Source organism: Cricetulus griseus, chromosome 2 (genome assembly GCF_003668045.3).
Source record: "Cricetulus griseus strain 17A/GY chromosome 2, alternate assembly CriGri-PICRH-1.0, whole genome shotgun sequence".
NCBI lineage: Eukaryota > Metazoa > Chordata > Mammalia > Rodentia > Cricetidae > Cricetulus > Cricetulus griseus.
In genome coordinates this window covers 418682776-418743723 of record NC_048595.1, presented here as the reverse complement: position 1 = coordinate 418743723, position 60948 = coordinate 418682776, and the positions used below count along the sequence as shown (strand labels likewise).

The following is a 60948-nucleotide window of genomic DNA, read 5'->3' as shown; positions in this document are numbered from 1 at the left end:
CTCACGGGAGAACCACGTGCCTCTGCTTCCTGAGTGGTGGATTAAAGGCATGCAGCACCACCCCTTGGCTTATGTGATTTGATAGGTTTTCCCTTCCTAGATTGTCAGTTCACTTATCCTATGTCAAGAAAAAAGGAATCCATCACTCTAAGATCTGACTTCAAATATTGAAAAAGTAAATAAATGTGCAGCATGAGCTTAGTCAGGACCCTCACTGAGGATCAGAATAGGCTGGGCCGTTCAATATTTCTAGACCTGCCAAGTATACATAGTTAACAGCCCCTGTCTCAAAACAAAAACAAAAACCTTAGGTTGGTTGGGTTTATTCCCACCTGAAATGCAAACCTGAAACATCAAGTTAAGTTTCATGCATCAGGTTTCAAGCAACCCCAATTCAAATTCCCATACTTCTGTTTTATTCCCTGTGGAACACATTCTAATTTGATACTATTCTAGCTACTCCTTTCTCTTTGGTGTATACCTATAATCTCTTCTACTGTGATCCTTCCTGATTCACCATCATGGCACTACTCAAATGTGCCATCTACTGCACAATGTCACTAAGTACTGTGGCTAGACACACTCCAGGTACAACACATTATCTTCAGGCAGAAAACAGTCTGAGCAAAGACAATCATGACTCCTGAACTCGACCATGAATCAAAACAGCTTTGTCAGTTGGAAACAAAAAGTTTTCAGGACCAAGGTAAACACAAGAAATATAATGCCCTGTGGACAGAGAAGTGGTACAAACACACGAGCCATGTTTTAATTAAAATAGAATTTATTAGCTTTTCTTTTAATATAAACATGAGAAAGAAAAACCATGTTTAGTTGTAGCATTCTTTTCAAAATAAAACTGCAATCAATACTTGAATCTCTAAGCTCTGAACTCCATAAACGATGTGTGTGTGTGTGTGTGTTTTTTTTTTTTTTTTTTTTGAGGTGGTAGATTGTAATATTTCATACATCCTTAACATTTATGTCTGTCCTTTAAAAATGATGAACCCAGCAGCACTTAAGAGCGTGTGAAGGAAGCATTGCAAGAGAAAGTATTCTTGGCCCACAATGGTCTTGTTTACAGGTAAGACTCCCAAGGCTACATGTGAGAAGAAATAGAATGCACATAGTTGAAAACACAAATCTTTAATTATTTCAAATTTAGGTGCTGCTGTCATCATTTTCCTAATCATTTCCTCCCTGCCTTTTAAGGCCTGTGCCTAGGGCGCTCCTGGGTGCAGTTTAGAAGGCAGCTGCACTCAAGCAATTGTGTGGGATAGATTTTTTTTTTAGGGTTCCTAGGTGCAGTTTAGAAGACTCGTGCACCCAGGCAAACTTGCAGGATAATTTTTAATTGCTCATTTCACCTGCTGTTTAAGGATCTGATTCCTTTTCATGTACTATATATAAGTTAACAGTGTTCTTCATAAACTCCCTTAACTGAATGTAAAGACACTTGGGTGATCAAAGCAGTTAGAGCCCAGCCTGGCAAAGAATGACTTGAGAAAAGGAGTACTTCCATGGAAATACACGGCAGCCCCCAGATCTCAGTGCAGGTTTAAACTCTGATACCTGTAGAGTTATAAACGCTACAAACTAATGAAACATTATTTAAAAGTTTTACTTTACCTTTTCAACTTAATCCCCCCAAATTTGGAATATCAAGCCTTTAGCTTTAATTTTTTGGTTCATAGTTTGCAATCTTCAAGAGAAAAAAAATTAGAAGCTTAATTATTTCAAATTAGTAAATTAAAACTTTCAAATGATGTTTTTTGTGAAAGTCTGTGGCTTTTATACTTCTGTCTCAGTGTCCCCAGAAAGCCCAGGCACAGAACATTAAGTGTAAAGCATCACTAATTTTGGGGACACCTTGTATTTTTGCTATTTGCTCATGATCACTGGACCACTATGTTGTTTGGCATTATGAAAATATCTTTTAATACACTTGTTTAACAATGAGAAAAATCATCTGAAAATGAGAAGCACCATTAATAGTTCACAGGAAATGCAGCGAGGACCCAACAGAAGTAGTCAACAACTGATACTTTCTCTTTATGGCTCCAAACATACCAAAATGCTAGCAAGCAGTGCTTGCAAAGAATACGAATGGTGAGTGTTACCCAGCAGCTTTTTGGTAATTTAAACTGATTGCCAATAATGACTAGCAGCTTTGATGACACAGTAGGAGAACTTTTAATACCTAATGATGCTACAATCTGCTCCTAGGTGGTTTCATGAGTGTTAAGTATCCCATGCTTGGGGCTGAGGAGTGTAGCTCAGTGGTCAAATGCTCACCAAGCACATGCTAAGTCCTCAGTTTGATTCCCAGCACCACAAAAATGGGAAGGAGTCTCATGTTTTAATGGTAATACTGAATCATCTCTAAAAGCATATGCAGCAGTTGGGGAAGGGGCAAGAAAAACAATAAAAACACAAGCTATATGGTTAGTGTCTTTAAACTCTAAAAGTCTGAGCCAAGCATGGTGATCCCAGCACTTGGGAGGTAGAGGCAGGAAGATTAGGAGTTCAAGGCTAGTCTGTCACATAATGAGTTTGAGGCCAGCCCAGGCTACATAAGACCCTGTCTCAAATGAAAGTCTAAAAATTGAAACAATTTAAAAACCTCACATATTTCACAGCCATTGGCCTACATGGTAAGCAATATCTGTGGTGGTCAGAGCTTTTGCTTTGGAGTGATTTTCGTAACTGTTTACATTACAAAGGACAGAGAGTGGTTGCTTTGACAAGGTCCCATTCTTTCCTATGGAGTCAGCAGTCACTGTCCAGAGTCTCTTGAATTTGAGGTCTTTCCATTCAGTGGAGTCCAACCTCTGCTGGTCTCTGACCAGGAGAGGTGCTATTTCTCCAGTCTGTCAATGAGGAGTCCTTGGTGTTCTCACTCCTCAATGTCTCTCTCTTAAGAGAGGATGGCATTAGAGCGCTGAATACCAATGAAATTATCAGCGCTTAAAGATCTTCTCATAGCAGCTCTACACAAGTCTTTGTATTTGTCTTCACACAACCTTGAAATGGCCTAGGGAAGGCAATCAAACAGAATATAGCAGTTTAAAAAAAGAATGCAATCTTAAGGAAAACAAAACAAAGCAACACAAACTACCTCTAAACAAATGCAGCCACCTGGGTTACCTGAGGATGAAGGCCTATAGAGCTATGCAATGGGGATACAACTTCCTGCTGGTTTTCCTAATCTTTTCAGGGTCATGACTTAATGCCTGGAAAGGGGGTAATTAAGTTACCTAAAAACTGGGTTCCTCAGACTGGAGAGATGGCTCTACAGGTAAAGTGCTGGCTGTCCACACATGCGAGCTTGAGTTTGGATTCCTTGACCTGTGCCAGGTGTGGTAGCACATCCCTGTAATCCCAGTGCTATCAAGTGAGGAAAGGAGGATCCCAGAGCCTCAATGAGCTACCTAGTAACCCGGTGAGCTAGGCACCCAATTTCACAATGTAAAAAGTGGAGAGTGACTGAGGAAGACATCTATGTCAGCCTCTGGCCACCCACACACGTAAAATTGAGTTCTCAAAGACGTAGATGCTGCGACAGTTTTTTTTATATCAATATGTGTAACTGTTCCCTAAGCATGAGCGTATACCTATGCTAAAACAATTAGTGTTTACTCAGTTGTTAAAATTACATTCAATTTCCAGTGGTCTAACAAGATTGGCAAGTGCTATACTTAATAGCAGCAGGAGTCTAATGACTATTTTACTAGCACATTAAGTGTAGAACAATATTCTAAGTTATCAAAGTACCTTAAGAAAGTTCCATCCTAAAGAATGTGAATCATTGTGACCAATTTCCTAAACATTTTAAGCCATAACTATAACTTTACCTATGTAACTTCCCACTTTCATCTTTAAAAAACATTTTTATTTATGTATTCGTGTGGGGGAAGGTTACTCATGGATGTCTGAAGGTGCCTGATGCCATGGAGCTCGAGTAGACAGTTGAGAGACACTGGGTATGACCACTGGTATTTGAACACAGATCCACTTTCAAGCCTCTGAGCCATCTTCACGGCCACCATCACCACTTTTATGAAAACACTATGTCATTCCTATATTCAGTATGAGGAACACATTTACATTTTGCATCCTAAACATAGGTCTCTCAGCTTAGCCACTAATGCTGTCTAGTAAACTCATGTCATGGTATCTGACAATTTGCCAACCCAGTGAAATGCAACAGAGTTGTGATATGTAGGTAGGAATAATTAATATAATTTCAGGAAGTTATCTATATATGATTATGTGGGAATGCTGAGCTTCAATAGGGAAACCATAACTATATTACATTTGGTTAAAAAGACTGAATTGTGAAGCCGGGCGTTGGTGGCACACGCCTTTAATCCCAGCATTCGGGAGGCAGAGGCAGGTGGATCTCTGTGAGTTCTCCAGAGCGAGTGCCAGGATAGGCTCCAAAGCTACACAGAGAAACCCTGTCTCAAAAAGCCAAACAACCAAACAACCAACCAAACAAACAAAAGACTGAATTGTGATCATAGGAGGCAATATCTACCTCTCTATATAATGTAGATACTTGTAGAAACCATAAAAGGCCCAGTAAATATGATGCCAGAGATAATAACCTCTTCAATGTGCTAATTTAAAAGCTTTCCATTGTCTTCACAGATGTTGGCCGGGTGGCTAGCAGCAAACCCCACTTAGTGAATGCAGCCTTACCTCTAGGTTCTGTGCTCTTTCTTTGCTGAGAGGAGCAAACAGAAAATTCAGGTTGTTGTCATCGGCTAAGGAGCGAAGGTCAAAGTAGTATTTGGCATAAACACTGGCAGGAACATTAATATTGAACTGGAGTAACTCCAAGAAATGCCTTTCCATCTCATTCCTGGGGAGGAGGAACACAGCAAAACCCACACAGGACAATTTTACTCAACTGGGCTATCTTCAAAATCATCATTCAGAGCTTCCAGAATAGCTGTAAATTCTGTTTTGGAACACATGAAGGCTACCCAGCTAGATTAATATACTAATTCTCAAACAAGGTACAGCTATTCGTGGTCCTTTCTGCATCCCAGCACTCTGAGTTTGGGGAGGGGAAAGGTTACAGCCCTCCCTCTCATGCACTCGTGCTGCTGACTTGCAGGCTCATTCTTCAGAGTTCCATTAGTGCAGCTGGACTATCCATACTCCACGCTCACTCACAAGGCCCGCTATAGTGAGCAGATGAAAGGAATGATGTATGCTGTTTATTAGCTCTGAAGAACTTGCAGACATTTTCCCTGGGCTGATAACAGGAAGGGGCTTATTGAAGTAGAGAAGCGCCAACAAAAGGAGTGGGCACGTCACCACGGCAACAAATGGATCCATCGAGAGCCACGCTATTATCTCTGGGGGGAAAAACTCTTGAGGCAACAAGGATTCATCTCAAATAAATAAATAAATAAATAAGCCACACTGGATGGGAAAGGAAATCCCATCCCCCTGCCCCAGCACATGAGGCTATGTCAAAGGGCACAATGCAAGTTTCTGCTCACCTTAATATTACACTAAGGTGACAAACTGTCACTATGACAGTCAAGATACTCATTTTAAACTTTGGAAAGCAGAGAGATCAAAGACATGCCTTGGCTACACTAAACCCACTTTAGTACACTATCTGGTAGAACACTGTACCACCAAACCTGGTTCCTGTGCTGGGAATAAAACCCCAAGACACTGAGCACTTGCTGCCCTAGCTAGGACAGAATCTGAAGAGAGGGGTGAGCTCTACACAGAGGGAAATGTGGACAGGGAGCAATTCTGTATTGTGTGACCATACTGACCTTACTGAAGGGTTAAAAAACATAAAATCAGAGTAAACCTGATCATAATACCTGCAGAAATTATAGAAAAATTATAAATAATTAAGCAAGCACAATTAAGGCTTGTCTTAGAACATACTTACTTGGTTTCTTGGTTCTAATTTTTTAGTATTTTCTTCACAGCCTCTAAAAGTGTCCTTCTATACAGAAAGTAGGTAAAATATGGTTTTCTCATTTGCTAAAATTAAAGCTAAACAGCCTACTTCCAAAATTAATTTCCTGCTCATATGGCAATAAGCCTATAGAAATGTAAATCAGATAATGTTTTGATAATCAGGTAATCAAGACTTAATTTGCTACAGGAACAAACGTACTTCACTATCCCTTTTATATTTTCTCCACTAATACATTTTAACTGTGTTGAAATACAGTCCTTCATGGGATTAACATGTCTATTAATAGAGGTTTAATCACTAAAGAAAAGCATTATGCCAACAGAATATGCAGCTTCTGGGTTTTTGTTTTTTGTTTTTTCACATGGCTGAATGCACACTATTTACCGGCACAGCACATTTTCTGAGAAGCAGCTGCCTAGTTTTAACGTATTCTTTTGAACAGAAATATATCCTAACAAGACCATATATGGTGGAAAGTTTTAAGGAAAATCTGATGAATACCAATTTTTGACTTTTAATTTAGACTAAAAAAAATAACTAAGGGCAATACAAATAGCCAACAGCAGGGGAAGGAGACAAATGCATATTAACCTCCTCATGCCCCTCAATTCTCGAAGATCATAAACAAAAGGTGACTGTTAGGAACATGGCTCCTGGTGTTTCTCTGCGCACAACAAAAGGTACCAGAGCCTCCACCACCACTGCCCTTGCAGTGGCTCCACATCCGGGAAACCCAGTGTTTTCAGAATCTTTTCTGATCTTACGACTGTAACTAGAGCACCTGGCAGCCGAGTTTAAATTTTAAATTTAAGGCTGACTACACATTTTGCTTTTTCCCAGGGGCCATTTGGAGATGATTGACAGTGATCAAAGTCACTCTCCCTTGGTAACTTCCAAAAGTATGTCCATCTGTTTCAGATTTTGTTGTCACATCCTTTGGTAAGATGGCTACCAGTGCCACAATGAAAGTGACCATTTTCACCAAACACTCCAGTTGCTACCAACAGTAGTCCCTTACTTCAGTTATAAACAGTTTGGTAATTCTGTGACAGTCCTAACTACAAGAATGGGTAATTTCTATTACCCTCATCATATCTTGATCTTCATATGATGTTCACCATAATCAAGGAGCTTTTTCATACTATGCTATTTCTTAAGTGCTCCCCCCAAAGACATTTTTACTGCCAAGTGGGCACTTTCAGAGTTTGCAGGAGACCTCTCTGGTGCTCATCTTGCTTGCAGACGTCACAGCCTTGCCTTCACAGCATGAGTACTGTATGCCCAAGCACCATGCTAGTGGCCATCACTAAGGCTATGTATGCTCTCAGAGATTTGGGCTGCTGTGGCTGGACAAGGGCTGGTGAAGCCCCTGAGCTGTTCCAGCACTGCCTGCCTGAGAGCAATCCCAGAGCTTCCTAGCCCACCAGAACCAATTTCTAAAATAAACACTCCACATGCAGAGGAGGCAGAAGCATCTCCTGAAACTTTGACTTTTGTACCTTATTTGTTATAGATGCTCAGATTTTAAAAAGGGGAAAAACAAACAAACAAAAAAACCGGTGTGAGTCTAGGACCAGCAGAAGTAAATACATAATGAAAGACTCAGGCTATAACCTTGCAAAAGTCCAGAGTCTCTAAAACATGAACACTGACAGACACATTTCAAAAGCCAGGCACGTACCCCTTAAAAGGGGAGTAGAACTAGTGGATTGTAAAAAGCAATAAAATATATACTGTGCTATGCTGTCCTTGTAAAAGTCAACAAAACCATAAGAAAAATACCTTTCAATTTATCAAACACATTATTATAAATACTTCATCAATACCTACCAATTAATGATAGAAGATATGAACTATTATACAGCTGTATAGAAAGAATGTAGTTTTATGCCTATTTCCATTAGCTGTTCAAAATAGCCTTTAAAACATTCTTTAAATTTTATGTAAGAATTTATGGGAGCAAATTAGAGAGTTGTCAGAGGAGGCATACTGTAAGGAATGTTGACCCGATGATTATGTGTAGTCCATGGAAGCCTGTGGCTATAAAGAATGTGGATCCGTAAATCCCATCTGAGATTGAAAATGAGGTTTCTAAGTATTCTGATGCTTGAAGGGCTGTGAAATAAACTTCTAGAATAATTGTGATTAACAGGGCTTCATTTATATTATTTCTATTACCTTCTATGAGGCTGTGGTGGGCTCAGGTAATTGAGACCCCAGATGCTGGCAGTACCGATGTATTTAATAGTGGGACTTCAAGGGGGTTTAGTGGGGTGATGCCTGTAGGTGGTCAGCAGCCCCCTAAATCGTGGGTAGGCACTAGACTAGAAATGGTTAGGAAGTTCACCAAAACTTTACAAACTCACATGTCCTCAACTGTGATGTCCTTGAGGATCTGGCAGTAGTCCACATTCCATACAGCCTGATCATCCCAAACCTTGGAGGCAAGAAGAATGGCTCCCAAAACAATTCTTTTCCAGTTAGTAGGACAAATGTCGATCTCAGCGTAAGTTAAAAGTCTCTCCAAGTAAACCTGCAAAAGGAGAGCACTGGTCTTTGATTCGGTTCACTGTGAGTGCTGAATTTATGACTGGCAGGCCTCCTCCGTGTTTGACTAGGCAGTGCTGCAGAGACTTCAGCAAGAGGTCAGACTTCTCTGCTGCTTACCTTGCCCAGGCATCAGAGCAATGACTGTCACTTAGTAACAGGCATCCTGAAGAATGGTACAACCTTCAAACTTGCAAAGCAGCAGACAGGCCCAGTGCAGACTCAGGCTGTTCAGTAAATCTCAAGTCTCTCCCGTGTAATTTTACAGGCACACCAGACTCAAGTGTCTAAAACCAAGTCACTCTGAGCACATTTAAGTCTCTTCCAGGTCACAGTGACTCTTGTGTGGAATGAGGACAAGAGAGCCTCCCAGTGGCTACTGGGCAGACAGCACCACAGGCACAGTGCCTTTATAAGGGACCACCTGCACCCAAGGGTAACCCATTACACCTCATTTCCCCCTCTCCACTGTCACTTCCAAGAAGCCATTTTTCTCTCTTATATAATCTGTCAGTTCTCTTGGCTTTAAGGTGGTAGCAGAGCTGCCAGTCTATCCCTGGGACTCTTACTGGGGCAGTTTGTGAGCCATTCTCTTAACACAGCAAATGCCTTTGCTATAAGCAACTGGGTGAGGTTGGTTGAGTGAAGATTATGGAGAAAGCTCTCACAAAGGTATCAGTTGTTCCTTGGTATCCAAGGGAGATTGGTTTTAGGACCAAAGATGCTTAAGACCCATACATATAAATATGTATATGTGGCAGTGTTTGTATGTATATAACCTCCCTTCCTTCCTTCCTTCCTTCCTTCCTTCCTTCCTTCCTTCCTTCCTTCCTTCCTTCCTTCCTTCCTTCCTTCCTTCCTTCCTTCGTGAGACAGGGTATCCCATGTAGCTGGGACTGGCCCTGAACTTGTCATCCTCCTGCTTCAGTCTCTCAAGTGCTACAATCACATCTGCGAGCCATCATGCTTTATCCCCCTATGCTTTAAATCACCTCTACATTAGTCACAATAGTAAAAACAATGTAAATGCAAATGCCAATAGTACTGTTGGGAGAATGACAAGACTAGCTCCCATCAACTATTTGTGATCTACAGTTGGTAAAGAGCAGGTGCTGAGCTCTGATGTGGAAGGTACCCACAAGTGGTATATAAATGCTTTATGTCAAGATGAAAAGGGAAACAAATTGACTTTTAAAGAGTCAGTCACTTTTGTTTTTGATTTTGGAGACAGGAATTCTCTGTAGCTTTAGAGACTGTCTTGGAACTTGCTCAGTAAACCAGGCTGGCCTCGAACTCACAGACACCCAGCCACCTCTGCCTGAGTGCTGTGATTAAAGGTGTACACCACCACTGTCTGACCAAGTCAGCCACTTTTTAAAGGTCATTAGACTAATGACTCAGGTTTGGGAATGTTGTCCACCAAATAGTACACGTTCTTGGTGAGATTACCCTCCCATCCCCACATTCGGCACTCTCAAGTATCCAAGGATCAAGGATCAGGTCTCTCAGAGTCATCCCTGCTCTTTTTCACAGATAGTCAGGGAGCAGTGGAGCACTGCTCACCTTGGCTGCCCTTCAACAGGGATGTTAGGTGCTGTCACTCCGGCTAACACTTGTCCTCCTGTGTCAGTGGGAGATAGGACATTCTTTTCCCCAAACTGAAGCCAACTCTTCTATTTGATGGCTCCACTCCATCCTACTGTGCACAACACTCTTCCCCAAATGGCTTTTTTTTTTTTAAAGACTCTTTCCCTCCATCAGAGATTTCATTTAATATAAATGTTTAGATTGCTCTGATGTCACTTCCCATAACCCCAAGTGCTGCTTCTCAAGACCATGTACAGATCATGTACATGCCAGCTCACCTCCAGCCCACTTCTTAGTGCACACACCTGTGTGTGCCTCTGGTTGCTATCACTATTCTGAAACAGCTCATGCCAAGCTTACAAGTGCCTTCACTTACAAACAAGTATGCTTTTATTGCAACTCTCCAATGCCTAGTTATAGAAGCCTAAACTCTACGTTATCCTGTTCCAAACCTGTTCTTGCTATCTTCATTGGTAATCTGACAACTTTCTATTCTGGGCCATTTTTCATTGCTTGCCTATATGGCATCCTAGCACTCTGCTGGCTTCTATTCTGACCTCCAATTACAATCTACCTCTCCAAAAACAGTTAGGAAACCCTCCTAAATTAAGATCATTTTCCCCCTTGTCAAGACTTACCAAAAGTTACTGTTAACCTGGAACCCATTTCTTCCCTATGAGACTGTGCCTGGCATCTCCCTTAATTCCCCTATTCCTCACTCCCTCCATATGGCCATCCTGCTTTCCTTGAGCTCATGGAATGTTCTAGCATCAAATAATCTTGGCACTGCTCCCACTGCCTATAATACATAAGCTCCTTGACTTTCTCTTTGCAGTTAGGCGATTGTTCAAATGCCACTTCTCTAAGGAGGTCTTCTGTTTGTCCTATCTAAAAGGAAAAGTCTCCAGTCACTTAGGAGCCCTTTATCATGCTCAAATTTGATGCCATATAACAACTATCTGAAATAAACACCTGCAAAAAAATACCTGTGAACTTCCTCATTAGAATATGCTTTCTTCTCTATCCCAGTGCTACAACAATGGTATAGAGCAGCTGTCCAGGGTGCATCTTGTAGCCTCTTATAGTATTTGCCATTGTGGGAACATTCATCTTGATTTCTATTACTCATTCCTGGATTTCCTCCTAGTGTGCTCAGCCTCTTCCTCTATACAATCATCTTCCAAATACTGATGACAGGTCTGTGAGGGCCGTCCATTTTTTATTGCAAATGCTCTCTGCATTTCAACAAATACTTTTAATTCTTTACCCCTGAATCAAATTCATTCTGAAGTCCTGTATATTCAAAGGACTAGACAATGCTATTTTGTTCTTCCAGGAATGGTAGTTCCCTTGTTTACAAGGACCCACCCACTCTTCCAACCCAGTCTCCATCCTGCATTCTTTACCTCCATGCACATAGCACATGTCTCCTCCTCAGAGTTTAACTGGATGCTAAAGGAGTCGGTACTAATCTAAGTGCTCTTTCCTCAGGGTCATACAGTTGACTTTTCACTATGCATCTGCTGCTGGGGTAGTAAAATCCCAACCACTTGAACAGCATCCATTACTCAAAATGATGATCTTACGACAAGCCTTCTGAATGGCTGACATAAATGGGAGGACACACCTATAGTTTGGCAAGTTCACAAAGCCTTTCTAAGATCTACTGCTACTACAATCCTGTGCAACTTCATAGACAGACACAAATGGATTAGCACCCTTTATCACCTAAGAACAGAGAACTGGTCAGTGATCAATCACAACACACACCACAAACACCTGGGGACACTGCCTGGCATGTGCCTTAAACTGCACTGAACCGGTTTCTGTGAACCATTGGGGTCCATTACTGCCTCCCATTCCAGCCCCACTGACATGTCCTGTGTACGTGGAGAGAGATACGACTCTCTCTTACTGCCTTTAATGGCAATTGTTTTGTGATAATAATTTAAACCATGACTGTTAAATTTAAATATGTGTTTTTACATTCCTTGAGAAGGTTCCTTTTATCCTCAGGATAATTTCAGGGAATGAACATATCTGGGTACAGACTTTCTAATGAAGCTTGATAAGAAAGGAACAGCTTACCAACGTCACTATTGCACATTCCGCTGTCAGTTGTGCAGCACTAAAAAGTGTGCGAACAAATCTGTAAATAAATTTGTGTTCAGGGTCATGCTTAAAGTACTCCTCTGGAACTTTCTCTCTCTGGAAGAAAAAAAAATATAAATACTGAGAAAAATTTTAAGTATTCATAAGACAGCAGTCTCCAAATTGTGCCTACATGTTTCTCAAGACAATTTCAATTGGATACTCTAGCTGCTTTTTAAGCATTTATTATGTAAATATGTGTGTGTGTGGGGGGGACATGCACAGCCAAGGTGCACACGTAAGATCAGAGGACAACTTTAGGAATCGTTCTTTTTCCTCCACTATACTGGGGGTCAGACATAGGTCCTCAGGCTTGACAGCAAGTGTTTTTACCTGCTGAGCCATCTTGTTGGCCTGGGTGGTATGACTCAACTTTTTATTTCATTTTTTTGTTTGTATGTTTGTTTTGAGGCAGGGTTCACTTTGTAGTCCTGGCTGTCTTAGAACTCATTATGTAGATCAGGATGGCCTCAAATTTACAGAGACCCACCTGCCTCTTCCTGAACTCAGGAGTTCAGGGACTGAAAGTATGTGTCACCATGCCTAGAGACGTTCAGTTTTTTTCAACATAAACAGTGTGGGATCTTACAGTCAATTGGCATGAATAACACTTCAGGCAATGATGGACCAAATATCTAATACCAGTTCGGTAAAATATCAACAAGTAATACTGTAGCCATCTTAGATGAAGCACTGTATGATGTTGGCAGAATATGGAAGATGTACCCACTGTGAAGCAATATATGGCTGTACTATAATTATCCACACCCACCCATCATTTATTAAAGAGACACACAAGCATATATATGCTCAGGAATTTATAGCCTTCCATTTTCTTCAAAGACTCCCCTAGTTCTTTTTATGCTGAAACCTTACTAATCCTAACATGTCACAGGGATCATACCTGTCCATAATAAATTTTGGAAAAAAATTTTTTTAGTTTCCTATAACCATAGGCTCTTAACACTGAATTGTCTATATAACAGTCAGCCATGTGTGCCTCTTTAGGTATCAAGAGTGGCCAACATATGCCCCAGGAAGTAACTTCTTAAGTTTTTATAGGTTCTTTGATTTTTTTTTTTGATTGATTGTTTTGTTTGTTTTTTCAAGTCAGGGTCTTACTAAGTTGCATAGACTATTCTCCAAATCACTATCCTGCTTCAGCCTTCAAGGTACAGTGTTACAGGTATACCCAAACCACACTGGGCTTATGCCATTTTAACTGATTTAAAGTCTCCTAATTTTGAGAGATTTTACATATTTGTTGGATTTATTTACAAATGTTTATACTATTTAATGTTACTGGATTTCTAGTATTTATACAATCTATTTACTTCCCTTAGTGCACTACCTGACATAGCAGCAAACCTGTTGTTACTCTATCTAGCACAGCCATGAACGACACTCCTTAAAGCTAGGGGCAACTTTCTCCTAACAATCAATGACAAAACAAACACACACGGAATAAAACAGCATTAGGAAAGAAAAATACAATTTAAAAACAAAGCAAACAGGCACTTACTGTGAGTGGATGTGATCGCTCATCAAAAATGTCCAGGGATCGATTTGCATCTCTATAAAGTTTAACAGGTAATAAGAGGCTGTGTTAGAATCTTAGTTAACAACTGTGATATAGGGGAGACTGGAAGGGAAGCCCAACCTTTAACAATGCAAACAGTTTACAGTTCCTCCTGGATTTGTCTTCAAACCTTTTTCTATTCAGTACTGCAGCATCTCCACCAGTTAGTGGTGCCAGTGAAGCAGGTACACTCCTCAACAGGCAGTGCTAATAACCAAATCAGTCAACAACTTAGAACTTGGATGAAGATGAACGACATTTAAATTTCGCCTCTCTTTAGTTCTCTGCATTATGTTTTGTTGTTGTTTTTTTAAGTCATGCACTTGCTTCTTAACCAAATCTCTACAACACTCTCCTCCTTACCTTCCCAGTTGCCATTGCACTTTTATGAAGCAGGACAACTAAAGTCACTAAATCCTGACCCTTCTTTTTAATATTCTGAATGAGGAAATGGAAAGCTCACATGCAACATTTGTGATTTACCTGTGAACTCAACGAGCTCCTTACTACAGAATATCATTTTAATGTGTAATTACAAAGACTCTCAAAATTGAATTCAGTGGATCTGCCACTTTGAGGAAAATATAATCTGTCATGATAAAATTCAAGGTGTCAAGTTTCTGATGTATGCCAGGCAGTTTTTCAGTGTTCATACTTTTTGCTAAGCACTGAAAACAAATGAGTTTTTAACATTATCAAGAAAGGTAAATCATTATTTTCCATAGGACAGGCTATATCATGGAATAATGTACTAGTTAAAGAGTGAGGACTGTCTTCTAGCTTCTTTAAAACAAACTGAAAATGAAGACAGAGAAACAGGAAAACATACTTGTCTTTCTACTAAGTTATACATTAAAGAGATTTGTAAAAATGCAAATGAAATGCAAATGAGATGTTCTCACATTTTTTTTTTTTTTTTTTTTTTTTTTGGTTTTTCAAGACAGAGTTTCTCTGTGTAGCTTTGGAGCCTATCCTGGCACTCACTCTGGAGACCAGGCTGGCCTCGAACTCACAGAGATCCACCTGCCTCTGCCTCCCGAGTGCTGGGATTAAAGGCGTGCACCACTAACGCCCGGCACTCTCTCAATTTTTTTGATGCAGAAAAAGTCATTTTTCAAAAAAAATTATGTTAACAAGATGATTCTTTGGTGTGATTTTTGTCACAATGGGAGTGGACAATTGTAACATTGTTAAATCATCCTGCCATGCATGCAGACACCACATCAAGAAATTAGTTAAAAACTTAGTAAAATCAAGCTTGAAAAATCATGTGCTGGTTACATGTATGTTTCTAATTTTAATACATATAAACCAGCAAGTTATCAATATAATAAAGACATACTTTTTTAGAACCTCCAATAACTAGAGAGTCTTTAAAGGGTCTTAAGAACAAGAAACTCTAATAAAAGATTCAATATTGTAATAAAAGCACTTTACCATCTGATTGATATCTACGGTTATATCTTAATACTATATTTGGTATTATGCAAGGTAATTTGATTAGTAAGATATGTTTTAAGAAGCTCACCTGTTTTTTATGTGGTAATATATTGCTAAGGTTACACTGTGGAAGAAAAAAAAATATTTGAAGCAATTCCATTTTATCATTTTTTAAGCAGGGTTGACCTTCCCAGAAGCCCTGAAATCTTAAAAATAGTACCATAAAGGACACTGAATAGTACTCTGAATTCTTACACAACTGGACAACATGCTGTTAGAGGCATGCTTTTCATTATGATTATGTGTAAATGCTCACACATCACTCCTGTCGTCTGCCCTTCTACCTACGGAACCTTTTGTCCTGTGCAAGTTGTAGTATTTATACGAACACATTTAAGTTTAAAACAGTACAGATTTCTGGTTAGGCCTCAGATTGCAGATGATTTTTAGTTCACTATCCATTTAGCCACCATGGATCATTAGCTTCCTATGGTTCTGCATACTGAATAAAAGCATTTAAAATCACTTCTGTGTGATTCTTAGTAGAAAATGTAAATGAGTGCCTGTAAATCCGCTGATAGAACTAGCTACCCTGAACTAAGTAGTGCTGACAGTACAGGAGTATTAATGGCAGCTATTTCCAAATTAGTTTAAGTGAAATATTAATAGTAGATACAATCCTTTAGACATTCTATTACTCCTAAATTTGCCATAGATGATGTAAACTAGGGAAAAAAGTGTTCTTTTCACCTGCCCTTACCATCTAAAATGAAACTCAAAATATTTGAGGGAAGGCAAATCTGAATTTTAGAAGTAGTTGTATATATTTTAAATTTGAAAATTTGGATTTTGTAACATTATTGGCATCAAAGATGGATACTTCTATAGTGCTTCAGTTTTACCCTCAGACTGATTTTAAAATCACACACACAAAAATTGGTTCTGAGAAGGACCACTAAGATTTACATGACCGTTTATACAACAACCACATTTACAGAAAAGGAAGGGAACAATGCTTAGAACTGATGCAGCTAAAGTCCCACCAAGCAGGCAGGTACAGTTCTGTATTCTCACTAAGCAGTGGCTCCCACACTGTTCAAGCAGTTGGCACTGGGCAAGACTTGGGTTCAAGATTATTTCTGAAGTTCCCAGGGTGGTTCCAGTGTGCTGCAAAGTTTGGGAAGGGGCTGTGGCTAAGATCAAAGGACTTGCTTGGACACTCTGACAATGTAATCCATGCCTCATGTGCATCACCTTTCTTAAAGATGCCTGGTAGTGTCTATGAACTGAGAAAAAGGCAAAAACGAGAAAAATGCATGTGCTCACAGACATGTATTTTTCTTTCCTTAGAGACAAGGTCTTGAGTAGCCAAGGTTGGCCTGTAACTTATGTAGCTGAGGATGACCTTAGAACTCCTGGATTCTGCCACTTCAGCCTCCCAATTGCTGGGATTATAGATATGAGCTGCCATGTTCACTTTCAGGCATGTACACTAGAAAAAGCTGTGTGAGTCAAAACGGTTTTTCAATCTCCTTGAAAGTCATGCATTATTGTCTATGATAAACATTTTTCAAAATCTTTCAAAATCTAAGAGTCAATTTGTTCTAATTTTCTTGGTAAATGTTTATTTCACCAAGTAAATATATTAATTTTAAACCTTAATTAAAGAAGGCAAATTAAAACTATTCTTTCAAAAGTAGAGTCCTAAAAGTTAGATTACACTGCGTTGGGGGAGGGGCGTGAACCTATTTGTTTGGCCAAGGTTTACTCTTTGATATGTACTGAGTTATATACAGAAATATCAGAATCATTTGAATTCAAAAGGATCTGAGGTCTCTAATGAAACTTCAATTATCTTTTTGCTTACAGACTGAGGCCTTTCTAAATACCAACATTCAGTGATTATTTAACAGATGACAAACTCAGGACGTTGAGAACTGGGCCTCAGTTTTTTCTAAAACACAATTTAATCTCAACTGCTGCTGTAAGTATGAAAGGAAAGATACATTATGATGAATAAGAACTTGCAGTTTTAAATGAAAAAATTACTGATAATTGGCCAAAAAATTTAAAAAGCTAGTACATTAGAAACAAAAGTAAGTTTATAAGCTGATTATTATTTTAGACTAAGTAGTAAAATTAGGAATAAAGGCATTAACGCCCCAAACAAGCATTTCCCAAACTATGTTTAAAAAACAAAACAAAACAAAAACAAGAAACAAAAACCCTAAGGAACACTTATTCCCTGGACAACTGCAACGTAGTGGGGAAACTCTGCACTTATTTTGATCATTGTTATAGACCTGAACTCATCCTGGGGTATTTCAAAAGTTATTTCCAACAATAACCTATGTATATATGAGGTTGCTCATCTACTATGGTGCCAGTACAGAACAAATTGTTCATTCAAAGAATAGTTTACAAAGCAGTAAGCATTGTTTAGGCCTGTAACTAGTGACAAACTAACTAATCTGGAAACATGTTATGTTCAGCAGTACTTTCACAGTATAAATGCACCCTATAGAGGCATACTTTTCCTGAGATTTCTTATTTGCTGTCTATCTTTTCCACCATGCAGTTTAAGATAAAATGGAAACTGAAAATTTACATTTAGTCTCTTAAATATCAGTATCTAATTGACCCCAATTTCTTGAACTGGGTGCTTAGCAGGATAATCAAATGACTGGAATTACCAAAAATGGCTGGGATGCTTTTAGCAAAGGGGTCTGTCGCTCAGTGCTTGGCAGCCTAGTTGTACTCACCATTTTATTGTGGTTCTAAGGTTAGGCTGGCTGACTGTGCTGTCATCTAGAAATATTGTTGAGCATGAGCTATACTTTTTAGTAAGCTGCCCTGGAGATACCTGAAGGGGAAGGGAAATAGAAGAGAATGTCACAGTAAGTTAAACCTATAAAATGTGTTCTTTTTCCTTGGTTAAAATGTCAAATGACAAAGCATTAAGGTATTTTTTTACAGTCTATGAACTGCCTGAGTGTAACAGCATGTGTGGCTCCACAGGGAACCCACTGGAGGCTTTTAATGTCCACAGATCATGTTTGAGGAATGGGTTATAAAATGCAGCTCTTGGTATGGTATCTATAAATCAAACCTGTTAAGTATCTATTATCAATTTCCTTTATAAACGTTATAAAAAGTTTTAAGTAAGGTTTCAGTAATTTCTCTTAAACAAAAGGTAGCTTTCTACTTCTATACAGTGCCTAAATACTGGTATAAGAGCGTCTTACTAGAGTGAATACAAGGCAAATACTAAATATCTTAGTGGCTGAAAGTATTCTGAAGTCAGAGTTGGTGGGCATGGCTGCTCCCTTGCCAACAGGCCAGGAGCCACAAATTTCTCTGGCCCCATTCCCTTAAACATTAACATCTCCTCACATCTGAAAAGAGAAGGCAAAAGCAACTTGGAGACATTAACTTTCATTTCATGTGTAAGTACAGTGCTACTATGTTCCTCAAATGAAAACCCCAAGTGGTGTTGTTTTTCCTGTTATTTAGCACACGTCACGATACCTTCCTGCTGCTCTCTGCCGTGGATGCCCTTTTCTCCATCTTTGTCCTTGGACCCCGTCTACCTTCCAGCACATCTCTACCAACAACCACACCACAGAATGTTTCTCTTTGGGTACTCTTAAACTGCTTGCAGGATTATTCCCTCATACAAATCTGAGCTTCTCTAAAGAACTCTCAATGCTTCTACCACCAAATGCTGAGCACACAATCTTAACAGCTTATGGAGTTCAAATATTTGAAGAATTATTAGTTAAGAACTGTAAGGCTGGAGATGTAGCTCATTGGTAGAGCACTTGACTAGTATGCTTGAGGCCCTGGGCTCAACCCTAGAACTGAAAAATTACCTATAAATTGAGAGAGAAATCTTACTACAGATGTAAACTAGTGAAGAACTATCTACATTGTCACTGGGAAGAAAATTTTTTGAGCCCTCTTAACTATCTTTAAAACACTTTAGAAGTATCCATTCATTTGCAAAAATGCAATAATACAGCAAATCAGACAATGAAACAGCCTACAGTATGTTAAGACCCATATGGTCCATGGTCAAATAGTGTCCTGAATAAAGATCAACAGCAACATTCTTTAAAACAAAATACCAATAACTTAGCATTCTTAAAAAAAAAAAAACACTAATTCAGATGCGCCTTCCTTTACTCCTATAATTATTTCTATCTTACCATCACTCTGTTTGCCCATCAGTACTTTCTCATAAACACATGAAAAATGGGGTAGGCTGAAGACATAGTTGAAAGGGCAGAGCAAAAACTGCTAGCAGCTTACAATCAGAAATACCCACATGGTAGATAAAACAGGTTGTTTGTTTCACTGTAAAGTCACTTGCTCCCTATTAAAACGTCCCAGGTGTCATGTTTTTGAAAAGTACTATTGGAAAGATTAATTTTTTCAAGCTAGAAGTGTTTCAATTATATCTAAGGCTGTTATTTTTCTTAACCTATTCAGTTAATAAGTGCACTTTCCTTTACCTGTGTGTTAAAGTGTGTACTTTTATAAGCCCCCAAAGATAAATACAACATGAAAAACAAAACTGATTTTCATTGAAATGCTTTTATTCCAGAGGAAGATACCTTCTGGGTCACTATTATAGGCTGAGGATTTCAAATCAAAATTCCTTGGAACAGAAAATATTGTAGGTGTGTTGGCTAGTGTTATGAACTTGATATAAGCTAGAATCATTTTGGAAGACAAAATCTCAATTGAAAAATACCCCCATTAAACTAGCCTATGGGCAAATCTGTGGTGCATTTTCTTCACTGATGATTGATGAGGGAGGAGGGACGGCCTGGCTCACTGTGGGTGATGCCACCTCTGGGTTGACAGTCCTAGGTGCTATACAAAAAGCGGATGAGCAAGCCATGGAGAGCTAGCCAGTAAGCAGCACTTCTCCATGGCCTCCTGCAATAGTTTCTGTCCGCCCCCCAATTCCTGCCCTAACTTCCCTCCATTATGATTACTGTGATGTAAAAGTGTAAGCAAAATAAACCCTTTCCTTCCTGAGTTGCTTTTAGTCATGGTATTTTATCACAGCAATAGAAAGCCTAACTCAGACAGTGGGTTTTAGAATATTCACATATATATTTCCTGGGGATGGGACCTAAGTCTCAGCACAGACACTTTTGTCTGTGTTCCTCACTCACACAAACAGTCTAAAGTTAATTTTGCCAGTTTTTGCTGTTCGTCTGCTACTTCATTACATGGGGGTCAGCTGTGAAATTTTCCACCTGGAGTACTTCAGAGTTCAGATTCTGGAACATTATGGATTTCAAATTAAGAAAGTGAAACTTGTATTAAGGAGTAACAGAGCATATACGTGGTAAAATCAATTTTGACCAAAAAAATGGAAATAAAAATGAAGTAGAACTAAAATATAAACTTTCTGGTGACACTTCCTCCCGTTTTCCTCCATATACATGGTTTCTAATCATGCATGTATACTGGCTTGTCTTTGGAAATATTAAAACATCTAATTAGTCTTCTAGCCCCCTAGGTGCTCATTTAGCAAATCAGCAACTTAATGGCTAGAAACACCAAACACTGCCCCCATCAGTTCAGACTCTATAAACCCCTGATAAAGACAGAGACTATTCAACTCAGAAAAGCAGCCACTTCTACTCAACACTGCCGCCCTCTTCAGGCCACACTCCCAGTTTCAAAGGAGAAAACCTTAATACAAAATCTCACCACTAACCAAGACAAAGCAGGGACCATAGCACTCATGTCCAGCTGTTCAAACTTTTAGATCTGGAAACTAGATAGTGGCAGAACGAAATCTCTAAGCAACGCCTGTAACATAGCTGCCAAAGGCAACTTACTCCTGTTGGTGCCTGAAAACTTAATTGCCAGTTATAGTTACCACCTTACCTTTGCTGGCTTATACTGAGAAACCAAAGTCTACAAAATGTTTTTTAAAAAAGGCAGCAAACACATGCAGCAACACGACATTTTAGATACCCTGTGTAGGACCATTGAATCAACAATCCATGTGGTCACAAGGATATCTGGCAAAGGAAATCAAGCTGCTTCTTGACATTAGATGTGGCATGTCTACTTTCAAGTGCCCCTCCCCCATGCCGTTTGTCTAAATTTTGCTTATTTGTTTTGTGCTTCAGTTTGTCCAGTGCTCTCTGCTTGAATGGCAAGATAGATTTATAGGCTTAATTCTTGGTCAGGCAGAACTCCAGATGAAAAAATTTGCATCTTCTGTATACTTTCTAAAGGGCAATCAGATAATGGATATGTTTTATGTAATTAAGAGTTCACTGTAGTGGCTTTCATTTAATATGGCTTTCTGGGAGAATCAGGGCTCTGACCCTGTACAACGTAATTTAAACTTACAGCATTTTTACTGTGTATAATATGGTGTCCTCTGTGCCAGTTTTGTACCTTAAAATAAGAGAGGCAGATTGCCTCTGATCGCTGTGGTTCTTATTATCAAAATTAAGTTTACTTGTATACGGAACAACCACAAGAAATTTGATTCTGTAAAGAATCCTCTTTAGCTGTGGCCTGGCAGTATATAAATGGTGCTTTATTTAACAGAATACCTGTGGAGGAAATAAAGCACACTTGATGAAAAAAAAAAAAAAAAAAAAAAAAAAGGCAGCAAAAACATTACTAAAAGGTGGTTCCTAAAATAGAGACAATAACATGTACTGTTACTCAGTCAGCACATGTATGCATATATAACATATACATGCTTGGTGCATGCAGAGGTCAGAAGGCAGCTTCGGATCCCCTGGAACTGAAGTTGTGAATGATTGTGAGCCACCATGTTAGCGATGGAAACCAAACTCGGGTCCTCTGAAAGAGCAGGAAGCACTTGTAACCACTGAACCATCTCTCCAGCCTCTAAGTATGGATTCTAAATTCATTTAAACATAATGGACTGACCACAACTTATTTATGACATTTCATTTGAATTAAAGGAACACAACAGTTTCTATCAAAATGCAGGAAACAGGATTGACAGAGGATTTTTAATATTTTTAAAAGATAAAAATTAAACTGGGTATGGTAGTGTATGCCTACGATCCCAATATTCCAGAGACGGTGACAAGCAGATCAGGAGTTATGGATAGCCATTAGAGCCCGTCTCAAAACACCAAAAAGAGATGGCGTGGCAGCACAATGCTGGTGCCTGTGGAGACCTAATGGACAGGAGTTTTGAGCAGACTCAGAACTAGACACACAGCACCCAGGGAGGTAAGATAAAACATGAAACAGAAGCCAGAATCAGCTAGGTTTGTGGGCAGAGCCTGTCTTACATGTACGTACCCTTTAGAGCTATTAAAGCTGACAGTTTAAAGAGACCAATCTTGGGAGATGCAAGGGCAAAAGTGTGCACTGAAAAAGCAGAACTCCCTCATCTTGCCAACTTTTAGAAAGCAAGCAAACTCCTAATTCACAGGTAGAAATTTGAGAGAGCATTCTCTGAAGAAACTCAACTGTCCTATAGATCAGGACCTCAGAAAAAGATTCTGAGGCCTTCCAAGTTAGCTTGGCCTCCGAATCCTTTCAATGCAACACTTCAGTTAAAAATATGTTACTTCTAGTCACAGAAAGCCAAGAGCTATACAGTTGAGGGGAGCCTCCAGCAAGACAGATTAAGACAATAGGAAAAGGGAATTAATGTGAATGCTAAAAATTCAAAAGAAAACTCGAGAAGGGTTAAAACATAAAGCAAATGAATCTCCAAGAACAAAAAAACAAACTAGAAAGTGAAGAGGAGATAGAAATTAAGACAGTTATACTGAAATCCTGGTCTAGAAGCCCAATGTTTGGATAACAAAAATACAAGAAAAAGGTAGAGAAAATATCAAAGAAAGAAACACACACACACACACACACACACACACACACACACACACCCTTAGAAGAAACTGTTTGCAGACCTAATGGCTCTGATTAGAATTAAAATGTCCTTAGCAAATCATATCATAACATTTCAGAATCCTGGAGATTAAGTACTTAAAGCCTCCAGAGGAGAGGAATGTCTATGTATCATACAACAACAACAGATTTTTTTTAACTTTTTATTAATTCTTTGTGAATTTCACACCATGTACCCCAAATCCACTCAATTCACTGTCCCTCCATATCTGCCCTCCACCCTTGCAGCCTCACTCCCAAAAGAAAAAAGAGAGAGAGAGAGAGAGAGAGAAAGAGAGAGAGAGAGAGAAAGAGAGAGAATCATCTTGGATCTGCTGGAGACCCAAAAGCTGCAGGATCTCCATGACACATGGCAACAACAGGATATCCAAGAGTTGTCCCAGTGAGGATCCAGTGTTGATAGTGCAGCAGAAGCCAGAGGCCTTGAACCAGGCCAATGACACACTGCAATGAACACTTACAAGTAAAGATGTTTGGGCCAAAGGGTATATTGTGTGAAATATGTTACACACCACAAGCTATCAAGGCAACAGATTTTTAATGGTCGCACTATACCTTGGGGATACAGTCCAGGGGCACCTGCCTAGCATGTGTGAAGAGCTGAGTTCAATCCTCAGGACCATAAAAAAATGATAAAATAATAACAGACACACTATGTACTTGAGACTGTAACAGAAAAGTATCCTAAGGACTGTGGAAATTAGTTTCAACCTAGAACTCCATTTATGGGAGGAATTTTCCAGGCCAGATTACTCCAAATCCTAGGTGTCTCTTCCCAAGGAAAGGTGTTCCAGTACAGTGTAAGAGGATAAAGAGAAACAGAATCTAGGACATTGAGGAACCAATACAAGAAAGCAATCACATGAGGCCCCAGTAACTTCAAAGCCATATCCCAGGGAAAAATATAGAGAGCAGGCAAAACCTGGCCTCACTGGAGTAGGATGGCAAAGGCTGTGAAGGGGTGCCTACAGAAAACCAGACACATGTATTTTAATAGATGCAAAATATTTTTGATAGGCATGTAACAAATTTGACAACATCTGGTGTTAAAAAGGATTGCTTTTAAGAAACAGGCAAGGAAAAATGGTGTGGAAATGAATTCTACACACTAAAAACACATGGAGAGCAGCCTGGGCTGTACAATGCATCTGGCTGTGTGAATTGATGCGGGTTAGGAAAAGGGGTTTCACCTATTGGGCCTGAAGAATCCAGATTTAACCACTGAAGAGAAAGAATTAAGGTGTGGAAGGAGGCAGCACAGAGTACTACATGATCCAGCAATTAGCAATGCACATCGTCATAATGAAAATACTGACTCAAGATTTTACAAGAAATAAGATGTGTGTTAAGGAAATGGAAGAGGGAAATGATCACAATGGACAACAACTTTCACCTGCTACGATGGAATCAGCAGATAGTACCAAAGTCAGTGGTTTGTTACTTCACTTACAGATAGACTAAGGGCTGGAGAGACGCTTGGCACTTCAGTGCTCTTAACTGCTCTTGCAGAGAAGCTAAGTCCAGTTCCTAGTGCCCATATCAGGCGGCTCACAACCACCTATGCTTCCAGTTCCAGGAAATCGGATGCCCTCTTTTGGCCTCTGAAGGCACCTGTACCCATAAAGTACACATAACCTCTTGTAGGCACACACATATAAATAGTAAGCAAATCTTAAAAAAGAAATCAGTAAAAAAGAAAAAAAAACAGGTATATCTCTGTATTATACCCATGTTATGTAACTAACTATAAGTAAATAAAAATGTCAGAATCCTGTTTTTAAAAATAGTATTAAGTCAGAATAGAAAGTTTATTATCTGAGAAAAGAACTTTTAGAAAATATACAGAAACAGTCTACAATAACAGTACTGTATTCCCACTATATTTTCTAGAAGTCACTGCAGATGTACTTTAATTCAAACTACTAATTTCTTAAGATTTCAGCTATTTACTTACATGGTTTAAATGGTTGCTCTTCCTCTTTTCACGCACTAAGAATAAAAAAAAATTAACTGATCACAATTCTGATACAAATGCATTAGAAAAATTAAAGTAGCTGCTACATATTATCTAATAGATTACCAACATGCAAAGTAAGATAAAATTCAGTTCTACTTCAAAAAACAGTTTCTAACAAAATAAATTTGTCAAAACAAAATCCATAAAGTAAATCTAAAAATGAAATTTTACTTTTTTACCAAACAGATAATGTAGTAGACACAAACAAAAATTTTCATATGCAAAAGACAATGACAAACAAAATTAGGGCAGGTGAAAGATTCAGCTAATAAAAAATTAGGTCATACATTAAACACTAAGCCTACCTTAATGAGCATTTCAAATCAGTGTGCTAACCTAACTGAACATGACATTGAAAGCATACAAATTCCAGAAAGAGACTTGGCCACACTGTTGCCCCGTCCTCTGTGAACACTAGACTGCACTCTAGACACATATTCCTTCCCACTCATGAAAGAGGGGCACAAGAGTGTGTTTTTTTGGGGGGGGTGTTTTTTTAGGGTTTCTCTGTGTTGCCCTGGTTGTCCTGGAACTTGCTCTGTAGACCAGGTTGGCCTTGCATTCACAGAGATCCGCCTGTCTCTGCCTCTAGAGTACAGCAGTACTAATCAGGATCAACAGCTCAAGACAGGTAAAGACACAAACCATGCAAATGCAGGCTAGAAGCACCACCACTCCCCCTTTTAAACTGGGTTGCATTATTGCATCATTCCCAGTGTTACTGTAGATTCCTCACTTCTTATAGTCACAGTCATAATCAATAGAAGTTAACTTTTTTAGAAATAAAAATGGGAGCAAAGTTAACCAAACCTTACAGAAAATAGTACAGAAAAATCCCAGTGTTCAGACTCTCAACTTGAAACAAGCAGTACAGAAAATTGACATACTAGCAAACTTAGGAAACATTAGGATATGTTTGCTCTCAGTTTTGCTGCAACAAGATGAAGAGGTTTTACATATTGTGAAAATTTTAGTCATATATCTGGGTTTGACACTGGCTTACTGGGTGAGTGGTACTATATGAAATAAGGTAAAAAATGACCATATATAACACACTTGTTTTGGTGTTTCACCTAAAAATCTAACAGAACCTTAAATTCTATCATTTGTCTTTAAAACACACTACTGGATTAAGAAGAGAAGGAAAGAGGCAGGCAGCTGTAAATTCATGCCACTTTTAAATCACATATCAGGATCAATAACAAGGTGAGAATATGTTGTCCACCTGCTCTCCCTAAAAGCAAAGCATATCATCCCATACCAAAAATAAGTACATGAAAAGTTTAAGTCAGTATACAAATCCCATGGAATATTTTTAATAATTTATCATACTGAATCTAAACAGTTTGCAGGCTTCCTCAGTGGGAAAAGCATCTTACCATCTGTCTGAGATTTGCTGAGGAAAATTGTGCTTGCCCTGGGATGGTCAGAAGGGTTTGATTCCAAAGCTAAATCTACAGAAGGAAAGAGAAAGACATGATTATTTGCTTCAAAAGAAATGTAGATAATTTTGAAAATCATGATTAACACTTCTAATTTTAGGAGAAGGGTTTTTAGACATGAACATGAGGAAAATAAAGGCAACATCAAAAGTTCTACTGGAAAACTGCAGAATCTCTCCATTAATGTGGAATCTAACAGCTATGGCCTTAGACTCTTTAAATGTAACCTAAGTTATCTTATGAAACTTTAATAGAATCATATATGTGTCCTTCCCTATGTATCTAACATATATGCTGATATTACTAAATGTTTCCAAACCAGCCTTAAGGCACTGTGAGATACAGATCAATATATCAAATATAGGACAGCAGAGACAACTGGTTTCAATAAACATTCTTTAACCACTTGGCTAGTTATAACTTCTTTAGACAAGAGAATTAGTTGTTTATGTGGGAACAACCCATCATGCAGATTTAGGGCTGCATAAAAATTCAATGGCCTAATCCACACAACTTCCATGAATACGAACTGATTTAACCTTTGGCCTCCATTTTCAAGGTTGCACTCACTTTTTGCTGCAGTCTACCTTGGGAGCAAGATGGCATAATCTTTCGTTTAACCAAGGACACGGGACAGACTTTCTTTTCTTTTTCTCTTCAAGACAGGGTTTCTCTGTGTAGCCTGGATGTCCTGGAACTCACTCTGTAGGCCAGACTGCCCTTGAATTCACAGAGATCTACCTGCTTCTGCCTTCCAAGTGCTTGGATTAAAGGCATGTACTACCATTGTCCAGCACAAGACAGACTCTAAACTCACCACAGAGCCATCACATGGGATAAGGAACATTGTGACAAGAAAGGGAAAAACTATGACAGTCCTGAGCAATGCTCATCTCAAGCCACATAACCAATCTTGCCAGAAACTGGAATCAAGATTCAGAAAAGTATGGCAATACTTTCCAAGCCTTGCCTGCCAGCCAGCCAGCATTCTGTAATTTGAAAAAGAGGTTCAATGGCAGATCACAGTGTACCTATTACATCCTTGGCTTTTACAATACACACTTGACGTATTCTACTCTACTGGGCTGCAGAACTGGCTCAGCAGTTAGCATATTGTTCTCTGGAGGACCTAAGTTCTGATTCTAGCACCCACATAAGATAGGTCACAAGTGCCTATCACTCCAGCTCCAGGGGACTCAATGCTCTCTTCTGACCTCCTCTGGCACATACCTGCACTTGTTCATACACACCAATAACAAAACACAACTCTAAAAACTCCTACTCAACCAGCACTACTATCTAACCAGCATTACACACACACACACACACACACACACACACACACACACACACACACACACCCCACACACACGCACTATACTTATACATTACTTAAGTATATATGTATATATACTGAAGAGTCCCCTTTCCTTCCTCCAAGCAACAAGCACAAAATTTTACAAGAACATAATCCAGGACTTTCCAGTATAACAGGAATTTGAATCACCTACTTTATTTTATTTTTAAACTACTTATTTAGAGATAGTATCTCACTGTGTAGTTTAGACTGGCCTTGAACTTTCTTGGATCTTTCTGCCTCAGCCTCAAGAGAGCTAAGATTACAGGTGTGCACCAGCTAAAGAAAACTATTCTTAAAGATACCCCCACACAAAATTATTTTTAAGGCTTTCTGACATCTTTAAGTGTGAGATAAAGTTAGCTACATGGAAAACAAAGCCATGTGTGCATGAAGTGACAGGCAGAGATCTTGTAAGCTGTTTCTAATCTCAAGCTGGTTTCTGAAGAGACACAGGACTACTTCCTTCTAAAAAGCAAACATATTGTGATTTGAATTAAAATGTAATTTTCAGATCACACTATTAAAAATACTTTAAAGAAAAAGACAAGATCTCCTGAGTAAATTGCGTGTGTGTGGGGCAGAGGGGAGAGTGGAGGAGGGAATGGGAGTGGACAAAAAGATAGTTTATAGAAACAGCCATATTATGTAGCAGTCCCTGTGTCACAATAAAGTTTAGATGGAGCTAAGTTATATATAGCTGCCAGTAGAGTGTTTCCCTATGTCTGATCCCCAGACCTGGAAAAAAAAATCCAAGGAATTTTGCAAGTACAAGAAAATTAAGTATAAAAATCAAAGAGGACTAAGTTTAAAACATATATGCCAAATTGGGGGCCTGGAGAGATGGCTCAGCAGTTAAGAACATTTGTTCATGTAAAAGACGTAGGTTTGGTTCTCAGCACTCAGGCTGGTTGGCTCACAATGGCCTGAAACAACAAACACCCTTTTCTGGCCTCCCGGGATACACATATATGTACACTCTCTCTCTCCTCTCTCTCTCTCTCTCTCTCTCTCTCTCTGGTACACATACATTCACATAAAATAAACTTAAAAAAAAAGCCAAATTGTGGACTGAAAGGCAGAATCCAAGAAGGTTGTGATAAAAATCAATGACAACATGTCTTGGAGAGAAGGTTTTGGAGTGGGTACATGTTCCAGGGATGGCCAATCAATCACAACTCTCATGACTTCTCAAAAGTCCAAGGAGAAAGGCAAATGTGCTGCAGGAGCATTAACTAGTTAGGAGATGCAGTGGTTCATCAGAGGAAAGCCTTTTCAGCAGAGACGAACTGAGGGGAGCAGAGTCAAAATGCATTCTAAGATCACATAATTCACGGGTCAAGCCAAACCTAGTTTACCTCCCTCTGAACTCCTTGTGTACATACTGATTTTGAGGTACACTTCCACTGATGCATAATTGTAAACAGCATAGTTGATCAGTAGTATGGATCAGATTAAAAATGAGATGGGTAAAAGACTTCCTCAGCAACAGAAATTAGAAAAAGCTAAAATAATACTCCATTAAAAAAACTACCAATAGATATACTCACAATAATAAGCTTTCAGTTATGTTTCTTATGGATTTCTTTATAAACAGTTAAAAAACAGTGTAGCCCAGTGCCCCTATGGCCCCAGGCACTGAACCATAAGGAAACAAAACCTAACAGTTCCAAACAAAAACAAAACCTCTTTGCAGTTTACAACTGGTGCTTTATTAAAGAAAATCATCCCCACCCTTACCATATTTATTGTTGGATAACGTTTAATGATGCAGCAAGTGTTATTCCATTCTAGTTTAGCCAATCCAGTATTGGGGATCTAGACACAAAATTCTGTTTTTATGAGTACACAGTATTTTTTTTTTTTTTTTTTAGTAAACTGTATTTTTAAATAATGCTTTTTATCTCCTTAAGAAAGATGTGGGATCACAGCTGGGTAATTTTTATGGCTCAATACACAACACTACACAGCTTTGTAAAGTATAGGCACATCGAGGTATAACACTACCAATTATGTCAATTCTCACTTCTATCTCAGCTTTATATACTTAAAAAGATTCCGGATGTTTGTGAATTAGGGATATTACTGTGACTATAATTTGCATATTTTTGATTGCAGGCTGGCCAGTCTCCCATAGTTAATTATAATATTTCTACTTTGATGAGTTTTTAAATCACTTATATAAAGCCTATTGGAATTATACACATCAGGGCTTCAATGCCAATTTTCAGTATTTTGAGATAATATAAACGTTATGTAGCTAACAAAGTCTGCCATGTAGTGTGCACTTTCCACTTATTATAAATAACACATGTTGCTATTTTATATAGAATAGAAACTTAAGCCAGTAGACAGTGACCCTATATACAAATGGTATTATTTCTGTAGTCCCTATTAACTCTATTTCCAGAGCCTATGCAGATGCTGGTAAGCCATACTACTCTATTCACTCTTACAGAGGCAAGATAACCAACTATGAACCAAAGCATTAGGATCCATAAACACATTCTGCACACACATGGGTTTAGGAAAATGAGAACACATCAATCGCCATGTATCTTATATGCAAGTTTCTTTAGAAACCAGACGAGCTGGTGGGTAGTTCAGGAGGTAAAAGTGCTTAATGCACAAGGATGAGGACCTGAGTTTGGATCGACAGTCCCCATGTAAACAAACGGCCAGCATGTAACACTGCATCTGTGATTCCAGTGATAGAGGGGAGACAGGCAGATCCTGGACTCACGGAGAATCAGCCTAGACTGTCTCAAATAGGTGGAACATAAATGAGGAAGAGCACCCTTTCCCTGATTGTCACTACCCTTATGAACATGTACACACACATACAAAGACACAACTTTCACAAAGAAACCTGTAAGAATGTTTTCAACTATGACAAATATGTCAAGACAAGGATTATAATTAAAATACAATCCACCATTTTGAATTATCAAAGTTGCAATTTAATTTGAAAGCAATGGTAGGCAAATAAACTGCTTTTTCTATAAGTTGCATGATCCACCTAAATTACATGTCAAAAATACTAAAAACACTCCTTATAATAACTAAATGCATTGCTGAAGGCTAAAATGTTAACATTACACAATCATAATCTATCACAAAATTTTCCTTATCAAAATATTAAAGAAGGCAATGACCAAGAAATTGGCAGAAACAGCACATTTTAGGTGGGGGGAGAAGATTCCAACATAGCAATTCCAACATATCACAATTAGAGTATGTCAGCAGTTCTTGGGTACTTGTCTAAAGACCTTCTCTACTTACTGACATGCTCCATCACCCCTTGATGTATACTGTACTAGTTTTATGGCTTTGAACAGACATTCCAAGATTCACAACTGCACTGCCAGATCAATCTATCACTGAGCCCACAGTTTGCATCATTAAGTAATTATTACTTGTTAGTATCAAGCAAGCATACCTCTACCGAGGGTCCTCAATCAAGAGCTCACTACTGCCCAGCTTTTCTAGCATCCGATGAATGAATCCACTTCTGCACCTGCCCCTCCACCGTTCTCAGTCTTGCCCTGTCTTAATTATCAATCCTTAACGGCTGTGATCATTCAGATATTGAAACTTTCTTCCTCAGTCTAGCTCTTGAGAGGATTTTATTCAACTAAACTTTAAAGATCATTTCTAGTTTACACATTTACTATCTCCACTTCGCTGTATACTCCTCAATATTACTGTTGGAACATCAAAGATGAATAGCCTAAAAAGAAAACAGAAGGAAGACAGATGGCATTCAAAGAAGCCCATTCTGAGTCATATTCTGTAAGTTCTAGGCTGATATGTTGTATACAACTGGCATTTACATTCCTGATCAACGATGTCTTAGTTGCTAAAATCTTAGAAAACAATGTATATTTCCTGATAGCTATCTTCTTACATGTAAACCAGCTACAATTCCTATACTAACTCAAAACATTGAGAGGATAAAATTAAATATACAAGACATATACAATACATTACAACGTTTTCACACCTGCAAAAGCAAACAAGTAAATGTTGCCATTTCGTTGGAAAATCTGTATCAAAGTAATTCTTAGGCAAATATGTATGTGCTATGGCCAACACTAGATAAAAGGGTATATACATAAACACACAAGATCAAGAATTCCAGTGTTTTTTTTTAAATAAACAAATACATATTTTCCTTGTCATACTCCACACCTCACTGCCTCAACCCCTTTTATGACATATACCCTGAGAATGGCTTTAATCAGATCTGATTTATTTTATAGTTCCATACATCCATACTTACTGTCATTACCACCCTAATGAAAATAATACAGCAAGAACTTTGAAAATATGCTGTCTCACATGATGATATGCACATCTGTGGCATAAATTCCTTAAAATGGGGTTTCTAGATTAAATAAACTAGCAATTTTACATTTTGCCAAATTCCCCTTCATGGAGTCAAATAATTTTGCATTTCCACCAGCAATTTATAAATATAACTTCCCTTATAACTCACCAACATACTGTCAAGGTTTTGGATCCCCCACCCCCATCCCTGTCCCCCAAAGAAGAAATTGCAGTTTTCATTCACATTTCTCTCATGTGAAGTTTAAGGATCATCTGCATTCCTTTTCTGTCACTTGTACATTCATCTTTGTTATTTTTTTTATTTACTTAATTTCCTTAAGCCAGCCTATTTTAGTCCCTAGGCAATGTTCAAGTCACCATTGTTTTTCCCTAATACTGCCTAGCCTCCCAGCTGGTCTCTTGCATACATCATAGTGCATTCTCACAAAGCCACTAGTTTGGTCTTTTTCACAAATAACTTGTTCTGCTGTATATAATGCTCCAGTAGCTTCCCACTACAACCTAAGTTCACATTGTTGTCAAGGACAACTTAGCAAGCATATAAAGACCTAATCCATCATCTTTCTTTAGGCACCCTTTCTCTCCACTGTAGCATACTTGTGTTCCTTCCTTTCTGTTAATTGCAGACATCAAGTTTGGTTCCATATGAAAAGCTCCCCTACTGCTTCCTTTCCCTTTCAGGAAAGTTCACATATTACTTAAAGTCAATGGTTATCACTCATCACCTCAGTGTAAAACTGTCCCTTCCCCAATCATCCCTCTAAAAGACTTTCTTCCTACCAGCTCATTACATTCTTGATGACTCACACACTATCTGTTCCCACCTGTCTCTGAACAGAAGGATCAGGGTTTGGAGGGGACTATCTTTTCAATCACTGTATCTGGAATACTGCTTAGCCATTCAAAGGTTCAATAGATACTTTCAGGGTACTCAAACCAGTCAGGCATCTTTCAGCTTTCTCTTATTTCTAGACTTCATCCAGTGCCTTTTCTTGATTTATCATCTGAGATCAGCATTACTGACAGACCTCTTAGAGCAGTAGCTATTCAAAAGACATGAGACAGTTTCCTAAGAATCACAGAATCTAAATCACTAGAGCAATTTCAATGACTTGTAAAAAGCCAGTGTTACCATCAACTGGCATAAGAACTGCCTTTAACACCAATAACACACTTTAAGGCGCTAAATTGTAAGACTAAATATGCCATCTGAATTCTATCCAGTATCTATGGTAGAACACGCCAATCATCAAAGTCTGTTTTTATCTTTATGAGTGTATGTATAGTTTTACTATGAAAGATGTCTTAACCACATACTACAGCTATACGGCGGTACACTAAGCAGTTAAGAAAAAGCATGCCACAGAGCAGTGTGCACTGGCTAGGAAGACATCCTGGAGCACCCTCTGGAGAATATAAACTTTGTTCCAGGGACAGGAAGCAGCACACACAATCTCATTTTTATAAAATGACATGTTACATTAATAGTCATAAGAGAGGTTCAAGAAGATACAACACCAAAATATTAATAAAAATGGTTTATGTGTTTTCTATAGCTCTTACCAACACATTAAAAAAATGGTTACTAGCTACTAGAAAGGAGAAAGATTCATAGGTTCTCCCATATCACATTGCCAATTCTTTCCCTACTCTCCCCCTTCCAAGGGACAGGGAGAAGGGTGTTAGTGATGGATGTTCCCTTAGAGCCAATGGATTAGGGAATACTAACTATGTACTTTGGAAGTTCTGGAAGTGACTCTGAATGCTCTAAAATGTCTCAAAAGAGAATAAAGCAGAACATCATTTATTCATGATTTTATCTAAGAAATCAAAACAATTCAATTCTCTATAAAAAAGGCCACTTTTAAAGCTATTTCTCAGTTTCCAAGGAAACTGATATAAATGTTTCTGAAATAAGGATATTAAAAGCAAACTTTCAATGTGTTTATATATATTCGGTGTTTTTAGTCAAATGCTGAAATTTCTTATCACTTTACTGAATGCCAAAGAATTTAATTTTACAAAGTTTTGGCAGCACTAAGGATCAAGCCTAGGAGTCTGTACTTCTGGGCAATAAATATTATACCCTTAAACTAGTCCTCAAGACCTAAAGATGCAATTTAGAGGAAACACTGAAATTTTAATGGGACTATTCTAATAAACTCAAATTCTATGCTCACAAAGTCATTTTTCTTTTCAACATTTCTGGCTTAGCATCCCCGGTCCTACAGTTCTATGCTCACACACCTCTAGTCAGCCTTTTTAATATTCTGTCAACATTCTCAGCTTCAACTCGTGGTTCCCACAACAGCCTCATTCACATGACCTGTAAACTTAGGTTACATGCTTACTTCTCCCTTTACTCATTTTCAGTGAAAAGAATACTCAGGAGATATATATATATATATATGAGATCTAAAGCAAATGGTGCCTTTACATCAGTTACTTGAAAAGTAACTAAGACAGGAAAAGACGAAGAACCAAGAGCTCGACTGTACAGATTAGAGTATACATTCTGAAGAGTCCAACCCAGCACATCCACCACCTCCACATTAGTCTTTTAAAACAGTTCTGTGCAGAAGCAGCTTCAGTCATCTCTTAACTTTGCATCCTCATCAGCAAAAGTGAGAATGCATACAGGCTTCCTTTGTATTTGGAAGGCACAAATGAGCATACATGAAATTATGTCGTAATCCCTCTCACCCAACACTACCTACATACTAACTGGTTCGTAAACCTAGAGGCTTACCTTAAAACATTGAAACAGAACAGTTTTTTATAAATACACACACTTACACACTGGTGTGTAAGCTGTCCATTGGTTTAAAGATACAATCACATTTGCATTCTTTTTTATTTATTACAAAAGTTACAAAAGTCTATCGATTATGGGCCTTAAATTACTGTAACATGAAGACACCAATGGTCTAGCTAAAGTTTAAAGAGACGGTTATAAGACGTTCCTCTAAAGAAAGGGAATCATTTGTAGCAATTATTCAAAACAAACAGGCCAATGAGGCTTAAACATCTGATGATACTTTGTCTTACAAGTCTGTAGCCTTCAAGAACCACTCTGTTACCCAGAATTACTTCTCCCTAGACTCACAGTGAGAATTCTAATTATAAAGCATCAAGCACTTTCTCATCTCCGTCCTACCCAGCCCACCCTCCATTGGTTCAGTGTGCTGAACTTTTACTTCAACATGCTCAGCACTGAATAAAATTTTCTAGAGAGATGAGGAGAGGAGCCATGGAAATAAACACTACAGGTACCTTAAGGGGCTTCATCCTAACTCCCAAATCTTTACATTACTAATTTAATGTTAAATTTTAGCTTTTGACTCCTTTGAAACCTCTGGCCAACAATCTCTCAGGAGTAAATGAAGTTTTTAAAGTGGCAATGTATTTATCAAAACTCCTTGTGGGGGAGGGGAAATGGGACTTTAAGGAAGCCCTGGAAGAAACACTGCCATCTTTTACAGAAGTCCCATTTCCCAATTTACTTCATTTCTGTGTTCCAATTACAATTGGAAGGAATAAGGCAGCATATATTGAAGGTACTTTTAAAATCCTATTTATTATCATACACATTTCTGTGGCAACCTCTACTTGAACGTAAATAAATCCTCAAAATAGGCTGAGTCTGGATTGCTCTAATATCAGTTACCTAACTGGTTCGGGGGAAGAGGAAACACTTAAGTTCTTACCTTAGGTACCATCTGGCTAAGTAAGGACAGGGAGATGGGATGGCTATTCTGAGATTAGGGTCCTGAGAGTTTTATAAAGAAAGGGGGCACTTATATACAAACACATGAAGTCTCGATAACATCCCACTGGACAGTGCCCAGCATTACAAAGAGGCGGCGGTGCGGGCGGCAGAGTCCCAGATCCGGATGGGAGAATGGAAAGAGGGAACAAGAACTGGGCGTACGGGTGGCCAGACGCAGCCGAGAAAGAATAAGGGGTGGAGACGCGAGCCACAGCCTTCATTCCCGGTGCCCAGGCCCGCGCCAGCCTACTCCGGGCAGGAAGGAACCCGAGGCGGCGGCCGCCTCCCAGCGAGACCCTGGAAGACGGTGGAGGCCAGAGGTGCGCCGCGGCCGGGACGCGCACGCTGCCTCCTCCTCACCTTCGGGCATCTCTCGGTCGCTGATGTGCTGCAGGTGGTGGCCCTCGCCGGCTCCGAAATCCAACTCGGCGGGCTCCACGGCCGCAGCGGGCGCCGGCGCTACCGCCACCGCGTCCCCGGCCGCAGCCTCGTAGATCTCTGACTCGTAGTCGGGCTCCGCCGGCCCCGCTCGCCGGCCCAGCTTGGGGCTGGCATTGGGGGACACGCAACAGGTCAGCGTGTTCCCCATGGGGCGCGTCCGCTCCGCTCGGCCGCCGCCGCCTGCGCCTCCGTTCGCCCGGGACTCCGCTCCCGCCCCCTCCCCCAACAATGGCGCGGTCGGCGCTGGCAGCCCCGGGCTGAGCGGGGCTGCGCCCGCCCGCACTCGCCGCCGCGCCCGCTGCGCGCCGCCGCCCGCCCCGCCGCCCGGCCCGGGGCAGGGCTCCGGCCTCGGCCGCACCCCCGCCGGCTCGCCGCCGCCGCCTCCCCACAGCGGACTAGTCTACGAGGGCGGCGACCAGCCCGGCTTATTTAAAAGGGGTGGGGACCCGACAAGCGCTGGGAGACGCAGCCACTGCGGGCCGAGAGCGCGGCCGGAGCTCCTCCTCCTTCCGTCGCCGCCTCCAGACTGAAGGGCCGCTAGCCGGCTCCTGCCAACCGGAACGCGCCCCTCGGTCACCTGGTGACGGGCAGCCAATCAGACCCGGACTTCCCTCCACGCGCCCGCCTACGGCCCAGGCACATGACTCACAAAGCCCCGCCCCGTCCCTCAAGCCTCGCCGCGCGGACTCGGGTTTCCATTCATCGTGGGCCGCTAGGAGCCGGGTCCAGAGAAGGGAGTGGGACCTTTCGCTGCTCGAGGCCGCGCTTCTAGGTGGGCTCCTGAAGGACCGGCTTGGTAGAGAGCTGGTTCGGTCAGTAGCTGGGCTTCACCATGTCTGACAGCTTCCCCTTCTTACCCAAGTAAATTGCACCGGACTCGGCCGGTTGAATACAGCTAAATGCTCCTGTTTCCTCAGTGTTACGTTTTTTGCTTGCAACTTAACCATAGCAACCCCGGGGATCTCCTCTTGCTTTCAATAAAGAGTTGTGACTGCCCCTTGCCTGAGGCCCGAGGACACGTCAACTTCCTCGTACGTAAAATAAGGACCAAATTCGTTCCTCCCAACTCAGACAAGCTGGAAGCCAGAAGCTCCCATTCCGCCTGTTTTCTCCTATCTCCCGACAGGCGTTTCCAGATTTCCCCTCTTTAACTATCAATGCAGAGAGAAGTTTTCTCCTACAAAACTGAGAAGCACACGGTGGAGTACCTACAGTCCTAATTGATGGAAATGGTAGAGAACAATTAATATTTAGCAAGCGCCATGTACTGGTCACCATGCCAACGGAGTTCCCTAATTCTAAGTCTAAAGCAATCCAATGTTGTTACATTTTCCAGATTTTACTGGGGGTGTGGGAAAGCGCGAGATAGAGAGATTAAGTAACTTTCCCAGGGTTACATAACTGCTCAGGCAGGAGCCAGAATAGTCTGGATTCTGGGTAATCTAGATCCCTACACACACACACACACTATTGTATCTCAAAGTACCAGTAGAAGGAAGTCACACTTGGGGAAAGAGACAGAGACTTGGTACTTGGTGGTGTTTAGTTTATGTGGGTTTTTAAATACCTTTTCTAATTGAACCTTCAAGTTCATTCTCTGTTCTGAAGAGTGTATTCAGGAGTCCTGGCTCCTAGTGCATTCAGGCAAACTAGAAGCAAAAATTTGGGGAATCCAGCTGTCTGAGTTCACACTACTGAACTTGGGGTACAAACATGTCTATCTGACCCCAAAGTCAGTGGGATGGAGAACTTAAATTTTATACTGGAAATAGTTGTTGAACTCTCACATGAACTTGAAAAGTCACTATGTTTTTGTGGCTAGATCACTCTGGACAATAAGAAGGAAGGGAGTTAAGGCCCAGTTAAGGGAGCATATTCATTCTCACAGGAGGGAAAGACAGTTCCAACAAAGTATAGTGGTGACTGAGTGGAGACAAAGAATTTATGCTCATTTATGAAGTGAAATAGGAAGTTCTTAGCTATTGGATATGGAGGGAGAACAAAAGTAGAGAGCAAAAAAAAAAGATGTCTAAGGTTCTGATTTAGAGGACTCAGTAGATTTTGATGTCTCCCTCCTAGACAAAGGAGGATGAACAAGACTAGAGATGAAAATAGTTTTTGACACTGTTAAGTGTTGTATGGAAACGAATCAGAAAGTTGGATGTGAATCTCTATAAACTAACTCCATCTTGTGATAGCCCGACTTAAACTCTTTCAAAATTAGCACTTGTGCTAAAACAAGAGTAATTGGGGAACATTTTCCTAGAGTTTACATTCTAAGAATGCTACTTCCATTTACTGGTTACTTCTGTGGAGCAACGTGGAATCTATGGTTTTAGTAAACAAGTAAGATAAAACTGTTCAATGAAACAACAGTGGAAGTTGTATTAAAATCAGAGAATATAGGAGGCAATTGAAGTCTGAGTGCAGAAGTGGTTACCTTAGGATGTATAATAAAAGGGAGGTCTCATGAGAGGGTAGGAAGGAAACTTGGAGAATATGAGATTTAGCTGGCATTAAAGGGAAGGCTGCAAAGATGAGCTGTAGCTGATTGTGTAGATCTCGGTGAACAGTACTCATCCTGTAATACCTTAAAGGACAAAGCGGAATGCTGCCATTGGCTATGGCAGCTGGGTGGCTGGGGTGGGGGGCGGGGAGGGTGTATGAGCAAGTTAGACGGTGAGAAGTAGGGAAAGAAATAGATAAGAAAGTGTATCAGTTGCTTTTCTTGTCACTGTCACAAAACACCTGGCAGAAGCAACTTAAGATTTATTTTGACTCACACTTTAGAGAGTACCATCTATCAAGGTAGAGAAGACATGGTGGCAGGAGCTCCCAGCTTGCCACTTCTCATGTTCTCATGCATCAGGAGGTAGAGCTTCTCAGGAAACCCAAGGGGATATCACTCTTGAGGCCTTCCCCCAACAACCCACTCTGCTAGCTAAAGGAATACCAAAGGTTCTGCCTCTTTCCCACATAGTACCACCAGTGGGAGATCAAGTGTTCAAACACAGGCAGGAGCTTACAAAGAACATTTCACATCGAAAGCACAACAGAGAATGAGGCAAGGCTAAGAGAGGATCATGAGCTCAAGGCTAGCCTGGGTTATATATAGTGAGACTGTATCTGAAGGAGATGAGGGAGGGATGATAGTGGAAAAGAAGGCAGTGGGATATGACTAAAGAAATTTTCTCACTGGTCAGGGGTGGCACACCACTCTAATCCCAGAACTATGAGTTTAAGGCCAGCCTAGTCTACAGAGCTAGTTTCAAGATAGCCAAGGCTACAGAAAGGAAAGGTGTCTCAAACACACACACACACACACACAGACACACACACACACACACACACCAAAAAAACTCTCTCTTTAAGATGAAAGAAAATGAAAAATGAATACCTTTAATATTGAAGAATAAGAGCCTATAAGAACAACAAATTTTCTAACTTAGAAGAAAATGAAAAATTAGTACAACAGTGTCCCCAGGAAGGAAGAGATGTCTGCAATGCAGAACTGGGCTGGGTGAGCTTTGGGAAGCAGAAGCAAGGGGGAGAAAAGACCTATGTGATACGGAGGCATTTCTGGGGGAGAAGTTTGAGGAAAGTTCACTCTGTGACTCCTGTTTTCCTAATAACTGTGGAAACAGGAAAATGTGTGTAGAAGTCTACAGCTCCCAGAAATCATGTTATACTTAATGAAAACCAAATACCTTTTGTATGGGCTAGTTTTATGTTAACTTAATACAAGCTAAAGGGAACCTCAAATTAAGAAAATGCCCCCATAAGATCAGGCTGTGGGCGGGCCTGCAAGGCATTTTCTTAATTAGTGCTGGGGGAGGACACAGCCCATTGTGGGTGGTGCCATCCCTGGGTTGATAGTCCCTTCTATAGGAAAGCAGGCTGAGCAAGCCAGAATGATCAAGCCAGTAAGCAGCACTCCTCCATGACCTCTGAGCTCCTGTCCTGACTTCCTTCAGTGATCAACAGTGATGTGGAAGAGTAAGCCAAATAAAGCCTTTCCTCCCCAAGTTGTTTTTAGTCATGGTGTTTCAGCACAGCAATCGTAGCCCTAACTAAGACACCAAATTGCCCCTCAATATTGGCCAAGAATTGCCTTCAGGATCCTCCGCATGCCACAATTAGAGGAAGCTGAAGTCCTTGCATGACATAGCACAGTATTTACATATAACTTACCCGTGTACATTCTCCCATGTATTTCAAATCACCGGAGTTACCTATAACACCTAATACAACACCAGTGCCATATAGATAAGTGCAATATGGTAATATTTATAGATGAATAACAAGAAAAAAGTATGTGCTTGGTAGAGATGTGAGGTACTTAAAATATTTCCAGTTCACTGCTAATTGAACTCATGGAGACAGAAGCCACAGCTACAGAGAACTAATGCTGCTTCCCTCAAATATGGGTAAATTGAAGAGATATTTGAGCAAAATCTATGGAGCTCAACTCTAACCAGGTATATCACAAAAGTGGAAGGTGGCATTATTTACTCTTCCCAAGCAGTTAAAAGAAATAACAACTTTTGAGGAAGAGTAAACAGAAATTAAGGAAATACATGTATTTGTAAAAAGTATGGGCATTCACAAACCCCGTAGTCACATATAAGACCACAAAAAGGACCCAAGGGGGTATTAGCCTTTAAACAGGAAGAAGAGGCTATTTCAAAGGGCAAGGGAACAGAGGGGATTAATTTTTAATTTAATTCTGTTTAAAGCATTTAGTTAAGTATTGATGGAAAAAAAAAACCTGAACAATACATTAAAGCACGGCAAACCACAGTGGAATGAGAGTATTCAATGAAGCTTTGTTTCTATAACCAATGTCTAGTTAAATCCTTAGGGCCTAGTAACAGTTATATGGTGATAATATTGTCCAGAATACTAGAAATAGCACTGCATACCATTTTAGATGTTTTCTGTTGACTTGAGGTGATGTCTAAGATCAAGTTACAAGATAGTGCCTGCACATAACAATAGACATACACAAATAGATTTGTAGGGCCTTGAAAATTAAATAATTAAAAACACAAGCAAAAATACTGTGAGCCATTGCTTTGAAAATATTTAACTTTCAAGGAATAGTAGAAAAACATCAAGTTTTTAAAAATCCCCCATCTTTCTGGGAGAGTGATATATAAATGAACAAAATAGTAATTCTGTGGTAATCATTAAGCAGAAGTTTGAGTCTGTAAGAGAAACTGAGGTTTTGTTTATATGAGTCTATAGTAAATTCATTGGTTCATCTTCACTGATTACCTGTTCAATTGAGGAGACAGTCTCTAGCTGTTGCATCTTTATTCCACATAACATAAAGAGAGGAAGAAGACAGGAGATTTTTCCACAACTTCCATGTAGCATAGTGTTTATTTATCATTGGTTTAATCTTTCTTCCTTTTAAGGTGTTCCTGACTAGTATTTTGTCACAGCAATGAAAACTATGACAAACTACTCACAGAGTAGGATTCCCTGAGCAAGTGATAGGGGTGTGTGTGTGTGTGTGTGTGTGTGTGTGTGTGTGTGTGTGTATATATATATATATATATATATATATATACATATATATATATATATATGTATATATATATTTTTTCTAAAACTGTAAAACAATCTACAGTTGCCATCATAGTCTCAAAGTCTGTAAGCAAAAATGTTAAAGAATTATCACACCTGACATGATGTAGAACAACTTGACTTCTCTTGTATTTAAATTCACATCTCATAATTGGGTTCTTCAGTAATTTGACGGTACTGGTAGGCACATCTCAATAAACGGTCTCTGCATTCCTCAACCATCCTCCCGTCTTCTTCCTTTCACAGTACATGGGTTGAGAATGCTAATTTATTTGATACAGTGCTCTAAAAAAGGGTGTCAGTTTATCCCATGGGGACAGATGTGCATTTGATAGGTGACATCTGGCCCCAAATGTCCTCTGTGACAGAGTTCCTAGTATCAGGGCATTTGATGTGGACAGCTCTAGGAAATGCTTGCATTTGAAGAGAGACAGAGCATTTCCTTTTGCTTTCCTAGGTCTCTGCTTTTCTCCATCTCATATGACCTGTGTGCCTCTGGTGGTGTTTTACCTCTGGAACAGTGGCTGCACCTGAATCTACTGAGATTTTAACTACCTTCTGTGGCCCTCCTACCTCGCTGTCAGTGCCATGCCCCTTAGGCCACAGCCTGGCAGGACTTCCGGTCCTGCTGGCACTGGCCCTGCTGCTGCCGCCACTGCCAAATGTAGTTTTTAACTAAGTATTGTTCTATTTACCAATAAAGACTGAGGAGTCAGGTGAAAACCTGCTAGCTCAGAGGGACTGAGAAGCAACCTTTTTGGCCAGAGACCAGCAAGAGAACAACTCTCTACTCGTCCCCAACCAAAAAATACTGCAAATTTTCAAGTGCAGCCTTACTCCTTCCTGTGTGTCTCTCTATCCATATTCCTGGCTCCTCTGTACTCCCTATGGCTAATTCCTGTCCACTAGTCACTAGCTCTACTCCATGATCCAAGGTTGATTTTATTAACACAGTCTCAGGTGTTCACAGTGCTATCAAATATCCTGCAACATTCTGGTTTCACTTTGTTAGATGCTACAGACATCTAAAATATTTCTCAGCCTATCGGTAGCTCTTCTTAGATATGTAGGGACAGAAGAGTAGTGTTCAGGGTTTTCTAAATCAGATAGTAACTCTCCTCCTTGCTCCTAGGTCTTTCATAATATGTGATCTGTGCCCAGGGAGTTTGATGGGAGAGTTCACCCTCTATACTTAACCAGAGAATAAACTCAGTTAGAAATCTATTTTGGAACAAGGCAGATACAACTATTCCAATTGTTGTTGGAACAGTTATTTCCTGTCAATATTCCCCCCCCCCCATTTATCTGCTTCACTGTTTATTTCTCTCATGTGTTATCTTAGGACTTTAAGATATGTCAACCCTGCCTTTGTATTTATATTTTCATTTTTTTATGTGCATAGTCATCATGTCTGTAGAGTACAGTGCTCTTGAGGGCCACGAAAGGAATCAGATCCCCTGGGACTGGAGTTACAGATACTTGTGAGCTGCCTCTTCGATGTTGATAATTTAACATGGATCTTCTGGAAGAGCAGCCAGTGCTCTTAACTGCTGAGCCATCTCTCCAGCCCTACTTTTATTTTTTTTAATTATTTGTTTGTGTGTGTTTGTGAGGTGTATATACACACAAGTACCAGTGTCAAGAAAAGCCAGAAGAGGGTGTCAGATCCCTGGAACTGGAATTACAGGTAGTTGTAATTTGCTTGATATAGGCGTTGGGAACTGAACTTGGGTCTTCTACTAGAACAGTATTATTCTTAACTGCTGAGCCATCTCTACAGCCTCAGAACTTCTCTATTAAAGGGAATCTTTGGTTAAGTGAAACAAGTTTCTCTTAACATTAGACACATTTTGTAGCAATGATTTGACATGTTCCCTCCAGGTTCCTCCAGAAGCCTTTTTGACAGCAGCCTCTTCAAATAAACTGACATTAGAAAGACAATGCTGGAGGGGGAAGAGGAGTTTTATTAAACTTGACAGCACTGAACAGTTTGAAGAGATCTTTTTAGCCAAGTTTGTCTTCTTAGAAACCCAGCTGAGACTTAGGGCAGGGCCTTTTTCTTATAATGGCTCTATTGCCCTGTTGTCAAAATAATTTTTATCATCATGGCACTAAGCCTTCCCTGAAGTACCTCTAGGATCATGCTATCAGAAGACATTTGCACAGCTATCTGGATGGATGCAGGGGTCCGGGAACTTATCTTGCCAGGTACTTACTATGGAAAGCATTTTTTTTTAAAGAAAAGAAATCACCAAACCCCAACAACCTAAGCTGGCTTAGACTCGTCTGTGGAATGAGCCTGCCTGTTTTATTATTATTATTATTATTATTATTATTATTATTATTATTATTTTATTATTTTATTATTTTATTATTTTTAGAGCCTGCCTGTTTTAATTGGCTTTCCAAGGATGAGTGGTCAAACTTGACTTCTTGAGGTACAGACTATGACCCCAAATTTAGTAACATGTCATCTGCTGTGTGCTTAGGTGAAGGACAAAATTCTCTGGCCTGTGTCTTCCAAAGTATTTCCCACTATGGAATAGATTACTCCCATGAGAAAATATCCTGATTATTCAATAAATGCTCTGTGTGGGAGGAGGAGAGAAAGACTGAAACCATAGGCATAATAAAAACTCAACTATCCAATCCATTTCTGTCCTATTCTTTGCAACCAAAATCAAGAATCCAGAATAGTGGCTCAGCTTGCTGTCTGGTCAACCTATAGTGGTTCTCTGGGGTTTATCTGGAGCAGAGTTTGTTCTACAGTGTTTCTTTCATTCCCTTAAGACAGGTTCTGTCTCTTGCTTGTAAGGAGTTATTCTATAAAGTCAAACTGTAGAGCAATATGCTTTCACATGGTATGGTAATTGCTTTCATGTCTGACAGCCCTGTGGCAACCAAATTCTAAGAACATAAGTTTTTTGTTCATTTTACATATCCTTAGCACTAAGTATTATACCTAGCTTAATACATTTTTGAGTGAGTGCATAAATGAATGAAAAAGCTGAGTAGATGTACCAACATCAGAAGTTGAAAACTATTTAAAACCATTTATTTTTTTTCCCAGTATTCTCTTTCATGCCCCGTTTCTTGCTTCTTCTCTGTAGCACCTCTTTAAAACAACCACCATTTTATAATAATTTCATAACTTGTGGTCAGGAAATGAATCAAGACATACATCCATCACTGCTTAGGAAACAGAGGATACAGCTGGAGTGGACCAATTTAGCAATGGAAATGACCAAGTTGGCTTACCAGCATATCAATTCCAAATGGAGCTAGTGTAGCACGAGATGTAGCATGGAAAAATTAAAACCCAGAGCCAGATATTGGGGTTAAAGCTTAAGATCAGAGAAGCAAATCCACTAGCTCTTACATCTACCTTGGGCTGAAAGGGCGATCCTGTCTCCATGAATCCTCAGATTAGATGTGACTGCCTCTGTCTCCACCAAACCTCAGACTTCACTGCTCCCATCTCCTCCCACCTTATATTCCTCTCTAGTGCAGGCATTAAAGGCATGTCATCCCAAGTGCTGGGCTCAAAGATGTGAGCATTGTTTCTCCTTTAGACCAATTCACTCTTATGTAGCCCAGGGTGGCCTTGAACTCACAGAGATCCATCTGCCTCTGTCTCCTGAGTGCTAGGATTAAAGATGTGTCCCACCACTGCCTGGCCTCTGTGGCTAACCAGTGTGGCTGCTGGGATTAAAGGTGTGTGCCACCACTGTCTGGCCTCTAAGGCTAGTTAATATGGCTAGCTTTGCACTCTAATCTTCAGGTCAGGCATTCTTTATTTTGTTGGATCACCACAGCTTAGATTCTCCATTCTTCTCCATGCCTTAACTCTGAGGCTGTAATGTCTGTGATGGCTTTTTTGTTGCAAGTGAGGTACCTGGTTTACAAAGTGTGGGACATCTGAGACTGACTAGACATATCATGGTTTTCTCAAGAGCAGCCAGATTTCTTATGACATAGTTGTATAATGGCAGTATATTTCATGTTTTCAGTAAAGATGTCAGTCTAAAATTAGAGAAGAAGAAGGGGAGCTCTGGCCAGCCTCATTCCTTTATGGGGAAAAGCCCTCAAAGCCAGTCCTTGGACTGTTGCTTTTATCTATTTACTACTTTATAATTGATAAGCTAAAGTTACTGGAACGATCTTAATGCAGTATCCACAGAAACCTTGACCCTGTGGCCTTCAGGGTTGTTTGTTTGTTTTGAGAGATGGTCTTAGTGTGTAGCCAAACTCTCTGCTCAGCCTTCCTAGTGCTAGGATTACATGTATGTGCCACCAAGTCCAGCAGCCTTTGGGTTTTCAGTAGGTAGAAAGAACATAGGTTTACAGGTGCCTTCAGAAATATTTGTGATCAGTTAATTCTATTTTGTAATGTCTCCTTCACATTGAATTAAACTGAAAACAGTAATAGAGGAAAAAAAACCTTCAGACTTAGACATTAAGAACCTTACATTTCTCTGGTAGTTTTTTCAATAAAGCAACCTATGGTTTGAGCAAATGAGGACTCCCACAGAGAAAGAAGCCATTACAGAAGACAGCTTCCTAAATGATATTATCACCGCTGCTTTTTACTAGCAACTAGATGTGACACTGTAAAAAATAAAATTGACTTAAACTGTTATCCAAGTTACTAAGTTTTTAAGGTACTGCTTAAGTTTGGATGCTCTGGCCAATGTTCTCCTATCATTTCCTTCCACTCTTCCAGGCACCTGCCAGGCTTCTGCCAAAACTGTGTGAGAGATGCTGGGCATTGTCTGGTCTACTCATGAAAGAAATGCAAGGGATAAGAATACCCTAGGATGTGTTCTGACCATCGTGCTGATATTTCCAAACCATTGATCCATACACCCAAGTTCTGTCTAGGCCAGAGAACAGCACTTCCCATTGTCCTGAGGATCTCGTCATCACCCATTGCTGAGGAAGAATCAGGACTCAGGACAAGTATGACAAACACATCCAACACTACAAAGCTTGACCGTGCCACAGGGCTTCAAGAAATCATCCACATGCTGTCTCTTCACCATTCTCCACTGAAAACGAAAAGGAAAATGTATGATAGTCAATTAAAAGTGATGACAAGATATCTTCTATTAGATACCAATAGTATTTACTATATTTAGTTTCTTACAGAAGTAAAACAAAAAATATATATATATACATATATATAAATATATATTATATATACATATATACATCTATCAGCTGTAAAGAAGTTAAAAAGTCACCTAAAGATAACAATAAGAGCCCCCTGCTACTAGCATTTTATGACATACTTCTCTAAGCTTTAGTCAAATGTTCAGTGGTTTAATAGTGAAACTGTGCTACTTATATTGTTTCCCTGTCTTGTGTTCTTAACAATATAAAGAAATTTCCTCTGGTGTGTGTGTGTGTGTGTGTGTGTGTGTGTGTGTGTGTGTGTGTGAGTGATTTGTAATGATTTCACAATATGCTTTCATCCAACCATGAATATTCATCAAGGACCTGCTGGTCTCCAGGCGATAAGCTCAGAACTGTGAGATACTTCAGTTAGCAAAATAGAGAATTTGGCCTTCTGGGGTTGATATTTAAGTAGAGAGAAACCTTAAAAAGTACTAAATAAATGAGCAAATGCATGTCAGTTAATAGGACAATGTTTCCTAAGGAATGCCAGGGAGTCTTCTCTCTTAAACTATGTGACTACATTGTGTCCTTTGCCTTCAAAATATATATGTTGAAGTCCTGACCCCCTGGTACCTCAGAATATGATTATATTTGGGGATAAAGTATTTTGTTTGTTTTGTTTTCTGATTTTTATGTTTTTTTTGTGTGTGGGGGGGTTGTTTTGTTTTGAGACAGGGTTTCTCTGTGTCATCCTGGTTGGCTTGGAACTTAACCATCCTCCTGCCTCAGTACCAGCGTTACCGGTGTAAGGCAGTCTGCCCAGCTTGGAAATAAGGTCTTTATGGATATAATGTTTGAAATAAGATTAGTGAGTCAAGCCCTGATCCAGTAAAGGAGTGGTGTGCTATGAGAAGAGGAAGTTTACCTACTAGCACACATCAAGAAGCCCATGGAAAGACACCAAAAAGATGCCATCTAGAAGCCAAGGGCAGGGACTTGGCACTGACCTTTCCTCCACAGCCCAAAACAGAAATGAATCCTACCCACACCTTGCTCTTGGGCCTGCAGCCTCCAGAATTGTTCAAGCATCTGAGTTTGTCGTTGATCAAACAGAATGACAAGGCATGAATAAATCGAGGGAACACACCACCGAGAGCAAAGCAGAGCTGGTACTTTGCCTTAGGGTAGAGCAAGGACCCGATGCCTGGGAGGATGTAAAGAGGTGAGATTGGATGAGGCAGCACATTCTGGTAGGAGCCTCAGTCTCCCAGTTTTCAAAAAGGACTTCAGAATATATATTTGGGAAACAGGAGAAGTTGCTAGAGAGCCAATGGCATGGCCCTGGTGAGTTAGTTTTGTTGGAACACAGACTAATGTATCAAAAGTTTGTAAACTTGTTAATCAATTAAAATATCTACTAGTGCTAATGAGAGTCATGGAGGAAAGGGCTTCTGGAATTTAGAACTAGGGTTCTAAATTCTCTATACCACCATCTTCCTTCTGGGCTTTCTCCCCAGTCAAAGAAACCAACAAGCTGTCATTTTAAGCAGCCTCAGGCCCTTCTGAGCGTTCTCTACAGAGATCACGCATGGAGATTCTCTTTACCTCATTTTAAGTCCACTGGATGGACAATCTCCCCTCCCCCATCTCCTTCCTTTATATCCTTCTCAATGGGCCAAGCTTGCCCCAGGCTCCCAGTCCTCAGGCCTTTCTAGTTTGCTGGAAGAACTGCTAAGTGCTAAGTTTCCATTGCTCATTGCTGCTCACTCTTCCCCACACCCACCTCCTGCCTTAGCCTTAGGAAATGCTGAGAGATAGGGCTCCCCTGAAATCTGCACACCCAACCAGGGAAGTGGACAGTCTCTCATCAGTCAAGTTGGAGAACAAAATCACAAGGGCTCCATCTGGCTTGGAAATTCCATTAATGAGGTGTAGACCCAGCTTTGACCAAAGTGTTCCTCTCTTTTGTTAGTCTCTAGCCCCCTCTTAAGCTATTGGAGGGTTCTTTGTTTTCTTTTTTCTATTATTTTTCATATTTGGTTTTTGGGAGTGGGCAGACATGTGTGCTAAAGCACAGTTGTGGGGATCAGAAGGTACCTAGTGGGAGTTGGTTCTTTCTTGTAGCATGCCGTTTAAGGGGCTTAGTAAACTTTAACCCGCTGAGCAGCTTTTCTTTTTCTTTCTTTTTCTCTTTCTTTCTTTCTTTCTTTTTCTTTCTTTCTTTTTTTTTTTTTGTTGTTTTTTTCGAGATAGGGTTTCTCTGTGTAACAACCCTAGCTATCCTGGAACTCACTTTGTAGGCCAAGCTGGCCTTGAACTCACAGTGATTCACCTGCTTCCCCTGCCCCCCTCAAGGAACAATGTCTTATGGAACAGTTCCTCACCAGTGACTTCCTTTAGCTGTATAGGTACCAATTTATGTTCCCTCCTGCTAAATCCTTTGTCTTCCCTAAGCCCCTCAAGAACTCTACCCTGATTTCAACTTTATTCTGTGAAAACAATTGATCAAACTCAAGGTATGTGGCTTGGAAAGATAAAGAGAGTACCAGTTCAGCCCTGGCTTCTTGGGCTGATCCACAGCCTTGGTCCCAGAACCTGTATATACACTGGAGCAAATGCCCTAATTTAAGAGCCCTGGTGATGGTTATCAACTTAACAGGATCTAGAATCCTGTTAATTGAAGAGACAGACCTCTAAGGGAGACTTGAGAGATTACTTAGATAGGTTAGCTGAGGTGGAAGACTCATCTTGTGGGTGGTACCATTCCAGGAGCTGGGGCCCAAGACTGCATACAAAAGGCAAAAGCAAGCTGAGCACAGCATTAATCACCCTCCATGTCCCAACTTTGGACATGTGACCAGCAGCCTCCTGCTCCTGCAGGCGTACTTTCCCACCATGATGAATTATATACCTGGGAGCTGTAATTCACAATAAAACCTGCTACCTTCAGTTTGTCACAGCAATGAGACAAGTCAATAAAACCAACCAGGGTCACAGGCCTGGGTTTCACGGTCACAGAGGACTCTGAACACACCGACCAGTCTTACAGAGGATCACAGACAGTTTTTTTTTTATTTTTTTAATTGTTTTTTTAATAAAGACAGTAGCTGTCATCTTGAACTCTGTGTATCATTATTAGGCCTCATCTGCTAGGGACCATACGTCAGTTTTGTTTCTTAACTATATCCTGTAATAAGTTCTCTTAGTAGCCTTACTAAGAGACATGCTTACACTGGGCTGAATGTGCATTGGAACTGTTGTTAAATACATTTTAAATAGACCATAAATTTTATAGCCCTGTTTTGGCTTTCTCTTCACCTGCCCTGGGTTTTTATTGGTATGGAAATGGCCAATGGCTCTCCTGACCTCCAAAAGGCCCAATGAAAACATGAAACAGAGGCAAGGTGATGAAGTCTGGCCATTCAGCACTGAGGGCCTCATCATGTCACTTCTTAGAAAAAGAAAATGCTGTCCTGAAGGACACCGAGCCATGGATGTACTTCCCAGATCAAGCAGTCTCTAAAATTCTACACTTTTAGTAGGGAATTTTCTAGACTAGAAAATTTGAGTAAAAGCAAAACAAGCTTGAAAATGTAAACCATTATCTGCCAGATTGGGCATAATATTCAGATATGTCCTGGGGGATGCAGTAAAGAAAGTAAGGGATTTTTTTTTTTTAACTCCATGGAGTCACCTCAAAATCAGACAGCTAGAAGGTACATACAAGTTACACACAGCTTGCTGCATGTCTTAACACATTCTCATGCTGTTTGTCTTGAGCCATCCCTGTGCATCTTATTAAGGATGGCTGTAGGCCTGTAGTTTAACCTCTGCCATTGCTAACCAAACACTGACATCCCACATATCCAGCATGGAAATGAAAACATTTATATAATGTCTTAGCAACACTTGTCTGTAGTAACAGTGTCATTTGGAGCCTGGAGGATTGTGACACACTTGCCTCGGTCACTAAATTCCCAGTGATGCTAAATATACGCAAGTCAACAGCATTCAGGTTAGTTGTAAACCAGGGACCTGACCCAACCCACTGTGAAGGAAATACAAGCATCTTTAACTGTCTCACATGGCAAAACAGTGAAAACTCAGATACTCTGTATTTCAAAGAGATGAGAAGCTGTAGAGTAAGACATTTTTTAAAGGCAAATCAGTTTTGTATTTTTTTAAACTGTATTATTATAACCCTTTTCAGGTCAGGTTTTTGTCAGCCATATGTGAAAATCCCAACTGTTGATACTATATAATTATTAAAACTAAGTCATTGTTATGAGAAATGCAGAACTCTGTCATCTACTGTAGAACAATCTGGCACAGCTTGGTTTACTTTTTCTTTTTGGGGGGGTAGGGCTGTGGATCAAACCCAGAGCCTCTTACATGCAAAGCACATGCTCTGCCATGGTGCTACACGCCCAGCCCCTACCCAGCTTAGTAATCACTGACAGTCGTAGTAAAAGCAATCACTAATTATCTATGAGTACCTAAGTATTTTTTTACATGTTTTTTTACTATTTGAGAATTTCTTTTTCTTTTCTTTCTTTCTTTCTTTCTTTTTATTTTTTTTGTTTTTTGTTTTTTGTTTTTTCGAGACAGGGTTTCTCTGTGTAGCTTTGGAGCCTATCCTGGCCCTCGCTCTGGAGACCAGGCTGGCCTCGAACAAGCATATATTTTCATCATATTCATCTACAACTCCTCTCCCTAACAGCTCCAAGACCCACTCCTCTCCCAACTTCTCCAACATCCATCCCCTTCCTCCCCAATCCTTCCAACTTTGTGTCTCCACCCCCTCCTTTAAATTACTCTCCAAGTCCAGTTTGTGTTGCCCAGATATTCACGGGTGTGGGGCCTCCCACTGGAGTGTGATTCACTTATCGAGGGCCACACCCTTGAAGAAAACCCTCTCTCCCTTTCCTAGAAGCTATTGGCTGTCAGTAGCTCCTTAGCTAGAGGTGGGGGCTCATGTGCCCCTCCCTGCTGTGGGTTAGAATGTTGATACCGGTCTTGTGCAGGCACACGGTGTTGCTTGTGAGTTCAGTGGTCCTGTTGTGTTTTGAAGATACTGTTTCACTCTGATCCTTTCAAACCTCTGGTTCCTATAACCTTTCTGTCCTCTGAGCCTTGGTGGATGATGGTGATAGGGATGTCCCATTTATGGCTGAACATCTTACTGACGCTTAGCTGTAATTTGACCAGTTGTGAGTTTCTGCATTAATCTCCATCCACTGTGCTAAGGGACTCATCTGATAAAATCTGACAGCAGCACCAATCTGTGGGGGGCAGAGAGAAGAATTTAGAGGCCAGTTTGATGCTATGTCTACTTAGCAACATAATAGCAGTGAGTTCAACTTGGTGCCATGATCTCTCCAACCAGAGACAAGATTTGGCAAGATTTACAGCACCAAGCATGTATTTCCTCCTGTGGAGTGGGCCTGAAGTTCAATCAGAAAGTTGTTGGTTACCACCATGTCTTAGGGTTTTCATTGTTCTGAAGAGACACCATGACCATGGCAACTCTTAGAAAAAAAACCATTTAATTGGAGTAGCTCATTTACAGTTTCAGAGGTTCAGTCCATTATCATCATGACAGGGAGCAGGGAGGCATGTAGGCAGATGTGGTTCTGAAGCTGAGAGTGCTTTGACCAGAAGGCAGGAGGAAGTCAACTGATGGTTGCCCTCAGGGAAGCACGATCAAAAGAGACCTCAAAGCCCAACCCCACAGTAACACACTTCCTTCAATAAGGCCACACCTCCTAATAGTGCCACTCCCTTTGTGGGCCATTTTCTTTCAAACCATCACACACATAGCATTCATGTCACTATTGCACATGGGCATATCCTGCCATGGTGATCCTTGTTACAGCTCACAGGCCTCAGAGTTGGGTAAGACTTTTGATTATTGCCTCCTCTCCACAGGAGCTTACATAGCATCTTCCAGTACTATGAAAACTAGCCTAGTCAGGAGAAGGCTTGCTGGTCAGTATCAACTTGACTTCCCCATATCTCATGACTAAAGTGTGTAGTGCCTTCAGCAACGGGTTCTTACCATCAAGTTCTGCTGGACATCTCAGAGCATAGGCAATAACTTTTGAATACTTTTATAACTGCCTTGTGTAGGCTTCCTAACAGATTTATGAGAGGTAAAATAAGTAATTCATGATTAGCCATTATGATGTTAAGGTTTTTTGCTGAGAACTATATGTGTGAAGTTCTTTGCCTGTAAATTCCTTCACTTCTCATAATTCCTCCACAAAACAATATTCTCATCAGTCTCATTTTAGGGATAAAGAAACCAAGAACCAGGATTGAAGTGGTCTGCACAAGGTCACACAGCTGTAAGGGCTAGTCGGTATCTGTAAACTTGGGCATATCAGATGATCTTCACTTATTGTTCACATCATTTTTTCAGAGAAGGGAAAAACTTACTGGTTTAACATAGAAGTGCCCTATAGCACAAATTAAATCAGTATGCCTCAACACCTGCATTTGCATAGATTCCCAAACCTATACTCTTTACATCTGAGTTATTGTTCAGGAAGTTTCTGTGGCATCCAAAGGTGCAGAAAGACTCCATGGGACAAGAACACATGCTGGTAAATCCAGTGAAAATGAAGCACCCACATACACCATCTGCCATGCAGTAGGTCTAGAATTGGGAATGCTCTCCCAGCACCTCTGACAGCTTCCATGGTACTGGCCTCAGAAAGAAAGATAAGGAAGACAGGAGAAGCAGCTATCATTAAGAAACCAGTCCTGGGCAGCAAGCATCATTCTTGGTTGCAGCAAATCTGGCTTTCCCAGGCTTTCCCAGGCTGGAAGACAAGAGGTCAGGAGCTACCTTTGTGGTTTCTTGTATTCTCTGCTGGTTTGTTTAGGCCAATAGTTTGAAAGCTCAAGTGACAGGCAAACTGAAAGCTCAAGAAAAACTACATGCAAAGTGAAAGCCAGCTTGTGGTTTTTCCTGTTTTCCCTTTGAGTTTCCTCTTCCTCGCTATTGATATATTTAGGGAATTACTTTGGTTTTAAGTTGGAGTGATTTCTGGTTTTCTCAGGTTCCTTTTTGACCATGTTCATTGCTTTACTGTTGACAATAAACTATTACAACTTTGGAGATGGCACCAGCCTGGCCTGGTGTTGTATATGAATGTTTCCCCTGCAAGGCAGTGTTTCATTTTTCCTGAACTGTCCATGAGATTACCACTTTTGTTTCTTTAGAAAGGACTTCCTTCATACAATAAGCTATTGTCGTTTGTGTTTTCTGAAGTCATTGCTGTCTTTTGCGTTGTGGAATTGAAATGCTTAGTTCACAATCAGGACTCTATGTGAATGGCACCCACTAGAATTATTCAGGGTACAAACATACACTTGCAACAGCTCAGAGTTATCCAAGGGAGTTTCAGCTGAGGGCAGCTATTGCCTCCATCAGATTGGCTTGTGACTTTGTCTGTGGGGAATTTTCTTGACTGTGGGTTGATGTGAGAGGGCCCAGCTCACTGTGGGTAGTGTGACTCCTGGGCAGGTGGTCCTGGGTTGTAGAAAAAAGCTGGCTGAGAATGAGACAGAGTGAGCAAGCCAGGAAGAGCATTTCTACACAGGTCCTAGTGCTGCTTCTGCTTGAGTGCCTGCCTTTATGCCCCCAGTGATGGGTTGAAACCAGGAAATATAATCCAAATAAACCCTTTCCTCCTCACATTGCTTTTGGTCACCATGTTGGTTTTAGCAGCAAAGATCAAATTCCAACAGTGACCCTGTAGGTAGAGTTCTGCACCAGAATGAGAACTAAAACCAATAATTTAATAGGAGAGACTACAGATTTCTCATTCTTCCCTGCTTTATTTATATCCCTTTCTTTGTTCCTAAATTTTAGTACATTAAGTTATTTTATCTGATTTTGAAGAACCCAAACAGACAAGCAATGTGATTTATCTATATGCACAAGACAAATGAGAAGCCAGTGTTAACCCTGACACATAATTGTACATGGATTTTTGTCCCTGCTTTTGTTTGTGTAACGTGTGTGAGGCGGGGTGGTGGTGGCAGAAGAAAGCATTGAATCTCTTGGAGCTGAAGTTACAGATGATTTCGAGCCACCATGTAGGTGCCAGGAATCAAATCCAGGTCCTTTGGAACAGCAGCACGTGCTCCTACTCACTGAGGCATCACTCTAGCTCCAATCAAGTGGCTTGCTATCTAATTCAGTGAGATTCACACAAGTGAGTTTCTGAAATCCTTGCAAGTAATTCACTCTGGAGCTTAAGCGATCAACAAGTGCTCAAACTCACCTTCCTTCTGTAGTTCCGGTCTGATCCATTATGAAGCAGTGGCTTCGTAGTGCCATGAGTACTGTTGTAGCCCAACACATCTTTCCTCTCCTTATTAGCTATTACTTCTTTTCCTGGTCACTTATTTTGCTGTCTTTTGATTTTATTTCACTGTTTCTTATTTTTCAATTATCTCAAGACTCTTGGGTGCTAATTCTCCTGTCTCTTTACTCTCCTTCAGTGGATCATTTTCTCTGTATTTTTTTTTTAGCAGGTGCATTGCATTTTAGATAGTCCATATGCCTTGAGTGGTAAAGGTGTCCCCCAAAGTATTTTGTGTTAATTTCTTCCATGGCTGTCATAGGTTCTACCAATTATTTATCAGTCAGAGTTCTCAAGAGGAATTTAAACAGCATAATGTACATGCCATTTCAAAGGGATTGGACTACACGATTGAAGTCTAAATGGCTGTCTGCAGGCTATAAAGCCAGAAAAACCAGTAGCTGCTCATTACAAGAATCTGGAAACTTCAGAACAAGAAGGACCAATGATAACGCTCCAGGCTAAGGCTGAGGGCTTTTAAGATCCCTGGAGAGTTGCAGGTGTGAGCCCAGGGAGAAAGACTGAAGACATGGTGTCAGGTAGTGACAGCGGAGAAATTGAACTTTTACATGTTGGTTGGTTTATTTTTGCTTCTCTTGTTCCATCTGAGATCTCAGCTCATTGGATAATGCAGCTGACACTCAGGGCAGGTCCTCCTCCTCCAATTGTTGTTTTGCATGCTGATCTCTGTGGGAAGTTCTCAAACACACCCAGAATGCTTTACTGATCCAGTCATCTCTGAGACCAAATCAAGTTGATTGGTAAAGTTAACCATCTCCACATCCAGGACCCATTTTTATATTCATTTCTGGGCTTGGGGTTTTGCATCATGTGAGGAACATAAATTCTAATCTTTACCTTAACGTGGGTTTCCATTTCTCAAAGGAGATATCTTTAAAAGTACCCAGAACATAAGCTCCTGCTGGACTTTGGTTGATATATCTAATGCCTCTTTTCAAAGGGACCATGGCTGATGGCCTTTAATCCCTATAGCCAGGACTACTTTGACATCAGCTTGTACATACATGTTTCTGATTTCGAGTTTTACATTGTGTTCTGGTCTTAGGTATTTCCTTTGGAGGGCTGACTATTTTTAAAGTATTAATGCATTTTATCTAAAAATATTATGTTCCATGGGAAGGGTCCTGTGGAACTTTGGGATTTTGGAATGGGAAGAGTTATCTCAGTTGGATTTCAATTCTTTGAGGAGTTACTTAAATCTCTCTCTTCCTCTCTCCCTCTCCCTCTCCCTCCCTCTGTCTCTGTCTCTGTCTCTGTCTCTGTCTGTCTGTCTGTCTGTCTGTCTCTCCCTCCCTCCCTCCCCCTCCTCCCTCCCTCCCTCTCTCTCTCTCTCTCTCTCTCTCTCTCTCTCTCTGTGTGTGTGTGTGTGTGTGTGTGTGTGGTGTAAGTGTAAGCACACATTGCACAGTGTGCACATGAAGGTCAGGAAACGATTTCTAAAAGTTGCTTCTCTCCTGCATCGCCTGTCCTGGCAATCAGACTCAGGTTGCCAGGCTTGGACAGCAATGCTTTTACCCGCTGAGCTTTCTTGCTAGCTTTTCAGTGTCTTCTAAACAACAGCATTGGTAGCCCTCCAAAGGAAATACCTAAGACCAGAACACAATGTAAAACTCGAAATCAGAAACATGTATGTACAAGCTGATGTCAAAGTAGTCCTGGCTATAGGGATTAAAGGCACATTGTAGACTCTAGGGAGGGCTGCCACAATGGCCACTAGCTACAGGCATCAGTGATTTACAAATTTTTCTACCTTTAATAAATTCAAGACTCTTCCTGTATGATACCATGATCCTCACTTCTTCAAATTCCTCACTGGGTAGGAATTATCTGAGAATGAAATCTTTTATGTGTGTAGATGTTGGCAAAGAATCCTGAGATGATATTCAGGACCACACACACTCAAGGTCCTCTCAGGCAGCTTCTGATGCTGCTCTGACACCCAGACCACTGTTGGAATTCTCTAGAAAGGCAACTCTGCCTTAAGATGACAACCAGAAAGTTAGATTTGTTTTCTGCACCTTTCCCAAAGTCCTCCTGATTAATTCTGAAGTGCAATTTTAGTAAAGTGAAACCCAATTTATAAAGTATGTGCTTAACTGTTTGCTCACCAGAGCAGTAAAGTGAATTAATTAATTAATTTCCTGAATTACCCCAGGTCTAGTCTTGAAACTGTGAAACCAAAACAAGGGGAAAGAAACCCTTAATGGGGCCTCTGAAACCATGTGACTTTCCTCCAGGTCAGGAGCCATTCTTGCTCCTGAATTCTTTTGGTTTGTACCCGCCTTGCCATACTGGTGATGAAATTTTTATATGGGTAGACAGATACAGTGCAGGGTCGTTGATTGGTAGGTTTTGGTTTTTATCAATATCACTTAATGAACGATCTTCAATGACACAACATCTTGAAAAGACTTGTGATAGAAATGACCTTTAATATATAACATAAATATAACTTTCGTGTTAAGTATATGTGTGTGCAGCAGGTGGTATGCACACATGAGTTCAGGGTTCTGAGAAAGCCAGTGCTGTCTGCTGTCTGGAGCTGGAGTGACAGTGGTTGTGAGGCAGCTGATGTGGATGCTGGGAACTGAACTCAGGTCTTCTGTGAGAGCAGTATACAGTCCTGACTGCTAAGCCCCACTAAGTTATATTTTTGTGTGTAGAATATTACCAAGATTTTGCTAAGTGTGTTCACCCACCATTTTACTGACAGTGCTTAAGGTACCTCTGTGTTCCAGAGCCCACAGCTTGTCCACTGAGTGAATCTCAGGTAGCTCACAGAACCCTGATGTGAAGCCTTCGTGACTCAGTTTGCCCTTTTGCAACCAGAATCTGCATCTAGTTGTTCCAGGTTTTCCTCTATGCCTCAGCTTTACCACTGCGGAATTTCTCACACGTCTCGCTACCTCTTCACCACAACTCTTCCCGCTTTTGTTCTGAAGAAAATCTGTATTGACTTCTGCACGAGCCAGCCGCACATATATCACTGTGGCTTGTGTTGACCGTAGGTCGTAATTCTCTAAGTTATAACAGATGGGCCAGCATGATTCACAAAGGAATGGGAAGAACTCTGTGACAAATCTTTGGAAAAGTAAACATTACTTTGTACCTCACCTCTTATGGGAATATGGTCAGTCTTTTCAAAGACATCTGAATTCATCAGGCAGATGTAGCAATAATGTAACTACTAATATATGGGATTTTTCTCACACTCAGATAACAGCTTTATTGCATGTTAGCCCTTATCATGTATTGCTTTCTAGGACTATAAAAACAGAAAAGAGCATGGTATGTTTTCACTGGCTGTCTTGAATTTGTGATTTATTTGACTAGAAACCTGCCCTTTAACCATGGCACTTTGGTTTATGATCATGGTTACACAGTAAATTAAAAACGTGATTAGTACTCAGCAGACAGCTAATTCCCTAAATTGGAATTTCTAATTCCGTTTTTCATTTTAAGATAAAATGTTGCTTGTGCTTTTGTTCTGCAACTTTGTAAATGTTATACAGATTAAGTCATTAAAGGCCACCGTGGCAGACATTGCCACAGTGCTGATAAGGAGGGTCTGACTAGGGTTGCTTTAGAGGCATGAGAACTAGGAAGTAGCAGGCAGGGATGAGGTCATCTTGGTGGAAAATAGTCAGGCAGGGATCCCAGACTAAGAAAGGCCAGAAATGAAATGATCAGATACTATGGTGTGGTGTGTGGGGAATGAGAGCCATAGACTCATACATTAGTGGAATTTAGAGTTAGGGCTTTTGGGAAGCAGTTTATTTAGATGGGTTCATGAGGTTGGGGCCCCTAGGCTGACATGGGCTTACAAGAAGAGGAAGAGACTTGAGCACCCCTCCCCACCCCCCACATGCCATTAGATGCCTTCTGTCATGCTATAACATAGCAAGAAGGCCCTAACCAGATATTAGCACCTTAATGTTGACCATCCCAGGCTTCAGAACTGTGAAGACAGATTTATTTTCTTCTCTATAAGTTACCACTCTGAGGCTCTGTCATCGCTAGATGATTATCACTAGATTTGGGGAGGTAAAAAACCAATAAAACATGATGCTCATTTAAATCCAAATTTCATATCACTTTTTAGTATACATATGCCAGATTATGCATGTATTACTTGTAGTTTATCTGAAATTTGAGTTTAATTGGGCATCCTGTGACAACCGTATAAGAAGGTCACACACACATTGGATGTGCTAGTGTTGGATGCTGAGTTCAGGTGGGCTAATGAGGGAATGTGGGAGACAGGAGAAAATTATCTATAAGGAGGTAGAGCAGGAAAGCAGGGGCACAGGAGATGGCTAGCAGATGGGTGAGCTTCCTAGGGATGCGATCACAGATTTCCACAAACTCAGTAGCTCACAAGAACAGTAATCCATCCTTTCCTGTCTCTGAGGGAAGGCAGAAGACTGAACCAAATCTGTGTATTTTGAGCCATCATTTTCGGCTGTAGGGAGAACCCTATCTTGTTTCTCTCAGCCTCTAATCACTTCAGACACTCCTTGGCTTGTGGCTACAGAACTCCAATCTCTGCTTCTACGAGACTCTTACAAGACAGCTAGATCGAGGACCAGATAATACAGGACCATTTCCTCCATCTCAAGATTTGTTACCACATCAGTCCCTTTGCTGTGTAGAATAATACATCAGAGTTTGTGGGCTGGAACATAGGGCAGAGGGCCAGCATCATTCAGCCCCCCCCCCACGACTACCTCCTAGGTAGTCCCCAACCTAGCTAGTAGGTCCTTTTCCAGTTTGAGTTCTCTGAGCCCCTTATCCTTCTAGTACCACCACCCTTTATTTTAGTCCAATTTCCCTCCTTTCATGAGTATAGATTCTTTGGTAACGCCTTCCCAGGCATTGTTCTGGAGAGAGCCTCCTAAATCCTATCATGTATAGTGGATACACCTTTTTTTTTTTTTTTTTTTTGCCAAATACCCTGCCTTATGTTAGATACTGCATCTATGTTAAATGAATGCGTTGTCAGGTCATAAGCAAATTGAGAGTCATAACTTGTGTTAATTTTCTTCCTTCTTCCTTTCTTTTCTTTTTCTTTCTTTTTTTGATTTTGTAGGCTCTTCCCCCTTTTATTAAAAATAGATTCTTCTCTCATACAATATATCCTGATAACAGTTTCCACTCACTCTTTTCTTCCCAGTTCTCTCTCCAACTCCCCTTCTATCTGAGCTACTTCCTTTCTGTCTTTCATTAGAAAAGAACAGGTTTCTAAGTGATTACAACAAAACATGA

At 40.4% G+C, this 60948-nt stretch overlaps 1 protein-coding gene across 2 annotated transcripts; it reads right to left on the bottom strand.

Moving 5' to 3' along the window:
* Nucleotides 1-792: 792 nt before the first annotated feature.
* On the bottom strand, nt 793-36843 carry Ccnyl1 (cyclin Y like 1). 2 transcript variants are annotated; one of them, XM_027397101.2, is made up of 10 exons: nt 36497-36837; nt 26598-26672; nt 25156-25190; nt 18026-18126; nt 15352-15387; nt 13767-13818; nt 12182-12301; nt 8326-8492; nt 4705-4867; nt 793-3034 (listed from the first exon to the last, which is right to left on the bottom strand). In XM_027397101.2, exons 1-10 carry the CDS (start codon nt 36723-36725, stop codon nt 2918-2920), a joined length of 1095 nt encoding a protein of 364 aa, XP_027252902.1. In that variant the 5' UTR covers nt 36726-36837; the 3' UTR covers nt 793-2917. The 2 variants fall into 2 exon arrangements, with proteins under 2 accessions (XP_027252902.1, XP_027252903.1); XM_027397102.2 differs by lacking the exons at nt 13767-13818; nt 18026-18126 and having other exon boundaries at nt 36497-36843.
* Between the last annotated feature and the right edge of the window lie 24105 nt (nt 36844-60948).

Excerpts from the sequence above, each read along its gene's own strand:
- Ccnyl1 (XM_027397101.2), bottom strand. The coding sequence starts at position 36,725 with ATGGGGAACACGCTGACCTGTTGCGTGTCCCCCAATGCCAGCCCCAAG. Across the intron at positions 13,819-15,351 it reads TATTACCACATAAAAAACAG|AGATGCAAATCGATCCCTGG; the intron begins GTGAGCTTCTTA and ends TAAACTTTATAG. Across the intron at positions 4,868-8,325 it reads GACATCACAGTTGAGGACAT|GAATGAGATGGAAAGGCATT; the intron begins GTGAGTTTGTAA and ends CCTCCTCCCCAG.